Here is a 70,107-nt window from a genome sequence, read left to right on the forward strand (position 1 = left end):
ATTACCTATCTTGATTAATAGAGATAAAGAATAGAAGATAGAATATATCTTAATAGAAAAATATATCTAAAATAGAGAAATACTATATCTAGTCTAATAGACAGGATATATACCTGTAGATAATATCTGGAAACTATTGAAGCATATATAAGAAACTTAAGTATTAGATAAATATTAGTATATAAAAGAGAAGACTGACTGTATCTAGAGTACTGATATCTATAGTAGGCCTATAAAATCATAACATTATAGATATAACTTACTAAGTAGTAGAAATAAATTATAAAAAAAAAAAAACTATAGAAATATCTAAAGACTATACCCTATCTATTCTAATTATAATTAAAAAATAAAAATACTTTATCTTCTATATCTATAGATTAGCTCCAGTAGAGTCCGCTTAACAGAAGAGGACTTACTTAAAGAGAGAAATAAATATACCCAGTATATACTAGTAAAGAAAGCAGGGACTTATAGGAAATAGAGTAAAAGAAGCTAGTAATCCTGAATCTAGGCTACTACTACCGCGGCGGGCTATACCGGGTGCTATATATACAGGATAAATAATAGTGTTAAGAGTATAAACTGTAGCTTTAAAAGTCTTCTTTATTATAATAGTAGATAGAGACTGCTTAAAGCAGTAATATGCTACTAATACTATATCTGCCTGCATAATGGCCCCAGTGAGCACCTACTGCACATATCAGCATAATCCAGTATTAGGGATCAGGAGATATTACTTGCCGGTATATAATAATAGTGACTACTTATATAATAGAAATAGATATAACAGTCCTTATAGACTATACAGGCAATACTTATCCCTGATAGGGCTGAACTGCAGTACTGGAGACACTGCAGATATTATTCTCTATTATTTTTAGATAAGGAAATGTCTGTGTTATCTTCTGAAGATAAGAAGGCCTTATTCTTTAAAGAGAGAGAAGACAAGAGATCTTCCCTACTTAAGAAAGCTAAAAGTATAATATTATTTCTACTGAGAGAATCCAGTAGCGTAACTACTTTCTCTAAAAAGAGGACCAGAAACAGACTTGATAAAAAGTCCCTAAAAAGAGAGGACACAGAAGAAGATACAGGAGAAGATATAGAAGAAAATATAGCAGAGACTAAAGTCTGCTAATAATATAGGTAATAGATATAGTTCTTCTTTTTATATCTATTAGTATAGCAGAGTATATAAGCGGCAGCAGATTAATATTTAGCTATCTATTAAATATATTAGTGAAATCAGTATATATACAAGTCTATAAATAAAGCTAAGAAGAAAGCAGAAAAAAGCTTAATATAGAATATAATTATTAATAGAATAATAGATATAATAGTACTATACCTGATAGCTCAGGAGATCTCAAAACTATAAGATATAGATAATATAATAAGCAGAATAGGATACTATAATTAGAATAATCTAAATATATAGTATAATACAGAAAATAAGACACTTACTATAGATATAGAAGAGATTAATAATTAAGAAAAGAAATAAGAAACAGTATATAAGAAATTACTGTATAGTAGATAATATTTAATATAAGTAGTGCCTAGGCAACAGAATCAGTAAATAGTATAATATAACTATAATATAATATTACTGCCCGATATTAAGTAAGTAAATGGAACCGAGCGTTCTATACTATAGGACATACAGCAGGAATCAGAATTGGATCCTGTATAATATAACTAATATTCCTATACTTCCTGAAATGGAAAATATGAGGCTATCTCCAAGCGTGAAATCATATACTGCTCAGAATCACTGAACGCCTACACCACGCGCCTGTAACCAACTCTGTATAAGCCAGGATTCTATACTCGCATAAATAAGCACCTACAAAGCCCTGAGGCCAGGGCTTTCTAAGAGAGGGGAGTAATGTTAGGCGCACCTTATAGTACCTGCAGGTGATATAGTAGCATGTGCAGGTCATATACTACCCGCTGCAGTAAAATCTTTACCGCACCCCAATGGCTTCAGAAACCAGTGATCAACCTCTGTGTATGGTAGTAGATCGTTCAATAGAAACCCAGTCCTCTGCTCCTGCCACCTGCGGCGCCGTAGCACGCTATTCCCCTACTACCTGCGGCTCTCTGAGCTGCAACTAACATATTTATTAAAAAAAATATTTGTTGGAGATCTAGGGTATTGATAACCTAGATATCCTTAGGCATGTGATCAGGGGAATTGATCAAGAGATAAGATAGATAATAGATAGATAGATATCGGGTAAAACCCATAGAATGAATTGACTAGATAGACATGACTATATAGAATAATAGAATGAGATTGACTAAACTGGACAATCTGATCAATCTGAATCAATCCGGTATTCAGAATAGATGGAAATGTAGGCCTATTTATGTTGAATAGGTGTAGACCTTAGGCCTGCAACATGTGATAAAAATAGCATCTCAAGAATGAGATAGAAATGTATAGAAATGCAATATAGAATGATCGAGATTGCATGATATATCATCACATGATGTTGGATCACATGATCTTCCCGTTCAACAATTACTAACTATATTATTCTAGTATAAGTAATAATCCTATATAATAATCTTACTATACTAACTGCTTTTAGGTACTAATAGACTGGCTGAACATGCTAGATATATTACTATTTAATCTGAGAACATATAATTAATATTTGAAATACTTAAGAATAATTCTTTTCTCACTGGATTTTATACTTCTAAGATCTCTATTTTTACCTGAAAGCCATTAAAATTAACTATATAAGCTAGTGAACATATCTATAAAAGACTTCAGAATACTGAAGAGTAGATATATAATATTGCTACTGGTAGATATAAAAATATACTTTAACTGAAATTATTTATCTATTAAAAGATAAAAATAATAAAATATATTAAATAATATAATTAATATCTATCTAGAGCAGTTAATATATTAATCTCTATATATTCTTAAGAGTATCCAGAAGTTAATATATCTGATTAAAGTATATTCTCTAAATCTAATACTACTGATAATAATTCTGATTATAACCCTAATATTATTAAGATTAACTTAGTTTCCAGTAATAAAACTAATTCAGATTCTAATAAAACTATTAATAATATTAATAATAAGAATATCTAATATTACCTGTAGTTATTACTTTTATACTTTAAATACTGTTAATAATATCTATAATAAGAATATTTAATATTACCTGAGACTATTACTTTTATACTTTATATATTTCAAAATTTAAATATAAATAAATATAAGTTTATTATTTAGTTTAAGGAATAGTTATATTTAGTAGAGGTATCTTTGCTTAATAGAATTAAAGTTATTCTGGAATTATAAGCTAAATCTATAGTCTGTAATAATCTTTTATAACAGTATATATAGTATTTTATTAATTGGGAATTATAGGAATTTCCTATCCCATCCCATCCCATCCCGTTTTCTCTCTTGGCATCCCGTTTCCCATCCCATCCCAAACGTAGGGCTAGAATGGGATTCCCATCCGGATGAACCTTGAAAACGGGATTCCCATCCTTGTCTTGGCATTATTTTGGGATTTTGGGATGGGGCGGGATTCCCATTTCCCATCCCAAAATCCCAAAATCCCATCCCATCCCGAAATCCCTGGGATTATCCCGTCCCAACGGTCAGCCTATCTTCATGTCAGCAAATACTGCTATCTATAAGGTAGTAGTAATAACTAATCCTGTTATAGTTATACAGTTCTTTTATTATATATATAATACTATTCTAGATAGCCTTCTTGCTATAAATACAGGTTAAATTAGGATCCTTAGAGATCTCTCCAATTATTTTGCTGTTATAGAGACCAATAGTCAAGGTATATTGTATATGTATATATTAGTATAGATTAAGGATAATTATGGTTTCACTACTTGACAGACTTTGCGAGCAATACTACCGTTCGGCTACAAAAAGGTGCCATGACGTCTGATTGTACCTTCAGGTAGATTATAAGTGCTCAGTCCAACACTACTATATATAATTAGCTCCTAAAGGATGAGCTATTTGCTGCTTGCATGATTTATTATCTGGAGTTAATTATTATACAAGGTATAGATAAGAGTATTCCGCAGGACTCTGAAGTGAATATTTCTATAATACTGTCTTCCGGCAAGGAGCGTAAATCTGATGGCTGTAAGGGACTCGGCTGAATCAATAGTTGATTAGGTAGTCTATCACTAAGAGACTAAGCTAAAGAGAGGAAAAGAAAAGAAAACATGAAGCTATTGTGCTTTGCTGCCCTTATAGACAAAGGGGTCACGTGTCTACTACTCATTCACTGATTGCCCAATCCTATATCCGTGACAATGGCGACTTTTAACTTAGATTATCCTATGACAGCAACTCTATCACATATAAAAAGCAAATCCATTCATGGAATCATCTCTTGACCTGCTTTAAATATCAGTAAATAGGATCCAGTAAAAATACTTGCCGCTTCGGCATGCCACAAGATTTGGTTTCTACTTTTAAGATAGATAAATTCGGATTGATTCACCTCGCTCGAAACCATACCTGGATAAACCCATGGAATCCAGCTATAGCTAGCTGCATCTGATCGAACCAAGATACCTCTTGGATCCCAACTGTCTCTAAATTATTGTCTCTGATCAACTATATTACTAATTATGCAACCAAAGATAATATGTCTCCCTGGCAAATGGTGGCAAAAGCAGCTTTGTTAAAGCACTCCATTAATAAAGCAAAAGTAGCCGATCTCCCAACAGTAACTGACCTACGTCTACAAGAAAAAGGTATAGATAACTTTGCTTTACACTGCCTCAACTCCCTCTCTCATGACCGTGAGATCAGCGGAGTCTAAGTCACAAGTACTCTACTCCAACTACCGACCTACTACACAATTAATTATAACTTCATCCGGATCAATCTCTGGTGGCTGAGATAATATGTGTGCGCGGCCATTCAATCAGTCAACCTCAATGCTGATATCTCCACAAACGGGATGGCAGAGAAACCCTACACTTTTGAAGTTAGCGATTCGGCCCCTGTGAGTGTTTTTGACAACTATAAATGGCGTAGCCTGCATTTGGCTCCCCTCTCCTTGTTTGAATACTGCATGCTCATACAGACCAAAAGCATGCGTGACGCAACAGCAGATGACGTGGACTTTGATCCGAATCACCCTCAGTGTGCAACATATGTGCAGCGCTTGGCCTGCACTCCATCCCAGGTGGCTACAGTCACCTTTCATGGGCAGCTCACTGAGTACCAAGCTGCCGAGGATGCTGTTCCAGGAGGCCACCCGAAAACAGAGTCAATTATGAATGACATAAGTGAGATACTGCTGGGCTTATTTATTCCCTGGGAGAAACTCTTTGCCCTCTTCCTGCGATATGCTACAAAACGGGATGCGTGTGCTCGCGTGTGGAAGGTTATAGAGCCAACGCTGCTGCAGCATAACCGAGCCTTTGCCAGGAATATCGAGCTACTATAAAAATCCAAGGAAGACTGCCAAGCGGATGTAAAGTTATGGAATCAAATCCGCTTTAAACATTACATCTTAAATATACAAATGATCTACCTGAATATCCAAGGACCGATTTGAATGGATAATTGTTAGGCACACCTCACAGCGCCTGCGGGTAATATATAGCATGTGCGGGCCACGTGCTACCCGCTGCGGTAAAATCCTGACCGCACCCCAATAGCTTCAGAAACTAGTGATCAACCTCTGTGTATGGTAGTAGATCATTCAATGGAAACCTAGTCCCTTGCTCCTACTACCTGCGGCGCTGTAGCACGCTATTCCCCTACTACCTGCGGCTCTCTGAGCTGCAATTAACAGTTTTGATCACTCATTTGGGTTCTCTTACCCCTGAATAGCCCGCTATGGCACCGCAGACGCGCAGGGGAGTAGCTGCTGCGAGAGATGCTGGATTAAATATCCAGAGCTCCGGGCAACCGCACGATTTGACAACCTCTGAATCGACCCCCGTGATGATAGCCGCAGCTACAATATTGCTACCTCACGGAAATATAACTATACAGGCGGAATCGGGAAGCACCTCTCTATTAATACTAAGCACCCTGAGTCCTGCCCTAGAGAAAGAAGTGCGGCTCATGGAGCAAGATTATTAACGGATCCAACTAGAGTTACAGAAGCAGGAACTTAACTGCTGGATTAAGTAGAAAAGCAAAAGCTACAGGAAGTAACTGAATACACAGAGATAGAACTATCGCACCCTAAACCTAAATTAAATAAAGCAGGCGTGTAGCGGGCTGAAGCCAGTTAGTATACTCAGGCCGTTGGCCCTTGTTTCCATATTCATCACATATGTATTTCTGCCCCTTCTTCCTGTCATACCTTATTGTCTTACCGTGATTCTCCTCCTCTTTTCTTTCTTCTTCAGCGTTTTCTTCTTGTTTGATAGCTATGATAGTTTATCGAACGTTGCGGGTCTTATCCCTTACAGAAAGAAGAGTAAGTATAAGAAAAATAGCTTTAAAATAAGGAAAAAGAAGAGCAGGTATGAGAGAAACAACTTTAAAATAAGAAAAAAAAACCTAGAGCTCTTAGAAAGATAAGCAAGGTTATAAAATATAAATTATAAATTATAGAAAGCAGTTAGTAAATAGTTAAGCCGTAGTAAATAAATGGTTTATAAATGCTTAAAACTTGTAGCTTAAGGTAGTGGGTATAGAATATGTCATGTATCTACATGATTACGCTAATCAGATTCCTGCAGCCCACCAGCAGCGGCCTTGCCCTTTGCCTTTCTCGATCGTCATTCCGTTTCAATATCGATTCAATAAAGACTGGTGCTCGTCAAGGTGCCAGCATCCTTGGGTTAGTTATTTCCAGAGCTTGTGGGCGAACAAGCCACATCGTCCACATGGTTTCCGCAAGGGAGAAACGATGGCTAGCCCTGAGACGGGTGCTGCGTATCCATGCCTGCCACTACCCCGTGAACCGGATCGTGTTCACATGACGTGCTGAAGTGGGTGACGATGATCTTCGCACGTTGCTTTAATTGCAGATGGGTTGGCAGCTTGTGAGACTTTGCCTCAAACAGCGGTGTTGATACTGTCTTGTAGGTAAAGAGAGTTGGACTCGGCGGCCCGCTTTACTACTTGATATACGTATTTCTTCTATCGCGTCTCCTTGTCGAAGACGACACCTAGGAGTTTTGCAGTGTCTGCTGGTTTAACAGGCTACCTTACACCCTGTTCCTTTTTTGAACTTGTCAGATAAATCAGTTCTATTTTCTCCGCAGCCAACGAGAGAGCCCATTCTAGAGCTTAGGCCTCGATCCAGGGGATATCCTCTTCTTGGATTTTTTGTAAGATTCCCCTCCGCAGGCGGGCCCGCTTGCCACCGGAAACAACCGTTAATAAAAAGAAGGCATTCCTCTGTGGGTCTACTGTTTGCTCCACCAGTTCAGGAATTCAAACAGGGTTCGTGAGAGTGGAGAGCCTTATACGAGCCTACGTTCTCTAGTAAAAGGAAAAATGTTCAACTGCATTTATCAAATATGCAACAGCTTTATGTTCATTCCATAAATATTATCTTATTTTCATCTCAGGATGCACTACGGGGCCTCCAGATATACTACATGGCTCTATCGTTGACTATTTGTGGAGCTTGAATTCTCTAATAGAGAGCTCTTTAGGTCCTATTCTAAATAATCTTGCAATTAGGAAAGGTACTCATGGACAAAATATTTTGCTTTTTTAATTTACGGATTGTTGGAAACAACTCACTCATCTTAATCATCCACAAGTGACAGTTTATCAATATATAGATATATTCGAAACTTGGCCTCAGTGATAAGATACAATATAAGTGGATAGTTGCTTTGATGAATACAAAAACAGTCTATAACATGTGACTTTTACTCGTAGAAAAAATAATGTATCAATCGCTCGATAGCCAACTAAGCGGCATGGGAGAGAAAATATTGTAGTAATTAACGAATGAAGGACATGTTACTAAACCACATATGGAAAAGGTGAGGCCATGTGGAAGTTTACGCCCTTCCACACCTAATTAGTTAGTGAAAGCAGCGGAGCCACCAAACGGTCCCGAAATGGCGTTGTTGCGAACCCGGACAATGCAGACATTCCGAGTGGCGCCAACGGTTCCCCTGCATTTCATGCCAGAAGGCACCTTAACTTGGACATCATAGTCCATGGTGCTTGAAGTAGAGAAGCCAGCAACTCCAGGAACATTCTTGATAACCTCGGCACTTTTAAAGGCCCTTGGGTCGGTTCCACCACTCGTGGCGTCAATGTCGGCGAATAAAGGACCGGCACCGTCTTGATTCACCTGGACATAGTTAATAAGAGAGACTTGATAAGGAATTGGCAGATATACCTGGTGATAGGTCATGGTGATGATGCTGTTCTCATTGGGAGTAGGAAGGCCCTTAGAGGAACCATGTCCAGCGTATTGTTGATTCCCATTCTCCTTGGAATCACTAGAGGTCATTGCTCCAGACCCCATTCCAGGAACAAGACCAGCGACATCATCGACTGCGGATTGTGCATCTGGATATCTAAGTCAGCTTCCTATTTCTTTTATTATAGGCCACCGGCAATATCTCACTCTTAATGGCGCCTCCGAATGGCGTTGCGTCGGCAAGGTCCTGAGCACCTGGAAGAGAGTCAGTCCAATAATGCCATGTACAGAGGGAGTAAAGCATGAACCATTGAGAATGGCACCACCAGCATTGGTGATAATACTAGCTGCATCATTGATCATCTGGCGACCTGCCAAAACATTAGAATTTATGAGGCAAAATAGTGTAACAAGAGATTATACGTTGATCAGTGAAGGCAGCACGTTTACTGTTGCTGTTACCAGCTCCCATGAATGAGTTGATAACAGTAGCAGGATTCACAGGGCCGCCTGTATTAGTCCGGCCGAGTGGGGAGGCCTTATTGCCATCCATCTCCTGGTCCCGGATAATCGCGGTGTCCCCTTGCGCGCCGCAGGCGGCGGATGGACAGCCGCGCGGCATTCCGTCCATGACTAAAACCGTTAGGCGATTAAAACTCCATCAGGGTAGGTATATGTCAATAATGTGAATACCTACCAGTAAGACCAGGCATAACCACCCCGTTATCACCCTTGATACGGGTAATCAGGCCATGAGCAACCGCTTGGCTAAGCAGGAACCCGGTTACAGTTAAGACATTGGCAATATACATATTAGAAACAGGGTATATAGTGAATTTGCAATGAAAGAGAGAAAATAAAGTAAAAAAGTTAGGGAATGATGATTAGTTGATTAGAATATTGGAAGGATTGACCTCTACTGAGATACAAGAGGTTGGCACACTGCTTAAATATTCTGTGATGACATGTTAAGCCCCATGTTTGGATACATGTGGTCTCTTATAATTTGCTATTTATGGGCAAAACCTCAAGTTTGGTGAAACACATGTTTGGGTTCTTAGTGGGCCAGGGGCGCCAACAAATAAAATGCGATTGACCATGCGAAAAATATGAAAATGGCCGTGTGATATCCAAATGTTCCATGAAGCTTTGCCAGAAAAATCGGCTTAGCCAACATTGTTGGAGGCCGGGACCCAAATATAAGATGATTAGGCAAATCTGAAAGTTGAGTTCGCTATGGTAAGCAGCCTTGAGTCTGAGCTGTGCTATGATCTCATATAGGTCTCGCAATATGTCCTATCTAGATCTTAAGTTCCTAGGAACAACTTTGGCAGTTGGTTTGAGGCCTAGCATTGCCGATCTCCACCACTATAAGCCAATGATATTGTACGTAGGCGAACCGGGCTCAAATGTTCAGAGTACTGGAGTCATCGCAAAATATTTCGCTTTTTCGTCTATCCTTCTATTGCCCCAAACCTGGATAGTCGGTATATTGTCTCCTGAAGCGATTGTAAGATATACGGCTAAAAATATATAACCCCCTAAATAGAAATCTTTGATACCTCAAGGATCCTTTTACTAGACTTTGACTCTGGGTTGGTCTAGACGCCTGCACTCCATATGTTTCACAATCGATACAAAAGGGAAAGGGTAACCTGGCACAAGAGCCAATTATAGGCTAGAAAATCTCCCTAATATATTTCATGTCAAGAAGTTTGTTGCCTGTAAGACAGTAGGATTAAACGCCTAGCATGCAGCCCCAGTCTACCCTTCTCAGAACCACCTGATTTGGAAGCTCAACAGGTCAGTAAAGATGAACCTACCAGTCCTATCAATAGTTCCAACCGGCCCTCTTGACGGAAAGTCCAGAAGTAAGTTTCTCTTGGGCTATACAGAAATTTAGTTTATTATAGGCTTTGCCATCTTGCGGAGTTTATTTATCTTTGGAGCTGTCTCAGAGCCCCCAAGAGCCTCAAAATTGTGTCTTTTAATACTCCACTTTTCTTCTATATAAATAGTGATCCTGATTTGTAGCTATAGCTGAAGCTAGTATACTTTAACCATAGATTATTTAGTACTACTTCCTAAAATATACTTTCTTTCTTTTTTTTTTTAATCTTTTTAATAGCTTGTCTTAATCAAGAATTAAAAATTGTTCTTGGACAGCGTTCTCTTTTTGGATATATTTCTAGGAATAAAGTGAAAAGAGAAGATCATTAATTCTTACTTTAAATATACTTTAATAAATACTCTATACGCCTCTAAGATACTAAGGATTGTGGCTAACAGCACTTAAATAATAAATAAATGCCACAGCTTCCCCACTGACTGAAAGAGAAGACATATTGCATATACTAGCAAGTTATAATTAAGATATTTATAAAGATATATAATAATACTGTATCTTATATTGAGCTTATTAAATTTAATATAGAATTCTGTATAGATGCTGGATGCCGTCGAGAGTCAATAATAATCCTACAGCCAATGATGGTATACAGCCCCGAGTTAGTACATATGTGTAGGTTAATTAAAAATACAGGAATTAGTCTCTGCTAATTTAGACAGACTGCAAATTAACAAAAACAAGGAAATGTTCCTGTTATGATCTACTTCAATTGTTAGTCCACTAATGGCCTCAGGATAAAGCTTAAAAAGTCTTCATCCATTCAATATCCTAGTATATTCTATGCTACATTTCCTTCGGCGAAGGCAGTCGAGGTGCAGAGCTGCGATGTGAGGAAGTTGAATAGTTACTTGCACTTTAGTGAGTAAATTTCTCTTCACTGTCCTTTGCTAAAGTAGAATTTTATTGCATTCTACGAGGGTGTTTTTGTCCATGTTAAAGGACAACGGAATTCAAGGAATGGTTTATGGTATCAGTCATTGTTGCAGCAGTCTACAGGATGAAATACATATATAAACATCTATATTGACGTGGATATTTGTCAGATATTCGGTCAGTCCCGAATAAGAGATAGGATACGATTCATAAAAGGTCTTAAGATGACAAAGTCTAGAGCCTTTTTGGGCTCTTCTTGAAGATATTGATTGTACTGATGATACAGTATCTATGATTCTTGACTTGCTCATGTTGATTGTGCATATAGGGCCTCGCTTTTACCCCTCTTTAATCACATGATCCTGGTCACGTTTAGTGTCATTTTATCTGACAATAGCAACCTTGTGGTTTCAACCATCTCAAGGGGAATAAAAAGACCCCTAACACCATATATTAGACCTATACTGCCTAATCGGATCTCTTGCTCCCTCCCTCTAATGGAGGTGGACGTCCCTCCCGCGGAGGGTGCTCCCCCGGGGACTCCACCCGTACCTGAAAACTCTGACCCCCCCCAAGGGCCTACTACTCCCATCCCCCTCCCCCGCATTTCCCTAAAGCGGAGAGCTCTATTCTTCTCTCAGAAGTCACCTACGGTATTTCCTGTCCTTGTGCCTGACGGGGCTTTCTCCCCGTCTATTTGCCAACAGGTCAATACAGTTGTGAATGACTAACTCCTTCTCTTCAGTGACTGGAAACAGGCGCTATCTTCTCTTGTGGAGACACTTGATTTAACTGTTTCCTCTCTGCAAGGCCGCCCAAAGGAACTCATCCGGGGTCTGGCAGCTAGATTCATTACAATAGCCAAGCAGGACTCCCCCTAGCAAGGACTATCTAAGCCTATAGTAACGCTAGTTCTGCCAACTAGGTAGCCTGTACCAGCGAAGTAAATAAAGCAAGTCTCTCTAGCCAGGCAGGCTATACAGGCGCTATCCTGGGCCTTACTAGCAGCACCTAATACTAGTCAGGTAAACTGGCAGACTGTTATCCACAAATACCCTATACAGACTAAATATCAACCGGTACAATAAAAGCCACAACAGCCAAGGAAAGCAGATTCCTATATCTTTCTCTGGCTACTAATCTTCTCTAGCCTATGTACTATTAGCCCACATGGCATTTATATCACCCTCTCAGAGCGAATCCCAGGCAGGATAGAGTAGATACAGGCTGTACCTACAGGCTTTGCTATCTCTACTACAGAAGAGGGCAGGGCCTTCTTACTCTCTGCACAGGCTAACAAGCTTGCCGGAGACGGATTTTTCGAAGCTGCAACAGAATACTACCAAGTTATTATCTCCTGGATTCCACGGCAACTCTGGTCCCTGAATGGTTGGGCAGACACTATAATCAATGACATTAGTATAGAGGCAGAGCGAGCCTCCGGTATCAAGCCACTCATAACCAAATTTTCCAAATATTCTGTAGAAGAGGGCTCTATTACTGCAGTTATAGCCTTTCTGAAAAAGTTATACTATACTCTATAACTTTTTGGCTCCTCCGGCCTGTCTAGGCTAATCTATCCTAAGTAAAAGACTCTTCAGTGCTTCCGTTGTCACCGCTTCTATAATTCCCGGGCCTGCCACTCTAGCGAGTGTTGTGTCTCCTGTGGATTCTCCAAGCAAGACCATGTCTGCCGTATCCAATGCATTAATTACTCCGGACCCTATACAGTAGACTATCAGAAGTGCCCTGCTAGGCTACATACACAAAAGAGCATCATTATCTACCTCTCTAAAGATACTCTAGCTGCTGTTCGTAAAGCCGGCCGGCTTGCCTTCTAACAGCAACGAGACAAACAAGCTTCCGCTGATCAATCCACCAGCCCATATACTTCAGGCTAACCACTAGCCTGACCACTGAACCAGTCACCAAGTTAACTATCAAGCCAGCTCCTGCAAGCGCTCGCTAACCAAGTCCTTTCCCAGCCAGAACTATGAAAATAGTCCAGGCTAATATAGGAAGAGATAGTGCTGCCTATGATCTACTGCTATTATTCAAGGTAGATATCATCCTTGTTCAGGAATCCTGGACAGATATAATAAAGCACTGGACAAAAACATATTCTTGCTACTAACTCTTTAGTCCTGTTACACGCTGGGAGACCAGATCTAGAGCCCTAATATATGTATGCCAGGACCTCCCAGCATACTCGCTTTCTCAGCCTGTTTTACCAGACATTATAGCTGTCTGCACAGCAGGGCTAACTATCATTAATTTCTATTGCCCCCTACATGACCCAGTTACCCCCGCGGGGGCTGGATTAACACTATTAACTCTATATATATTACTCCAATACTCTCCTCCGCAGAATACTATCCTAGCAGGGGATTTTAACACTCACCATTCTCTCTAGCAGCCTGATACTGAGCCATAATCTATTACAGCTGGTATAACAGGTCTAATAGAGTAGCTTAAGACCCATAAGCTAATACTTTGCCTTAAGCCAGAAACTCCTATCTATAGATATAATACTCTAGATCTGGTTTTCTTAAATCTGGCTGTAAGAGCTATAGTCAAAGACTATCTCAGTATCTTAAGTAACTATATAACTATCTTAGTAACAGTAAACTGGAAGGAGCCCCCATCCCGCCTAAAGCTAGGCTCTATAAACTGGGAGAAGGCCAGGGCTATACTGACCCTACCACTCCTAAACCTCTCTATTAATATACTGGCAGAGAAGCTCATTAGTAGAGCACAGCTAGCAATCTATGGCATATCTGAATATAACACCCACAGGCTTCCATGAATCCCTTGGTGGACCCCAGAACTCACAATTCTGCTATAACAAACACGGCAGTAACACTCTCTAGACTATATACTTCTTTAGAAAGCAATCTCCCGCGTGAAAGCTAACTATTAGAAGAAGTGGATTAATCAAGCTATATTATCTACAGATGCCTTTGTATTTACTAAGTAATATAAGTATTTAGATCAGCTTGCTATATCCCCCTTGAATATCCAGGGCACCCAAATCACTATACTACAGGACAAGGCAAAAGCCTTTCTCTCATATTTTCTAGAAAAGAGAGTCTCTCTCCCAGATTAGCAGAAAGAGAATCTCCCTACTGAGTCTTTGGAGTTACCAGATCTATTATCTAAGGAAGACTGCTGGGCCACTCTCTGTGCCCCAGTCTCATCTGCTCCAGGGAAGGATGAGCTTGCTACTACAGCTTGGAGAGAGCTCTGGTCTATTCTGGATAACTTAATTACTCTACTTTACTGCCACTGCTTTCAAGAAGGCCGCTATCCACAGATCTTTAAGACTGTAAAGATTATAATACTGCCAAAGCCAGGAAAGAGAGATCTTACTCAGTCAAGTGCCTGGCATCCTATCAGCCTGCTCCCTATCTTAGGCAAGGGCCTCAAACAGTTCCTTGCACGGCAGATAGCTATACAGGCTATTCAGGCAAATCTATTAACACCCTGTCACTTTGGCGCACTGCCAGACTGATCTGCAGTGGATCTGGTTCAGGTCCTTGTCCACAGAATAGAGGAAATCTTTCAGGCAGGAAAGATCGCTTTACTACTATTACTAGATATAAAAGAAGTCTTTAATACTGTAATCTACCAGCGGCTGCTTTCTTACCTACGCCTACAGGAATAGAACAATAACCTAATCTAACTGATCCAAGACTGGCTGTCAGGCTGTTCAGTCTCGGTTCAGTTTAGGGAAGCCACGGTAACAGACTTATTAAAGAAAGATCTATCACAGGGATCTTCTCTCTCTCTAATTCTTTTCTTATTATATGCAGCAAAGGTATTTACTGCCTATAAGGACTCTTTCAGTTATATAGATAATCTAGGGCTGCTGTTTATTAGATATATCTTTAAGAAGATCTTCTAGCAGCTTATTAAAACTTATCAATTAATTACTACTCTCAGTATAGAATCAGGCCTTCCCTTCTCTATAGAAAAGACAGAGATACAGCACTTTTCCAAGTAGCAGAACCAGTCTCTCCCTACTGTTCTTCTTCCAGGGCTAGGCACGGTTAAACTATCTAACTATATCTACTGGCTAGGGATTCTACTGGATATCAAGCTTATCTTCAGACTATATATAAACTGGGTCTTTAGCCGCGGCAAGCAGCTTGCATAATATCTCTGGAGACTGAGTAATACCCAGTGAGGATGCCCAGTTGCCTCTATGCGAGCAGCAGTTATGCAATGTGTCGTACCAACAGTACTCTATGGAATAGAAGTGTTCTATACTGGCAGGAAATAATAATAGGTTATTAACTCCCTGTAATCCCTGCTCCGCTTAGCCGCCCTGGCTATCCTCCCTGCCTACAAATCAACACCTACCGCAGCTCTGTTTCGCGAGGCTGACCTACCTGACCCAGAAGCTCTACTCAATAGCACCCTCTAGAGAGCAACTGTCTAATATGCAAGCTTGGATGCTAAGCACCTGATTGCGCATGTAGTAGATAAAAAGGGATCTAGATCCAAAACTAGGCTTAATACTATGCTCTGACATATTCCTATCCCTGCACCAGAACACGCACAAATACAGGCACCTCTTCTACCCCTCTGTATGCTTCCAACCCCCCGTGAAGACTACACTCCCGCCCTACTGTAGATATCAGTCTACTCAGACAGTTCACAAACAGATCAAGATACTGGTTATAGATATACAGTATATTTTCACTCTATCCTTATTACTCAGAGGCTTAGTTCTGCCGGCCCCAAAACCGAGATCTATGATACAGAGCTTTTAGGTACAGTAGAGAGCCTTAATGCCGCAATATATCAGCCATATATAAAACATGCCACCCGCTTAACTATCTTACTTAATAATCTAGCAGCAGCCAGTCTCCTGGCAGACAACAGACCGGCTTCCTATAGGCGCAGAGTTACAGACACCTTTCACCAGCTTTCTATATAATGGAAAGAAGGATTATCCCTTCTAAACATACCACACAAGCCCCTAGAGATGCGCTGGATCCCAGGTCACTCTGGTATAGCAGGGAATAAGCTAGCAGACCAGCTTGCCAAATAGAGTATAACAATCAATAGCTTCTATATTCCTCTCTCTCCCTCTTTTCTCAGGCAGAAGGCAAAACAGCAACTCTGTGCAGATACTTCTACAGTATATATAGAGTCTGCACCACAGGCCTACTGTGATCTGAATATCAGACCCTATACAAGTAGCAGCCGTGCTAAGGAACATAACCTTCCCTGCTGGGTACTAGGCCGGCTTATAGTCGCCTGTACGGGCCATGGGGATTTTGCAGCATACCATAAAATATGCCGCCATTTAGACTACCTGGTAACCTGCTCCTGTAATAGGCTAAAGTCTCCTGTCCACTTCTTCTTCTGTCCCCACACCAGAAAGCAGTGGAAGGATAGATGGAAATGTCTAAAGGCTGGCCCGTCAGAGACAATTGACTGGCTCCTTAGTACAGCCGCTGGGGCTGAAGAGTTCAGCCGTATCATGCAAAATTTATCCTTCTTCAAGGATATATGCCTGAACTGGGCCCGCTCAAGCACTAAATAGTGTAACAGTCTATATCTCTACCTGGATAGAGGCAGACAGCATCCCCTTCTATCTATAGGTAGCTAAAGCAGGTTCCCACCTCCAGAAGACCAGGCCAGGGTAGCGCCAGGCGCTTCTTCCACTCTTTTCCAGCATATATTGTTCAGATTTGTTACTTTCAAGCATGTATTTAGCTAGTTCCTAGCAGGATTTTTGTTTAGGTAGCACGTCCAGTTGCCCTTAGGGAGGCCGCGGATCACGTTGCCGCGCGATCCGCCGAGTGACGTTAAATAGTATACATACATACATACATACATACATACAATAGCAACCTTGTCTCATCTAGTCCCGAGAGGTATTTGGACCACCCCAATGGACGACTCTGGATATGACGGTGTAGTAAATCGCCACCGGTGAGAATATTCCCTAGTGGGAAGTCTAATCAAAAATGGATATACTACAGAGGACATAAATGAATTACCTTTGGACAAGAATTGAACGGAAAATAAGACTGGACCTCATGGGATAGCATTGCGTTCACTGAAGAGTAGGTTCGCTACACTACAAATAGAGACTAAACGGCACAGGATACGGTTAAGCGGAACTTCCACTTCTTGTTCTGACTACTTTAAAAAAGTACGTTCACTAGCCCGGGCATCCAAGTTTCATTGGGCTTGGCGTTCCGGGGAATACATCACCGACCGATCAATCAACGGGATCCGGTCAAAGCTCTGCTATGGGTGATCATAATTGTAAATGATGTTCTTGAGGGATTTTGGAGGAGCGTGTGGGGGCAGCTTCCGCTGGCTTGCGAGCCAGTGAGCTTTAAAACCTCAGACTCAGTGGAGAGTCGCTAACTGATCAAGGTTTTGGTTGACCCTTCGTTGTGTGGAGCTGCGCCACACCGTTTGGCCGAATGGTATTTCGAAAATTACCCATTCGTATGTACAATCGGCACTCAAGCTGCCTGGATTTTACCGACAAAATTATGTTAATATGCAATGGCGCGGAACGATTCCGGCTCACCGGTGTACTATATCTGGGATACTGTACATGATAAACTAACTTGGGGCTAGGAAAGGCGTATAATGAAAGATAGTGGAATAATTTGGCTTTCAGGATTACTAACTAGCTTGGCCATAGGCCTATTTCCCAATGTCTTAAGCTCTGGATCTACCGCTACCGCATATTATATGTATTTCATGTATTTCTTCTGAAACACTATGCCAAATAGTTGGCCCTTTTACAGCCTTCTATTCCGGTGGGGTCGAAGTAATTATTAACGACGACTGGAAAGGCTTTCCAAATTCTTCGGTATTTACAGATGCATGGTTGTTCTTTTTACTAGTTTGATCCTGCACAAGAGGGCGACTAGATAATAGAGCAACAGGAGCTGCAAAGGATTTGTGATGGGAATGGCCGATGAATCTAGACTAACATTCACTGGCTGGCCAGAATCAGCAGTGAGGGAAGCCTTTCATGCTATTCATACTAGTGAATGGTGTTATCACAGCGCAACCGGCTGTTGCATACTGAAACCCTTCAAAACTCAGACTAAGAGAGTATTATTTCTGCTAATAGAACCATGTTTCACGCACAGCGTGGAGAGAAGATCAGGATGGCGAATTAGGCCATTGTAGCCATTTCCTTCTCTGAAAACACCCCAGCCGAAAGTTCATACAACGGTTGATCCAGGCCCCTGGATACAGCAGTTAAGGTTGACCTCAAAAACGGCGTGCCATTCTCTCCGCTACTGCTACTGCTAGGCCCGAGAAAATCAAAATCACAAGATGGTATATAGTTATCCAAGCAGCCAATATTGCCGGGTCCAGGCGAGTTAAGTCCACGCACAAGGGGGCGCGACCCTGTTCTGGTGTTTATGATACTCGGCAACCGCTGCCGCATGTCATCTCGGAAAGCACTATCTTCATCCTAGAGATAAGGACTGTTGAACATCTCTCTATCCACCCAAGTGGTATCAATGAGTCTATGGCCTTGTATAACCTATAACCAGACTGGTGTAGTCAGCGTTAGAACTTCTCGCGGTAGTATTCACGAACCATGGAATGACCTCTAGATCCTGACTATAGAGGATCTTTTATATTAATTATAGTTAATACCTTAAAAACCGCGGTACATGCTATCTAGGAAAGATATTAAGGCAAGATTAATTTACTTAATATTCAAGTCATAATTAAAAAGAAAGTTACTACCAGATATATTGCTGCTATTAGCAATAAATACAACCCCCGCACTGGTTATAAAAGATAGTTGATCAAGAGGATCAATCCAGATCTAGTGGCATTGAAGAGCAAGCTTAACAGTGAGCTCTATAAAAGACCTGCTCACTTTCTTCACGCTAATCATAGACTGTAGCTATAGTACTATGAAATATACTATCAATATCAGTATATACCTAGTATATACTTGGTTCTAAATCAAATCAATACATGAAGTATACAAGATATTACTTTAAATTAAAGTCAGTATTCTCTAGACAGAGTTAAAACAGTAAAATAGTTAAATCTCTCAGTAAGCATGATATATAATATATTTAAATAGAATATGCCTAAACAGCTGAGGTAACTATACTCAGATGATGCCAGATATTTATGAACTTGTCAAACTAGATCTAGTTATTGTAAACTTTGAAAAAACCATACAGATATTTATAGGGCGTGATGAAGCTATAAGTCAAGCCAGTAGCACCAGCCTTACGGAAAACTTTACTAAGATACTGAAAAGACCACTTGATGACGGAATACTCGCTGATACACTTAAAAGTTACATGAGAACTCACACCCTAAATCCCTGGCTGTTATTCGACATCCACAAAGAATACATTCTCAGAATATGCACACTGATTAATGGATAAATGTCTATACAACTGAGGTTTAAATTGGATTTCCTGATAACATTTGTAGTGCTATTTTGCAGCTTCTGTCAGTACTTCAGCATTCAACAGTAACTACCAAGAATAAAAAGCCGTATCACTCTGGATAAGGCCCTGAAGTAGTAGGACAATCTTGTAGCATATATAGAGAGATACATAATCATTGGGAATCCCCTAGCTGCCACTAATCCGTCTTTGTCTGCCTTCACGATCCATCTACAACACCCCAGATGTAACACATAGTACGCTAAGTTGTTCTAGCAGATCTAGACATCCGGCTGTGGATAAATCCTTTATGATAACAAGCTTAGTGGAATCTATTCATGAAACTTGATCAACACTTGAGACAGCAAAGTTAGGGTTGTAGAGATGATACCATTGCTCTTTGCTAGGGGATTAGCAGAGAATATAAGTACAGCTTGAAGCAGATGTGAATCTGAGTGCAATAGAGAAGGGATAGTGAGCTGGGTCTTACGGCTTAACCTTAAAAAGCATAGTTGTGGTGCATGGATAATAGGTACCAATGTTTTCATTATTGGTTTTTTTCCCATAAATATAAGCACACACCCGTGCTCCATCGTGTAAGCCTTTAAATTCACAAGAAGCAAGGGGTTGCCTATTTGGCCTCTTATTGGAGATGGCCAGTTGACTCCACAACCAGAAGAAAAGAATCAAGAGAATGTTTTAGGCCAGACGAATTCCTATGAGTATCAACCAGATGCATTACAAAAGCTCAGTGGGATACAATACGCAACCTCATTGAGGGCGATTGCACTTTGTCTAGGCCACTTCCTATACCCGAGTCGCCGCAACCCGAGATTATCTCGTTCTTCCCTGATCATGGACCACAAAGGAGTCTGGTATTTGTCTGTCTTCGGTCCATTTCTATGCTTGTGTCCGACAACACCTCCGTCCATCTGATATTTGGGAGTCTTTGGTCAGAATGTACTCTGACATATCTGGAATTTGATCATTTCGGGCACCATTATGTCCAGGGTGCCTATACCCACACTACTGACATAACCCAGTATTTCACTGTGTGCGTCCCATTATGGCTTTTGTTCCCTGGTCCTTTCCCAAATACATCGCCTGCCATCTATGTAGGAGAGTTTTCTTACAGTGGAAGCCCAACCACAGGGCAGCAAAAACTATACACAGTTCGGATCAAATCTGACAAGTCAAGCATCGGCAGATGCGCAGCAACTAGTTAGCACGGAGCTCTTCGAGCCGTTGACCACCGACATTGAATCCTGCATATCTAGCCATCAAGCTGCATTAGTTACAACGGCCAACGCTTCCCCATGCCAGGCAGACACCGCCCTGCCCTCAAGCCCACTGGTACTGATGGTGTCAGTGGCGAACTGGAGCGCTGCAGGTTGGATGCCTGTGGGGAAGAAGTTGACCCTACATTTTCTTGTCCAGCTATTACAATGGATATGCATACTTTTGCAGTGGGATCTAAACATTCTACAACTCCCGACCTTCTCGGTGAGGGCTGTACTATTACCAAAATGGCAATGAGCTGGACCGAAGAGGAGATTGCAGAGAGACGACGGATCGTTCGATTTCTTTCTCTTGATCGCGGCATAGATCATATCCATATCTCCATGTTACCTGTACCAGTGTATCAGGATATGCCTGAATCAGTGTACGTTAGTTGTATATTTTGGCCAGCCCTAGATGAGTGTTTCATCACCAGCGCAGATATCATACATCTCCTTCAATTCTTGCTCCGGCGCAACATTTCCCACCCAGAGTGGAGCCAAGCCCTTCGAAGTTTGGCTCGATTCCGCCCGCAGTTAATCACTAAATCTCAAAGAAAGCTGCCAATTTGCTCGAATGGTTCGGGGCTTAAAGACCTAAGAGCTCTTGCAATTCGCAAAGATGCGAAAATATTCCGCTGGGGAGACCTGGAGCTTGTCATTATAACCATCCTCAACAAATATGCCGTAAAGGCCCGATTCTCAGATTGCATAGAAAATGCAAAGCATAGATTATGCGAAATAAAGCGCTCTCTTAGACTGAGGGATGTCATAATTTTTCATTTATGCAATTAATCCATGTAACAGTTTGCTGATTGATAATTCTTAGTTGTCAACCAGTGTTGTGGCTCTTGTATCTGACCACGCGAGTTGATGTGGACTAAGTGAACTTTGAGGGCTGATTCAATTCCATACATAATCAATTATATTATGTCTAAAAATATTACAGCAAATGGAGCGCCTGACATTATGTATCTGTGCATCGATTAACTTCTTTGTTCAAGCACTCCCCAATCTTCTAAATGACATGAGAATAGCATGTCTTCCTGTTCCACTCTTATGCCACTCCTTTACCGGTAGTGGGATCGGCCAAGATCTGTCTAATAAGTCTCTTACGCAAAATGCAGTCTCTCATTAAACTGACAAGGCTTTGTTAAGCTGGAGAAGCGGGCATGGTTAAGCCTTGACACTCGTTGCGCACAGGCAATGTTGAAAATCATTTACATAAAAAATCTCAACTTACATGCAGAATTTGGTCTTCGAGTGATGATGGACAGGCTGGGAACTGAACCAAGCCTGTCTAAACTCACTGAATATGTCATGAAGGTTCATTCAAGCCTAGACCACACCGCGACCCCAACCCGACACTCTGTCCCCAAACACACTACATAAAAAGATGGTTCATCATTAAACTTTATTGTTATGTATATATGTTAGAGCACCTATTAATCCAATTCACTCTTAAAGGCTAGTTTTGAGTCTAAATTTTACCATTGTCAATGTTTTCAGCAGGTGTTTCTTAGAACAAATACAGCCTCTAAGCTAATAGCACGGAAATTGTACAGACAGCGTGCGTTCTCGTTCTAGATCAGATTGCCCATTTTCTATAGCACCATCACCAGTCTGTAGAGAATACATGGCCATGCGAATTCTGTATGAATGTTTCATATCGAACTTGGAATCCTTTGTGGGCCAGGAGCTTCCCTATTGTGATGATTACTCATTCATAGATAGCTATTCCACGATATACAGCTAGATATGGTAGCATTTCCAACTAAATTCAACTATGGGAAGAGAACCACTATCATACAAGGATTATGTTCTAGGAAGTACGCCTGCCTAACCACGTGACATACAGGTCATCACACCTAGGCTGTTTGGCAGCCATCGAGGATATTCTCAGTACTCCGAAACTAGGTTAGAAGAAGGATATATATCACTAGTAGGATAGCATTTCCCAGAGCGCCGTAGGAAGTGGGCACAATGAAAACATAAAGAAGCCAATTTTCACTGTGACCGCTTGAGGAAGCTATTACCATCAATCAATAAAGAATACCAGAAAATGCAGAACACCTGGAATTAATATCTTCACCACAGCAGTATTAACAAATACTATAACCAGCCCACCGTGAAGTATATACGCAAACATATAGGGTTAGACAATCATGAGATTTTATGTAGATTTCCTAACAAGGTACATGGCATTGATGACCAGCTTGGACCAGCCCGCCTCCGAATATAAGTCTCAAAAAACCCGTGCTGATTTTGACTAGCTCTATTCCTCTAACAAGCCTTTCAGACTAAGAACTATTGGAGCCAGATAAGATGTGCTCCCACTCATCAGGGTATATGATGTGATTAGAATCGGTTGCTTGGCCGGGAGAAGGTTGGGCTGACAAGCTTGGCTCTGGCTCTCTAGTGTCTAACTATTCTTTCTCATATTTGTATACTTCTCCTCCCTCTTCAGTATATGGATATTGGATTTCAGTATAATAGATCTTGGTTTCTAAGACCTCCTCACTGCCGCGATTGAAAGTTATAAACTGAATACCTACCAGGGCTGTATAGAATGGCTTTAGTGGGATATAGGCAACTTTCTATTCCTATTAAGTCAGCTTAATCACCGCGCAGTGTAAACAGAATAAACTTCTCGGAATATAAACTGTTAGAGTAGAACTAGAAAGCAGGGGGTTTAGAGCTGGACACAATTAGCAATACGCCTTACAGTGACTTTCTAGCAGCTAGACACAGTTCAGGGCTTTTATAGTACTTAAAGGATTTCTGGTATTATTAGTCTTTATATTAGCTCTTAGTGCTACAGTCTGGTTCAGCACTACCTTAATCACAGAAGCTGGGACCGCCAAACTAAAATAAGTTAGAATTAGTTAACGTATTTCCCGGGTCATCCGGCCACCCGGGCCACCCGGCCACCCTACGCGTTTTGTACGCGCCTCAAATTTTGAAGCAATTCAAGAACCAGTCATACCACCAAAAATGCCTAAATCATCAAAATCTTTAGTGGAACAAGAAGAAAGGATCCTGCTGGCTATATCCGCTATTAAAAACCAACAATTTAACAGTATACGGAAGGCTGCTGAAGTTTATAATGTGCCTTGTTCTATATTGACTGATCGCTTAAAAGAAAGCACTTTTAAGTCTTAAGTATGTTTAAAGAATTATAAATTAAGTATCTCTGAAGAAGAATTGCTTATACAGTGGATTATATCTCTAGATTAATGTGGAGCAAGTCCTTGGCCTGCTTATATATAAGAAATAGCCAATCTTCTGCTTGCTAAGCATGATCCTACTGTTACTCCTACTACTATTGGCAAAAACTGGGTTTCAATCTTTATTAGGCGCAGGCCTGAGCTGAAAATATACTTTATATACAGATATAACTATCAGCGTGCTAAAGCTGAAGATCCTAAGGTTCTATGTGCCTGGTTCCAGCAAGTAAATGATGTTATTTAGCAGTATAGTATTATATCAAGTAATATCTATAATTTTAATAAAACAGGATTTATAATAGGCCTAGTAGCTACTGCTAAAGTAGTTACTAGGTCTGATACACAAGGAAAACCTTTTTTTATATAGTTAGAAAACCAGAAATAGATTATCTCTATAGAATATATAAGTTCTAATAAATAGACTCTATCTCCTTATATTATCTTTAAAGGCAAAGTGTATATAGAGGCCTAGTATAAGAATCAAGATATCTTATTAGATTAGAGAATTAAAATAAGTTCTAATAGTTAGATAAGCAATAAAATTAGCCTATACTGGCTATAGAATTATTTTATACCTGCTACTACAGGTTAATCTATAGAATAATATTATCTACTTATTCTTAATAGCTATAATAGTTATTTTATATCTTAATTTAATCAGATTTGCTCAGAGAATAATATTATACTAATCTATATATCTACTTATACTTCTTATAAGCTTTAATTGCTTAATATTACCTGCTTTTCATCTCTAAAAAAGGTATACAGAAAATTAATTAAATCTAAAACATACTATAGAATTAATTATATTAATAAAGAAAACTTTTTATCAGCCTATTCTAAGATTTACAGGCAAGCCTTTACTAGCAGCAATATCTATAGTACTTTTTAAGTAACTGGATTAGTTTCTTTTAATTCTAAGTAGATTCTTACTTAAATTACTGTATAGCTTAAAACCTCTATATCTCTAGATAGCAGACCAAGCAGTTAAGGCAGCTCAGTATCTAAAATACCTTATACTATAAAATAGCTGAATAAATCAGAAATCAGGTTAAAAAAGCTGTTAAGAAATTAATCTAGAAGTCCTGATTTACCTGTTAAACTGAATTTAAATTAGATTTTAAAAGGTACTGAATAGGCTCTAGCTGAGGTAACTATTTTAAAGTATTAAATTAAGTAATACCAGGCTACTTATAAAAAGCAGCTTAAAAAGTAAAAATACTCTAAGAAGCAGCTTTAAATAGAGTCAGATATATTAATTCAGGAAGTAAGGGCACTTATAGAAAGCAGAGAATATACAGATAAAGCTATACAGGTAGATGGGACTTTACCAGCTGAATCAGCTCCTAGACGCGCTCCACCTAGGTGTTCTGGTTACAATGTACAGGGTCATAAGATTACAAACTGCCCGAATCAATAGAACTACTCATTATTCTATAGCAATGCAATTATATGGCGTTTTGTATGGCTTCAATTTTAGAAGGGCGGCTGGGTGGCCGGATGACCCGGGAAATACGTTACATTACGTTATATCCGATTAGTCAGCCATCGCCATGACGATTCATGATTTCTATCGATTTCCATGATTCTATTTATATGGCAACTTTCCTATTTTGACTATTGATATACGTGTCAAGTTGAGCAGTATTTAATAGTGAGATAGAGGCAGAGATTCACGAATTGAGACCCTCATGCATTGATTTCCTTGGCCATAGAATTGCTAGTGTATTCCGGATACAATAAATGTTGACATATACAAATTCGGTACTAGATGGTTCTGCCCCTGCAAATAGACTGCAGGGCTTCAGTTCAAATATTCCTAAGCTCCACAGACTTTCCGTTATTCTAATTATTCTGACCAATGCCTTTCAGGGGTCATTTATCCATTTTATCTGGCTCCACAGACACCAAGTGACCCTTGATTATCCCCGATTCATTCAGCCTAACCTCCCGTGTCTGCACATCTGTCCATTGGGCAGTTACCGTGCTCTCGCCTGCTATAATTCGTTTCAAATTTAACATTGTACTGAAAACTATGCCTTTCGAGAACGCGTCGTGCCAGGTATCATCGCCGGTTCGGATATCCGAGTCTCGGTAACTTGGCCCAGCCGGTCGCCAGCTGCTTATGATCTGTGGATAGGGGGCTATGCAGGTAAAATTAGGGAGCTCGCGACTCTTACACATCAACTGGTACGCTAGATCAACCGGCTGAGTGACCTGGGTCATCGATAAGGCATTCAGGATTTTCTGAGCGCCATTGTAGCTAATGGCATATGCTGCGGTACATGCCCCACCGCTGGAGTGGAATACCAACCGTGATGAAGCTGGTACTTCTGGTTTTGAAGCTATGGAGGGGGCCCAGAACTCGTCCTTATGGTGGTCGGGTCTAACGGTAGGATCATTGGGGAGGACATAGAAGGTTTGCCCATCCTCACGCGAGCTAATGCCACAATGGCCAAGCCAGAGCATATCCCATGCATCTCCGTATGGAGAGATTGCGCTACCAGTCTGGCCCTGAATAGCCTGGGCGCCATAAGCGAAGCCCGACAGCTGATCTTTCAGTAAGATATCCCAATCAGCATCATCCTCGAATATTAACGCGGTTGTGACATGATTTGCTACGATACTATAGAACTCGTCAACTTTTGCCAGAAGGAAGCTTGACGTGTGTGTACATTTGCATGATATTCATGTGCGCTCTCCAGCATCCCACCTCCTCTGGAGTGAGACGCTCGATACCCTGCCATTGTGGTCAACGTAAGGTCAAGTTGGTCCATATCAGGTACTAACCGGTGGGCGTGCACGCAAAGGGATACTTTCTGGATGGACGGCATCAACCCACGAGATATCAAAACCGGTAATCGATGAGCCCATCGTTATTGCATCATGTTTGTCGGTCCGCTCAGGAAAGCCAATAGCGTATATCTTCTGGAACTGATAAGTATCAGTATCTCTTCAAAGATATTAAGAAATCAGAGTCCTACTCCAAGGGTCCTATTGCGAATATCCTCCCAGGTACTGTTTGGGGACTGCTTGATGTGGTCTGGCTGGGCGGCCCCAAGAGTGGAAGGCAAACCACCAATTGGGAACTTCATAAGACAAATAACTGTAAATATGATACCGAAAAGGCTAACATAGAAGAGGAAGTAAAAGCGTTTCATTTTTCGGTTTTCTTAGACGAGTTTCCTCGAAAATAACTCCACCTTCTAAGAACAGCATGACCAGATATCATTAGAAAGCAATGAATGTCTCTTTATATATTAATGTCATAAATTGCACCTGCCTAACACTGAAGCCCCTGGCGCTAGAGTGGCTCTCTAAGCACAGTGTCTAATTTAAATTGGGGGTGACTTTCTTTTCTTAAAATTGGTTACCGCACAGAAGGTTTAGCGTTCTGAAACATGGTTGTTTCAGACAATTAGCCGCACCATGGGATCAGATAGAATGTCTTCACTATATTTATTTGCGGACGTGGGGGCCCGCATGAAACTCTAGCAGCCCCGAGAGGCGTTCGCATAATCTACTATCTAGGTTTGTACTAATACACAACGGCCTCTAACGCCCACCCACATTACAGCTCTGGACAAAACTTACGCAGAGCTTGGCCACAATGGGTAATCAGAACCTTCTCAACCAGAGGGTTTAAGATAAGGCAAATTTAGTCGAAAACAGGTTTCAAAAGCGTACAGTACTATTTTGGGATTCTTCAAAATCGAGTGGCTGTTATATATTTATGGTGTGCAACGATTGAGGCTACCGTTTATATCTACCATTTCTCAGTCATCACTATGGCTGTGGTTACTTTCGGAAGCAATATTCTCGGTCCTAGCTGTGCTCTGTATGTTATAATTTCCGATGTTTTCCCATCTTACTGATCATATAATAGGACATGGGTTGCTTTAAGCGTTCTTATCACACTAACCAATAAACATGTTCTGATCACCTTTCCGTTTCCCATCACCCTCACCACTTTGCACCTTGTCATGACATCTGCTGTGGCACGACTATTGGCATATACTCAAACTATTTCCTTGAGCTCCCAAACTTATCCGACAGGGCCTCCATTTTATTCAGGGCGGATAGTCCTTGTTGGTTTATTCTTTGGTCTCAACCTCATCCTGAATAACATCAGTTACATGTATCTCAGTGTAACCTTTATTCAGATGTTTAAGGTAGGATACACCTACTTGTTGTTCTGAGGCGCCATTCCCATTATCTAATACAAGGCTAATGGGAAAACAGGCAATAAGCCCTATAGTTGTCATTGCTGTAGGATGGCTAGTCGGCGTTTATCAATTCCAGCCACGAACACTTGTTGTAACGTGTATAATCTGTCTTGGCGTTATCCTATCATCTTATGGGGAAGTTGCAGTGAGCTATCTTGGGATCCTCATTCAAGTTGCTGCAATTGCTTCAGAAGCCATCCGCCTGGTCCAGATAGAGGTTCTCTTATCGCCATACGGCCTCAACGCGAATCCTTTCACTTCGCTCTTCTTATTAACACCCTTGGCCGCATTGCTCTGCTTTTTCTTTGCAATTGTGATTGAGCTGCCTACAATCTCCATCGACGCACTACTTAGTACTAGCTGGTTGGCCTTGTTAGGGAGTGCTGTCTTGGCTGTGCTTTTGAATATCTCTGCCGTCTTCGTCATTGCGAATGTATCCGCCTTGACCCTATCTATCTGTGGCATCCCAAGGGCAATGCTGACAATGTCAATATCAAGCTACCTTTGGAATGATCAATTGTCTCCATTGCAGATGGCAGGTTTCCTCATTTCCAGTGTGGGATTAATATGTTACTCCGCCCTGAAAGTAAGGCTTCAAAGGCTTTCTGAGTCCGACCATTCAAAGCAACCCTCCTCGCATCAATATAGCTCGACCGAAAGTATAAGCAGGACTGAGGAGGTTTAAGTGTGAATTTGGACCTGTACCCTACTGCCCACCGCCTCTGTTATATCAATTGGGGCGCTCCAACACGATTCCCTCATAGTATGTCCATGCTTCAATCCTGTCTAGAAATAGAACATTTTTGTTTCTTTGTCGGTTTTAAATATTTGCGTAGAAATAGTGGTGTAGTAGCCGAGCCGCCTCTGATTACGCCACCGAAACAATTATCTTGAGAAAGCAGACAGAACTCCTAGATTGCCGTTCTTCACCCAGTCCTGTATTAGAAAAGTTCGAAAACAGACCGTCGCCAAGAATGTGGCCTTACATATCCTCTCTCTAACATTCTTCCAGGCAATATTCTGCGAAGTTCTCCAGCTCTGGGATGAAGATATTGTTCTATATATCTCTACAGACGTTATCTGTACTTGGATACGCTGATCAGAAGCTGGAGACCTTAAACAGAATAATATTCCCTACTATGGCTCTCCCTGGGGCTGATGACAGGGTGGCATCTTAGCCAGTGCCACGAATCACTTGCCCTGAGATCATGCGCATGATAGTACTAGAAATACACTTGTAGCGTTTATACGGTCGCTATAATCAACCTATGTGGTATTCTCGTCGCGGGACTTTTGATCTAATTAACAAACATATTTTCTTCTAAGGTCTTGGTTCCTTAAATTCTCTGCACTATCTACCGGTGCCGGAGAAGGATTCTTTGTATATTGCGCAGTTCGGGAATTGAGATTAGCTTCGAGCCATGGGATTGAGGGCTCATCATCTCGTTTCGTACCTGGCGGCATCATTCAAATCTATCAGCACTTAACTATACTTGATGGATTTGGGCATCCGGAAATTAATACACATCCCTACCGGCTGTCTGCGGGGAACTGAAGCTACTGTAAGTGCCAGGTACGCGACGGGTATGAGAAAACGCATGGCGGCAGCAGGCATTGACAGCGACAAAGGTATACAATTGTGGTTTAAGGCCAATAATTGGCAAAGGATGAGAGTTGTCGTGGAAAAGTCTAATATTCTCTATGATTCTTGCTCTAGCCAAGAGTTCAATATTTAGTCTAAAACAAGGATGTACTTCCACAGACTTTCAGTTCATATAATTTCTACAAATATTTCCCTAGGAAAGGGTTTCAAAGCAGAGCAAAAATTTACGTGTGTACTACACATAAGCTACACTGTGGAATGCGAAGGCTAATAAAACCAAAATATATATACTTGGCTTATTTTAGTTTCGGAGCTTGCAACGCATTATCCTATAATCCACACCTTTCTCAAATGTAACGTGAGCTTTACAGCACGGTAAGGTTAACAAGGTTAATCAAACCTTATGTGGAATTTTTGGCACTAGTTGGGGTTGTCTGACTTAGCAAAGCCTAATGTTCCAGAATGTTCTTCTGAACCAGACATAAGGCAACTGTAGTAAAAAAAATTTCCCAGCCAGATTCCCAAAACCCGCGCAGGTTGCAAAATCGGCCCTACTCCCACACTGGAGACAGTCGCCACATTAAGGTTGCGTAGACCCATACAGCTCGGTCCACGAAAGAGCCAAAACAAGCTAGGGAGAGGATTTGTCATCTCTCTTTTATCCGCAATATATACCTGGGATGATTAGACAAAAATTTTGGGTTTTATTTGACTTGGCAACGTACGACTGGTCTGGGCAGCAGCTGTAGCATCACGATTGCCCAACAGTTGCTATTTGGATTTGTGGTTCTCCACATGTTGACTCGAATCATGTTAACAGAAGTAAAGCCGATAGGGAGTTCCGACTGACTTATGACCCTGCTGGTCTCTATTTTATACACTATCCATTGACGATAACCTTTACGGTCGGCGGCAAAGGAGGCTATAAACATCCTAATCGCCGATAGCAGAATTCCATTATTGTTACCACCTTATAGCTTAAAAGTATTCAACACTGTACCCATTAGTATTTCACCAAGGCGATTAACATAGGTAGTTGAATTAGGAATGGGCTGCTGTAACTTTTGCTGTATGTTGTGAAACTTTGTAAGGCGTGCTTGGTGAAAGGCGGAATTACCTAGTCTAGAGAGGAGTGAGCCATATTTTCTGGTACCCGCCATTATACACAGTCATGTGTGGATCCATATGCAGTATCCAAGTACGGACTAGAACACTTACTTTAGTGGCTGTGGAAGTGGATACTGATCATTATAACATAGGGCGTAAAAGAAATCTTTTCCATTGGATTTTAGTTCATGGTAGTGAAATGAGGAAGGGATAATAAGGGAAAGCGCTCTCAGAAGAGGCTAGCGTAAGAGCTTGGGCTGGGCAATGAATCCTCGCGTCTGTACGCAGCATATAACTCAATGTTAATTTCGTCAACGTCTGAACCGCCTGGTTTGTCTGCTAGGTAAACAAAAGAACGGTAAAGAAGTAGTAAATTGTTAAAGACTAAATTAGTTTTGTTACAATGGTATATTGCTATAGAAGTACATAAAAGTTTTGTACGCCTCTTTCAACCACCAAGACCTGGCCCCGTCCGTTGCCTTAACCCAATTCAATATCCCCATAATCCCTTGATAGACGAGCCCCAATGTAAGGTCCCATAAACCCCTTGTTCCTTTATACCGCCCCACTTCTGAATAATACCAAGACGAAGAGTTTGTGATTGATGACCCTTTGATTGAACCGCCTGGCTGTTCGAGGCTGTCACGTATCTGCCGGCCGCAAATGACCAAGGAGCGCAATACCATGGTTGATCATTGCACAGGCTTGTCTGGCAGACCGAGAAAGCGCTCCTGGTAGTTCCAAGGGAACCGAAAATTATCCTTTTGAACCAACGCTAGGCCCTGGCTAGGTATGTCAGATACAGGCTGCAGTTTATTGGGATCCGTCGAGTGATCTGACATGATGGTGAACACACAGGGATCGACACCTGGCGCGGTTCTCGTTAAGTTGAACCTCAAGGTTACTACTAGGGTCTGGTATGTGGGATATCCATGCCCGCAGTGGCAGCTTCGTCGACTTTCGGCTCTAGGCCGCGCAATGCCCGACGTCCGCTGCCCCTCTGCTCAGTGCCAGGCAACCCACACCACCGGCCATGTAACAAGCCGTGCCGTCAAGGTCTATCTAGGAAACGTGTGGATCTGGACGGCGGAGCATGTCCTGAATGACCCGTCTGACATGCAGATCTTGATCTACATTGGTCCCTCCTAATCCACCTTATATTATGCTATATTACATACAGAACACAAGAAATTGCCTTCTCCTGTCTAGCGGTAAAACACACAAACAAAGTCACATGAGTGGTTCTACCCCCCGGTAGTTATAGCTGGTCCTTTAAGGAACTGAGAATCATCACTAGCTTGGTATTATTTCTAATCGTTCCAAACAGACTAGACCTGCTCGGCACCTCTCATTCACTGAGCCATCTCTGTAATATACAGTCTTTTTTCTATTGAGACTTGTGCTCTCCATAAACAAACTCTAAACGGGTTAGGTATTTTAGCACATGCAGGTGCGCCAAGGCGAATTAAACCTTTGTTTGAGTCAGGAATATTTAAGCCTGTTACGAGCGTTATGAATAGAGTAGGGACCTACCAGCAGTTTATCTTGCGTTTAAAATAGGGTCTGTTTAATAGTAACAAACTATGTAAAATGGCCCCATAATAGAGGCGGAGCTTACAATTAAGATTAGTCTAGAACACGGCACATGTTCGTCACCCCCGTTCTTTACCAGCAGAAACCGCAGAACAACCTCGCAGTTAGCGAGAAGATAGTTCTGGTCTATGATCATTTATAGTAATTGCCTACATCATACATGCCCACAGAACATAGCATCCACTCTATAAGTTCACAGTAGCTAGGAAGATTTGATTCACGCCGTTTCATTGCTCTTGTCATTACCCTATATCCATAGATGTTATGAAATAGTTTACTAAAGTTTGTAGACGTCGTTTGGATTTCTGTTTGGAGCTAAAGGAACCGCCCCTGTCTTGGCAGGCAGCGTAATATCCTATAAAAACCCCTACGGCGCCTGCAAGTTAGTTTCTAGAATCAATTCCCTCCAGCTTATACTATCTTGCAATCTAACACAATGCATCTTGCGTGGTTAACTTTTGGTGCTTCCATCTTCGCGCTCACGGCGGCCCAGCCCTTACAGGCTCGGCAAGAGGAACTCAAAAAGGTGAAGCTCAATGACGCGCCAGCAGCTTTGCAAGAGGTAAGACCGGTCTCCGAAATATAATTAATGTACCCTGTATTAACCGATGCTTTGTAGTATACGCGCAAGTTCAACTCTTTTGTTGGTCAGTTGGATAACACCTGCCAAGCTGAAGTGGTGACCCAGGTAAGCGGCCCTGCGGGCAATGCACTTGTGACTTAGGCTAAGATTGCCTAGCGGGTTATTCTTGCCCTAATTGGGTCAGAGGAAAGCATTTCTGACTACGCTGGGCTAATACGTGCCGTGGTTCACGGCCTTCCAGGTGACTGTCAAGGGAAGCTTAAACACGCTGTAAGGAACCGACAAAACACTCCGTGGAGCCTGCTTTCTCCCCAGATAACCTGAGCATGCTGCGATGGCTCTCCATATATAAGGGGCAGCAACGGACCACGGGCCTGAGCTAACTAGCTGGATAGATGACGCAGCCGACGGCGCTTAATTCTAAATTACGTTGGTTTGGCAGCTACGATTTCTGTTTCCGAGATGGCACTGAGATAGACTGTGGTACCAAGCGATACTGTGAAGACCAACGATATCGGGAATTCTTCGAGTTCTATGAGAGCCCCGAGCAGTGCCTGGCTGCCAGGAAGTCACCACAAGGCGCGTCACCGAACGCAGCAGGCTCTGAGCCTCCGCTTTCCAGTTCAACTCCAACAGTTCGTGTCCCGGGAAATTTTTTCTGTGCATGCTGCGCGATGATCGGGCTGACTTTATGGAAATAGAAAACTGCCCACATCCCGCTGAAGCCATTCTATCCTGCCCCAACAGGTATTCAGTTTACAACTTTCAATCGCGGCAGTGAGGAGGTCTTAGGGACCAAGGTGTATTGTGCTGAAAACCAATACCCATACACCGAAGAAGAAGGAGAAGTATTCAAAGATGAGAAAGAATGCTTGGCCGCTAGAGAGCCAGAGCCAAGCTCATCAGCTGAACCTTCTCCCAGTCAGGCGACCGATTCCAATCGCATAATATACCCCGATGAATGGGAGCGTATCTCGTCTGGCTCCACCAGTTCTTAGCCTGATAAGGCTTGTTAGAAGAATGGAGCTAGTCAAAATTTGTATTGGTTTTCTGAGATCTGTATTCGGAGCCGGGCTGATCTGTGTTGGTCATCAATGGCAAATCTACCTTGGTGCGAAAACATATACACATCCGGAGGAGTGACGTGCATAGGCTGATTCAACATCTGCAAAACAATCATGACCAGTGATCCTTGTTGTACTAGTGTACTATGTCTTGCACAGATAGATTCAACATTTGCTGTGAAGTTTTACTATTCTCGCTAATATGCAAAGCTCTTGACTTTGTAGACCTATTAAGGGTAGCTGGATATGCTTCACTGTAAGCTAGTCAGAGTATTCGTTAATACTATTGTGGAAAAGATAGTGTTCTTAGAGGGTCTGTATTGTCCGTTTTCGATATGCATCCGTTGATAGTAATCATCACTGAATGATGGTACTAGCTTCCTCGAGCGGTCACCATGAAAATTGGCTTCTTTATGCTTTCTTCATTATCCCTTCCCACTTCCTACGGCGCTCTGGGGGAATGCCATGCTAGGGGTGATATGTATCACCCGCCCTAACTTGGATTCGGACTAATGGGAATGTTTGTGATGGCTACCAAACAGCCTAGGGAAGCTCCCGGCCCACAACGGATTCCAGGTTCGATATGAGACATACAGAAGTTGCATGCCCTTGTACTCTCTAGAGGTTGGTGATGGTGCTATAGAAAATGGGCCATCTGGTCTAGAACAAGAACTCGCACTGTCTGTATGGTTTCCGTGCTACTAACTTAGAGGCCTCATCTGTTCTACAAAGCATCTGCTGAAGGTCCGTACCATTCGATTCTAACCTCTTGCCTTTAATTGGATCTCTGCATTGATCTAGGAGAATGACAATATCCTCTATTATCGATGAAGACAAGTGCAGCTGTTTATAGCGATGGTGACTATCTCCATATGCCTAACACAGCAGCTGGATAAATTTGATATAAACGCACTGAAGTATATATATAACCCAGATGGGGGTGGACACATTTTCTGGAGAGAAGAAGGTATACAATAAAAAATACTTGCTTTAGCTTTAACCTATTAACTCCCTATAGTAAGATTCTCTATTCTTTATATGCTAGGTTTGAACAGTTATATGAAAATATAATTTTGTGTGAATTTGGTTTTGTATTATATTTATATCACTTTGCCTGATTCAGTACAATTCTGTGGACTCCTAAGGTCAAGTGGGCTGGGAGTGGGCTATTTGTGGGCTTTTACTGGGTTTTGATGGGCTTTGATGGGCTCGGGAGTGTTATTAGTGGGTTCTGGTGGGCTTTGCTGGGCTTCGTTGTGTCTCGTTGGGTCTGATCACTTAACCTCTAATATCTATCCAATTAGCAACTAGCTTTATGTTTTCTTCTGATCTGTATATAGGCTTGCTCAGCTACTGTAGTATTATAGCTAAGTTAATCTTCTCCTGTAATGTCCCTTTTTTTCTTATCTGTTGTATACTTACTTTGCTATGTCCTAAAGCCAGCAGTCCGACTTTCCATCATCTTTATATATGAAGAGATAGATAAAGTTACGGGACGAATAGACTGTTCTGACCTAAGCGTGCCTATTGAACAAGAAGAAATAGCTAATTGATAGAAAATAACGCATCGTACGAAATATTTGTGGGGTAAAGGCTTGGCATCGAGGCCTTAGGCAGACTATCCCATGATATAAGGCTGCTTATAAGTCAGTCCCATAACAGATAATCTAACATACTTTACCTCTTCAAATCACCCAGCTACACTATCTGGAAGCCAACAGATATTTGACATCACTGACCCTTTATTTCTCTGACCGGCTATTCCTCTTACAATTCCTTCCCCTCTCGAACGTGTTGGGCCCGATAGAAGAAAGGCATACGTACTTACAACATCATGAGCCATAGTGAATGGATGGACTGGCGGCTACAGACTGATTACGGGTCAACTAGTAGGATAAGTTGGGATTCAAACTATCTTTCAGATATTTGGAAGCACTGTGATCAGGTTGCACATACTGTAGATGGTGCACCAAATGTTATGTATAAATGTTGCGGCCAGGTTCTTGAGCATCCCTATTCCAGGAAGAAGGATGGAAAGGAAGAGCGTTATGGTACAATAACTACGACGAGGCACCTAAAGACTGCTACCTGTCTGAAGTTTGAGAATAGGCAGAAGGGAGAACTAATAAGATTTCTTTAAAAAAGAGATATATCCCATTCCTATTCTTCTGTCTTGATAATTAGATAATTTTCTTTTACTTGGAGCCTACCCTAACCAATATTTCCTTCTCGCAAGAAGCTTGGGAAGAGAAGATCTTATTATTTTCCTTAATTAATCGACTTCCCTTTCATCTAATTGTGCATTTAGCTTTTATAAGCTTAATCCAACTGGCCTGTACTGCACTGCCTACTTCTCTGATTCATCTACAAGAACTATACGTCGCCGGCTAGAGATGCTTGTTAAGGACCGCCAGTAAAATCCCCTTCAGATGCTTTCTTCAGGCTTAACGATATCTATTGTGCTTGATTATTGGACTTCTCGTTTTTACCAGGCATTTATGGCTATGACTGGCTATTTTATTAATAAAGACTGGATACATCAGGAAGTACTTGGATTTAAGCCCCTTCATGGATCATATATAGGCTGAAAACTAACTAGTGTTCTTCTTGAAACACTTACAGAGCTTCAAATTCAGGACTGAGTTTTTGGAATAACAACTGATAATGTATCAAATAATAAAACATTAGGTGATTCTCTTCAGCAGTCCTTATCTGATAATGTTAATCTTATCCGAACTCCATGTCTTGCACATGTTATCCAGCCTAGCCTAAACCAGCTTCTTGATCGCCTCAAAGCGGTTCCGCTAAACTATACTGCAGAAATAAAGTGGACTGACCTGCAGTCATCATTAGCAAAGACAAATGCATGGCATCAGAAGCGCGGGTTTTCTTATACCTTAAATAAGCTTGACGGTAAGACAATGACCCATATCCATTGAAACACTCATATGCAGCCCGCAACAGTCTATCTCGAGATAATATCCATCCCCAAGCGATGGTGCAGGTGGTGCGGGATGGCCTTTACTAGAGATAGATGCACGCCAATCAGTAGAGATTGTAAGGTACCAACGACAAGATACACTGGGATCATAATGCTTGTGAACTCTTCGTCCCTAGTTCTCTGCTCCTGACAAGACACACGGCAGATCAATATTGCAACAGACCATAACCATAGTACAGAAGACTGAGTGCCCAGAGCCCACAGTTCTTGGCTTCCCATAGGTTTTCCTTGCCGGCAAACAGCGAAGGTTTGTAACACATATTGGCCTATTGTTGCCAATAATCCAATGACCGAACTCACAGCCTCGAATATAATGAATTGGATAAAGCCCGAGCCTGACCGTTGAGAGGCACCCGAATAAGCGGTGGATCCATAAATTAGTGTACCGCTAATGGCTAGGCAGATAAATAATATGGTTCTATACATGAAATCATTGCCGGATGATATCTCGGTAAAAAGAGGAGAGTGAGGCAGAATCCAATGCTTGGGACTGTACACGATTCGGCCATGAAACCATCGCACAACGATGATAGAGAACCTATATGATGTGAGTAAGATCAGTAGATAGACAAATAAAAGACGTTGAGTAGGAAGAACAATCGCTACCAAACGGCTGAGGGTGATTCTTTACATAATCTGCAGGCCGATCCAGTATGCTATCGCCATCAGCGGCAATGGTTCTATAAGCAAGCAATGATTAAATATCGAAGCCTTGTCGCGTCTATTCCCGATCTGATTGAGACAGTGGGATCCTGCGACGGCATGTGCAAGGAGGGCGCTACTTGCAAGCTGGCCCCAAGCTATGCCATAAGCGTCATGGGCAGAAATGAATTTTCGATGCATAAAATGGCGGAGCGAAGGGATATAAGACACTAGAAGCAAGAAAAAGCATCTAAAGTCCAGAGGGTTAGGATTTAATAACATAAAAAGGACTTTCATAGGATTTCACTCACACTCTCCAAACCCAGCTAGCGGAGCCATTAGAAGCGCATTGACTTTGACTCATGCTGAAAATTGTCAAATACAGATGGGTTTTAATCACAAGACTTGCCCGAGGAATAAAAAAACGCAATATACGACGCTAGCTATCGCGAGTGGGATTTGGCGGCGGCTTTATGCACTTGTACTATGGATGATCTTGAATATTTTTCAATGGAAGCATTCGATTTTCCAAAAACCGGGCAAGATTCATGTGACTTTGAAGGACTGGTTACAAGTCCCGCTTTTTACCAGTTAAACCAATCCCGGTCTAAATTTTACAAGTATTCACTGTGAAAAATATATATATTCGTTTGTGCTCGATGTAGGATAAGAGCCCTGCGAGCGCCCAGGTTTTAGGCTGCTGCCCCATCGCTCTGTTGGGTTCTAGAATTTGTCAACCGTAGATTGCCGCTTCTCAGTGTTTATGACCAAAGGATTGGTTATTTTCAGTCATAAAACAATTCTTGTCACAGTCACGTTTCATCTCTATTACAGCGCTGACCTATTAGACTGAGAATAACCTACATGGTGGGCCAATACTTTAGGCTGGGCCTACATCCGCAAGCATGAAAGACAGCTAAGGGCATCTTACTACGAAAGCCTGATAATGATATGAATTGTCAGATATTCGGTCAGTCCCGAATATGTGGTAAGATACGATATATAAAACGTCTTAAAGATCAACTCTAGAGCATTTTGAGCTCTTATTGATAATATTGATGATTCTGATGATCTATGATTCTTGTATGATTCTTGCATTCGGGGCCTTGTTTTTACCCCTCTTAAATCACATGATCGTAGTCACGTTTTGCCATTTTATTTGACATTTCGCATGACTCCCCTTCGTTCAATACCCCGAAACGAATGGAATGAAGCTATTGTAGCTTCCTAAATGGGAAATAAAGCAAATACGTAGGGCGGATGTAGCGGGGTGTTGAACGCCTTTATCTTATCATTTTGAGGACCTTGATGTTGTATCGTAAGACATTTTTCAACTCCAGCTGCAGCATTCTGATCAATTGCTTTAAGCTATCAGCCTTAGTTGCCTTGGTCAGTCCATCTGCAGCTATTTCGGATGTAGGGACGTAGAATAGCTTGATATTACCATGCTCAATAAAGTCTCGAATTGCATGATATCGTACACAAATACGCTTGTTGCATAGGTGATTGACCGGGTTAGATGCTAACACTAGAGCACCTTGATTGTCAATTCCCAATCGGGTTGGTAAAGTGCTTTTGCCATGAATCCCCATATTGGTTGGCTCTTTGGGATACTTCCGGATACATGCTAGGAAGTGTCTGACCCAGATAGCCTGCTTTGATGCCTCCGCAGCTGCAATATATTCCGCCTCGGTGGTAGACATAGCAGTGATAGGTTGCATCCTGCTACACGAACTAATCGGTCCACCTGCCCTCATGAACACATAAGCACTCGTTGAGCAGTGGTTCGTGGCGTTCCCATATAATAGAATCTTATTAGCCCACTAGTGTCTTCTCACTCCCCTTTGCGCTGTACGTGATACCATAGGTCATGGTTCCTTTAATATAGCGCAGGAGTTGTTTTGAAGATCTGAGATGGACATCTCCGGGACTGCAAGGTACTGACTCAATCGGTTGACGGTAAGCTGAATGTCTGGTCTGGTACCACCAGCTACGTATGTTGGTCATCTGATAATCTTTCTGACTTTGCTATGCAGATCACGGGCGAGTTTCTTAGATGATCTATCATCCAGATCAATACCAGTGGGATAGCTTGTTTGTTGGTTCAGTCTTTCCAAATCCTCGAAACTAGATCGTGCGTAGTACTCTTGGTCAAGTTGAATAGAGTCCTTGTTTCGGGTTATCTGTATTCCCAATATCTCCTATGCAAGGGGTCAAAGCACTTTAGATGATTTTAGTGGATTCAATATCTTTAATATCCTTACCGAAGATCAAGGTATCATCCACATAGAGTGCTATATTGACCCCCGGTCATTGGTAAAGACTCCAGGATCTGCAGTACTTTGCTGGAATCCAATTGAGGTGACGTATCTCTTGACCTTTTGATCCCAGAGATAGGCAGGTTGTTGAAGACCGTAGAATAATTGTAGATCTCACATACATCATTTGGATTATAGGAATTAGAACTGATTCCTTCCGGGATCTCCATATAGATCTGCTTATCTATCTTTAACTCAATGTAGGCATTTGCTGCATCAAGCAAATGTGCTTTTAGGCCATAGGTTGCAGCTAAAGCAAATAGGACCCGAAGACTTTCCGGTTGAATAACTGGGGGCAAATGTATCTTCATAATCTAATCCTCCCGGTTGGGAGAAGCCTCGTGCCGCTAAGCGAGCTATAAGTTAATCAATTCGTTCATCAGCTGAGTGTTTGATATCAAAGACCCATTTGGTTGATATCACAGCTTGACCTTTAGGCCTTTTGATATATCTCCAGCTCCCAAATTGAATCAGATTATCCAGCTTGAGCTTGATTGCTTCTTCCACTTAACTCCATAGGTAGGATCATTGACAGCCTCTTATAAGACTTGGGGATAGGAATAGTATGCCCATTGAATTCCTCACTAGATTTAGCCTTGAAAGCATCCTGATCACAAAGGTAGAGCTCTAGCGCTACAGCTACGTTAGCCACTTCATTAATACGACGCGTCTACCCAGACCCAGCCATGGGTCATGTGCCTCACTAACACAGAACAATGTCTGGGAAAAGAAGCCTATGAACAGTACACGAAAGAAACCTGGGAGCAGCAGAAATCAGGGCCTGATTTCTGGAAAGCCATGGAGTAATTACCCAATATCTGAGATAAACTCCTTGCAAATCTACGTGCAGAATAGCAATACGGAATCCAGCAGTCAACTGGCTCGCAGTTTTTTTGGCGGGGAACAGCCCCAGGGCAATGGACGGGGCAATAGTGGGCAGCTCTAGAGCAGTCAGCAGTACAGCAACGAGGACAGCAGTCAGGGTTATCGGAATGACAATCAGCAGTCCGTTCCGTACGATGACCGGGTTCCGTCCTCACCCTGGACGTTCGAAGACAATCAGGACGAAAATGAATCAGTGAGTCCTCAGGATTGAGGAGGGATTAGGTGATCGGAGTGCGACCAATCAAAAATTGAATTCTGCATTCGATTCATTGGATACCTTGCGTGGAGGTATATTTTATTGATATGCTCTTAAGGCCGCCAGCTATAACTGCGTATATGGGACTGGACTGGTTAGTATTAGAGTTGAGGGAACACCTTGAGACGAGGGGAGCTATATTGCGCACAAAGTGTTTGACTCGCAGTGTCCTTCCGGGACCCTCTAAATTGGCTTATGGATATATCCTGTATCTGCCCTAAGCTTCAATACGTCCGTGTACTGCGATATACGTGCAGTATGTCCGGGACCTGCGTGCTTCGTTCCGTGGAAGGATTCAGGTATGGGCTCTATGTCAGCCCAAATACATTTCCCTGCCCTGACAAGGATCTGTCACTTTAAACACTTTGGGCCAGACAGCCATATCTTTCCGTTCGTTTCACTGCATCCGTAGTTATTGGAAGGTGCAGACTAGGGAACTACTACTTGGATAAAGGCATTTTACGGATGGATATGGGGAGAATATGTTATGCGGCTCTTTATTTTCACGATACTTTTTGTTGTAGTAGGATACACTTTACAGCGCAATATTGTGATTATTTTAAATTATCATGTGAATGGAGATAATGTCTGATTTAAGGAAGATCTTCTAAATAGTAAATACGAACTAGGTGAGCCTCTCTCCCGTACTGAGAATAGCTACAATACATTTCTTAACTGGACCTATGAACTTTCGCGACAAATCCTTTGTAGGTTCTTTTAAAGTTATCAGTGTCTTGATTGAGAGTTTGCCTTGTTCTTTATATATATATCCCTGATAGGCTGCAATACGTAAAGAGTTATCTGTAGTGCTGGGAAATTAAAAAGAAGAACGTCTGCTTAATCCTATACTCCAATGAAAAAGCAATGTTGGTTAAAACCATACCTCGTTCTGGTTCTTCGATATTTTACTTGAGCTGGTTATAAGGCCCATCCTGTTAGTTGTAAGCATCATCATTAAGTCGCATATAGATTGCTTAGTGTCTGATGCTTTTCTAGACATACTTTTGGTATTCTGAATTCATTGTTATACAATATTTTAGCGAGTTAGGAAAAGGGGCCACCTAGGAAGCGACGCAGGGAAACCTATAGGAGGTTTGTGTGAGAGTCTGCGGATAATAGATGCATCTTCCTTTGTCCGTATGGATGCATTTGATTTAAAGAAACGGATTGGTTGAGTTGTTTAATTGCATACTGCCCTACGTTCTTCTGCAATATAGAAGAGTCAATGAGTGGCAGGTATTTGGTATGGGAACTAGAGCTCATAGAAATTTGGATTGTTTTAGCCCCTTATCAAACACCCAGAAATTAGGTATCAGTCAAGAGATCATTTTATGCTTGTTGTACTATATGATAATCTCCCCTACCTGATGCTTAGACTGTACAATGTTTCCAAAATGTCAAACTACGTCCGTGTCAAAGCATGCAAGCAGGTTTGATTAAGCTTGGCATTTTCCGTTATTAATGTAGCAAGACTTCTCCGCGGGAGAAAACTCTTATTCTCTCTCAGCAATCTGCCACAGTTCTCGATATAATAATTCTTGGCCTATTCACATTGAGGGTTACTCTACAACGCAATTAAGATGGATTGGTGGATTCAACCCAAACATGGCTCCATTTGAAACGCAGGGGTGATGTATATGCACCGGAGGACAAGCAAAACATTTTGACGTTGTACGACTATGGCCGTCATTAAGGAGTATAATTGAATGAAATAACTTGCCAAATTACGTTTGAGATGGTGCCGTTGTTATACATCTGCGTCGACCGCTAAGTCGATGATATTAACCTCCTAGGAAACGTCGATGACTCCGAGCATATCGAATTTACTAAATAATCAAAAACTGAGTTAGGCCCTTACCCTATATGCCATGTCAGGCCTCCACACTGTGGAGCTATGTAAATAACTCAACGCAAGCTTCCGTAAGTCCAAGTTCATTTATCGTTTACTTGCACAAGCTTCTCAACTCTACTGGGCCGCCCGCAAAATAAACTCAAGTGCCAATTTTTCAGGTTCCCTTCTCACTACCTTTGTGATGGCCAGGTCCATAAGCCTTAAAACCAAGCATAGAATGCAAACTCAAAGCTTTAACCTGCCGCTTATGGTTGTAGCAGCTGTGGCTAAATTATATGTCAACCAAAAACTCCACATCATCTCAGCAAAGTACCCGCAGGTGTCGAACACGGCAAGGACCGCGGTTTACGAAGATATCAGCTCAGAGGACAAGCTGCCGTGGTATGAAGCAGACATACAACTATGTACAACATTGCATTGATGGTACTTCGGCCAGTGAAGAGCTTTGTGGCTCCCAATGGCTTTGCTTTCTCGAATCTCAGCTATCTGAATTACATAGTTTGCATCGCACGTCGACAGTCGTAGCTCGATGCCTTGAACCCCATCCCACAACCTCAGGTCTTGCTTCAGGAGCCATTTTCCATTTGGTAGAGTTTGATAATCAAGATTTTCTCTCCCACATTGTGAATGCGATATATCTTCATTCTCTCCCCTTTTCTTTACTGTTTACCCAAGTTAGAACATTACCTAATCATAGTGTGATATTAGTGGTTTAAACTTATAGGAGCATGAAGGATACGACAACCCAGTGAATAGAGATTGGAAGATCAGGTGGCTGGCCTCGTTGGTCCACACGACGCCAAGCTCACAAGAAGATCCCGCAAATATAAAAGCTTAAGGAAGATGGTCGACCAGGAGGGTAGGGACTGCCACGTGTTCCCAGTAGGAGCCCATCCCTTGGGCGAATGCCCTTCAGCAATATCGCTCAGTTTTAAGCTTCCTCGAGCTCTTATTTGGTCCAGCAAGTCGACCTACGGACATATGGTATATTCCATCCGCAAGGCTCGTATCTTTCCTTGAAAATGTACACAATGGCCATTAGAAGAACTTCGCTTCGGTCTTGGGTGCTCCTGTTTCCTCCATGCATTTTGCTGAGAGCCACTTAGGATAAATGGCCCCTTCATGCGGGTCATCTATGTGACGAATTCATCAGTATTTACGCCGTTTGTATGTAGCGTGCTATTTCCCCTCACACATCTTGTGTTTCCCCTCAACACTTCCTTCTCTTTCCCTCACGCTTAAAATTCTACATAAGGTTGCACCAATATCATCATATTGATCGGCCGTCACAATCTAGAGACGGTACTACCATTAGTTCTCCCTATCTTCCCAAGACAATAAGATGTTAACGATTGTCATTTGCTCTTTGTTAAATTTGTTGATCTTCCGATCTAAAGTGATGCTAACAGTGTACACCCTGGCGGTGCTAATGCATTGAGTGAGTCGTTGAACCATGGAATGCCTTTTGCTCAATGGTCCCAAGCTAAACCATGTCAGATATACTTCTCAAAGCCGATGTCTGGTGAACATATACCTTTGTAGCATGGCTTTGCTATGGTTACATGATACATCCATTATTTAGGATCCAAGTAGTAATCCTGTCCGCTTTTCGAGCATGTTCGTGATTCCACACTCAACCTGCGAGGCTCTTTAGTCATCGATACCAGATCATGTCTACATTCCCAATGCAACGCCCAAGATCCACTAGCTCCTTCGATAATCTGTATTCTCCTCAATCGCAGTGCTAATTTACACTTCGTGCGCGTGGTTGTAAGGAGCTCTAGCTGAGCCAAATAGTTGATTATGTTGTTCTATCACGAAGAGGCTAAGCTAAAGAGAAGTGAAGAAAGGAAAGAAAACATGAAGCTATCGCGTACGTGACCCTATGTGTTGCCCTTCTAGACAAAGGGTCATATGACTGAGCAGCCTCACTTCATTGATTGTAGTCTTAACCTCGATCCATGACAGTGGTAAGGTCTACTAGTCAAATTATTACGTGGAATTGGGTAAGAGTTGAGACAAATATTTTTGACTAGTTTCACCTTATAACTACTAAAGATATCCGAGAGTTGGGTCAACAGAATATCCACGGAAATTTTGCCCATATCATACGCACGCTAAAGACGATATAATTCCCGTCCCAAAGGGGAAAACCAGCCAATCTTAAGGCCGAAGTGGTCGATCTCGGGTGCTTGACTTCACTTTCCCGAGGGCCCAGAACATTAAGACCTAGATACGAATGGCAGATCAGATAATGCCAGTGTCTCGCTTTATAGTACGATTGTTAGCCCCATTGTGGCAAAGGGGATCGTGATGACCCCCTATTGTAGCGAGCCCGTGCGATAAGCATCTTCCACGAGATGGGAGAGACCAAACCACTGATCCAATACTTTTTCTAGTTAAATAATACCTTCACACCCATTCACGAAGCGTTTGTAGGGGGTGCATGGCGTGTATCTAATTGAGGCATAGATCATGGCGAATACTCCTAGCGCCTGCTTCCAGGGGCAATTAACCCTAATACATACGGCTGGCTCAAAATCAAGTTATGTCGATCGGTTCCGCCTATCAAGTTGTCCAAATAAAGTTATCCGATCATTGAAACGGAGAGGCAGTAAAAATAGCGCATGTATTGAAAACCTCACCTGCGACCAGCCAGCTACCAGGACAGGGTTGGCTCGCACGGGGGTTAGGGCAGGTTACATTTCTAAACGAAGCATATCTACGGCGTGATCCAGGTCTAATCTTAAGCAGCATCTGTAAACTTCAGTACTTATACATACGAGATGAGCATCAAGACTAGAAATAAAACTGTTAGGACTCGGGGGAAGGAACGGAGGGTAGAAATGCGCTATACATTCTACACGCTGGCAGCGTATTTTGGAGACTTCATGGTTATATCAATAGTGTGTTGGTCAACGTGGCGGACGTGCCGTCTTCTATTTAAGAAATATAGGCGATTCATGGGGGCGGTGCTGATAACTTGCTAAGGTACTGGGAATCGCAGCAAACCGATACTAATATTTCACTATCACCTAGAGTTATCTATGTGGACTTGTTAACATATGGTGCTTTGCCCAAAGCCCACCGTAGCTACCCCATAAATACCGAATCAGAGGCGTTCAAAACCACTCCACCTTTCATACTCAGTCACGATATTGCTCTTGCTAACCTGAGCCATGTTGAAAAAACTACACTTGGCAGCACCTTGGCTGTTTAACATTCCACATGGGCTAACTTCTTTATTTACTTATGCTTGTCAGCTAAAGTCTTCGGACTTTGAAGTCTCTACAACAGCTAGTGACTACACCAGGATAAGGAGCCACCACGCTCTGACTATTCATTTAATAAGGGCTGGCGTGGTCGCTGACTTTTTCTATTAGAAGGATTGTGGTTGTTGAATGCAGGAGAGAGATCTAGGTGATTCGATTACTGTAGCAATTGTTAACTAACCGCACCATTTATAGAGTTCTTGGGCACTGGTAAACATGTGATGCTAAGATTTGGCTGTTCCTCCTCTCAGCTGCATTTCTCATCAAACGGCATCTTTGTTGATACTTCTCATTCTGCCAACTGCCAAGAAAAATTAAACTCAATTCGCCTTGGTCCCTCCCTGGGCCTGTTTACTTATTTTAATACTCACAGCTTGCCATGGTAGGAAACACAACACAACCCCCGTTGGCTAATCCTGGTTGTGGATAGTGGGCTCCACTTTACAGACACATTAGAGGTCGAAAATGGGCGCTTCTGTTAGCCGTTCACATAATCCCACTATTTCTATTCACGGACCAAAGTTGAAGAAATACGCTAAATAGCCACTACCAAATTTTATTCTTGGCATTATATATATAGATGGCGAAGTTCGTTTTGGATTGGTATGTCTTGGAGTGACTCGAGATAGCCTTGAATCACAGGCCTGACCGAATATATTCCAGTACACTTGTTCGGGCTAGACTGAGCCATCAACATACGCAGTTTTTCTGAAATCCTCTAAAACTCCACGAAGTACTTTTCTTTCCTCAACCTAAGCCTTCCTAAAATTTCTTGTAACGAAGAACAGTGGGGCTTCGTTCACATATCGCCTTCGCGATACCTCACAACCATGCAGGATGCTCTGGCAAGCTCCAGCAGCACTATATCAGCCAATAAAGGGGTTATCCTGCACTATCTTCTAGCAAAGAGAGCTGAACAAGCCGAGGCAGTCTTAAAAGCGCTTACAGACGGACGGTCGACAGGAGAATTGTTCAACAGAAATGCTGCATGTGGAGTCAACCGCCTGGGACTCTCATGGAATCGACAAAGCACGCTCGCTGTAGTTTACGAGGCCGCAGATGAGGATTGATATTATTCGATTATATCCGTTAATACTAGAAAAAGGATCAGTAGGTTGTTTGTTTCTTTTGCTAGAGTACATTATATTTCATACTTGTTATAGTTTTACTAATACGTTGAATCAGTGACTCTTTAACCAACACTTTTATTTCCCCACTGAACTACCACTTGTGAAGGATGGCGACGAGGTTCCACTTCAAATAGATGTGGGTGTACAACTACAATATACGCCTTTAATCTCTCTGCCGCTTCAAAGTGGAAAGATGCTATTATCGACAGGATTTGCTGCGGGCAAGTTTGGACTTATTGTCAACGCTGGGAGATGAAGACGGCTTCTATGGAATGAAAAAGAATTAAAGGTCCTACGAGTTTTTGAGGGTTGTGCGAAGAGGAAGGAACCAGGAGAGGGGAGAGATCAGAAGCAGTTATGCGGCTTTACTATCTGGCTTCGTATTTCATTCTTTCGGTGTTTCCCAGTCCAAATCTACAAGCATCCGATTACCTATTCCTGTAAAGCCTATAGCACCTGTGCTACAATTGGAGCATTTGTTTTCCTGTCAAATTGTCTCTAGAGCATACTTCCAGACTCGCTTTTATCATACCTTGCCTAAGTGCTATGAGCAATAAATATCCCTGGAATGCCTGCCGTGTTACCCAGCTCGACCATATAGCTGCAACCTCCCTTTCACTACCCTATATCTTGCGGACTATTGTATATTAATCTAATTACTTTTAATTCTTTAGATAACTTATTGTAGCCCGTTATGCTAGCAGTGGCCGGATCTCAATGCTGGTCTAGGCGTAAATACTGCTATATGACTAAAGCCCGCGATCAATTAGATATCACAGGTGGTGCCCCTCTTTACTAGACAAACTACTATCATATTCCAGAATGGCCTCTCTACAGCGCATGCGTCACTTATAAAGGAACAGGATTATGGTCTCATTCTTGCTTTATTGACATTATACACACATAGCGTATAAGAAAGGGAATATAGATATTAATCTTGAAATGACCTAGGCGTTCACAACCGGTACGACTAGTTTTATAGTGCATATTATTTACGACTCCCGTATATCTGTACTCAGAGATAGATCTATTGGTGAATAGTTGGAACTTTCATGTTATGGGCTCCATGTAATTTAATTATGTTTTCTGATTGTAATATAAAGTAAGATCTCATATATACCTGGTGCCTCGTCTCTTATCTTGGAGACTCTCTGTGTAGGCAGCTTATTGTGATATCAGCTATTAGGGCCATATTGGCAGCCTTACTATGAATATGGAACCACAGGTAAAGAGAGCATAATCAAGTCTAAATAGCAGAAAGTCAAAGCACCTGCTCGGGTTCGGAACCTCGGACCATGAAACTGAGAATAGAAGGTACTTTCCAACCAATAGTTTTCCGTCACTCTTATGTTTTGTCCCGTGCAATATTGGCCACCCACGATCATTTAGAATAGGATATCTTCGTTTTCCAGTTTCCCGGAAGGAATGGAAAGGTCTCAACATTGTATTTTTCTACGAACGAAATGCGCTGATCTACTCCGTACCCCAAATCAGAGAAATGCAGGGTAGGGTTGGATCTTGCGCACAGTCCCCCTTTCTCCCAGACTTGTCTCCGCTGTGCCGGGCAATATGGTCGTAATGACTACCCGAAGCTTATGCGGAAATAGAAACGACAAAGGCATGGAGAGAACACGGATCGCTAAGGTTTGCCGATCGCCGCTCATGCTTCTAGTTTCGAGTCTCTCCTGACATTCTCCTCACCCTTAATCGCAGGTTGAAGATGTGACCTTGGCGCGGCGTGGTGAACAAGTTGTTGGCACCCTGCACCTCACCCCTCATCATATCATCTTCTCCCATATACCCTCATTGCCAGATGGTGCGCAACCCTCGGTTCTGCCCATTAGGCCGAAAGAGCTCTGGATAACGTATCCTATCATCTCCTTCTGCACTCTCCGGCCCACTCCGGCTGCATCCCGTCAACCATCATCGATCCGTTTACGGTGTCGTGATTTCGCCTTCGTTTGCTTATACTTCGTCGAGTTTAAAATTCAAAGCTTCCCAGTCGTCTACAAACATGATGCTGCTAGGACCTTCTGAGTAGCCATCTAGGAAATTGATGCAGTTAGGATCCTCTGGATATATTCTGATACCTGCGCATCTAGATATGTAACGGGACTGCTATAGACACATCTGTCCTCAAAGGTATATAAGAAATGTATACAGTTGGTTTGTGCAGAAGCACTTGGTCCTAATAAAATTCTCAGTTCTCTATTCTTATGTTAAGCATAAAATGTTGCTACCAGGCGGGAGGCTTTCTGTCCTTTCGTTGGTTACTGAATGTTAGTAAACGGCAAATTGTTTCTGGTATAACTAGTCAGGTTCCTTTGACTGAAAAATACGAAAATCGGACCAATAGCCACTTAGAGTGCTTTTCCCGGTCTGTCAACAACCCCGCTTAATTATATGTACGGCAGACCCTTGGGACAAAAGGGAAAAAACTGAAATTTCATGTAATCGTTTTGTCTACCGCCCTGCTGCCTGCCCTGCTTGGAGCTCAGATCTCTTAAAACCAGCGGTGTAGCTTACTTCTACAAGAGTTAGATTCTATTATACAAGCCATTATCATGCCTTGTCCAGTAATTAATCTTAAGCCTTATAAGGCAGAGATTACTGATCTTTATATAAATAATATATTCTCTAATACTATTATTGTTAAGGATATCTACTAGTCAGGGTAGAAGACCTGTCAACTAGTATATGATTACATGTGCTACTATATTAATCTCAGGTGCTATAAGATACTATCTGCTGCAGTAAAATCCTTACCATATTCTAATAGCTTCAGAAGCCAGTGATCAACCTCTATATATAGTAGTAGATTATTTAATAGAAATCCAGTCCTCTGCTTCTGCTACTTGCAGCGCTATAGTATGCTATTTCTCTACTACCTGTGACTCTCTAAGCTGCAATTAATACTTAGACCCTGAGAAAGGTAAAGCACCAGAGAATCTAATTATCTTGGATAGAAAGAATAGAGATAAAAATAATCTAATTATCCTATAGAGATATATATAAACTCTTATTTAGAATCTATATCAATACCAGTACCCCAATTATACAGGCCCTGTGTACAATAACCTGAGCAAGGGCTTGCACCTGTGATGCTCAGGATAAGTAACTAACTGGTGAAACGAAGCAAGTCATGTAAGTATCTGCCAGCAGAATACTAGCGTGAACATGAAATTTCAGTTTTTTCCCTTTTGTTCCAAGGGTCTGCCGTAATATGGAATCCTTGGGGCTCTGTCTCTTCAGAAGTGGGCAAGGCCATATTAATGCTCCTTGGCGCCTAGAGTCATCTCACAATTGAAATTGCCTTAATCTATGGTAGGTTTGGAGCATCGGCAGGACGGCGCTCTCCATGCTATGCCCTTATGCTGGTCAAATGTATTATCCGAACAACGCCAATCCTTAATATAGAAGTGGGGACTTATTATGCCAGGCCTTGGAAGCGTTAGTACCAGGGGTAGCGGTAGTAGCACTATGTTAACTAGGTTAGAACAACATATCCTCCAACTTCAGTGACACTAATCTTCAATGGAGGCCTCTCATTCTCCTGTAAGTAGAACATCCCTTGAAGAGGGAGTTAAAAAATAGTCCTTGAGTCTTAACTCTAATCTCTCGGCTTGTGAACCTTCTACTGCTTCTTTGTACTTTGGAGCGTGGTAGACTGGCCATCGAACTAGAACTGTCTCCAGAACCATGAATACAATTCCCATCTAACTTTTGGGGAACTGCCTTATTGATTGTCTATCCAATTGCCGGAATTCCTTCAACTTAAACTGAGGTACGTTTGCCACTATTCTCGGTGAAAAGATATGCTCGCGAGGTAACGTACTATGCGGATAACTTCATATTTCTAAATAACGTGTATACTGAAGTGGTATGTCCTATCTCCTCTTTAGCATCTACTTCTGTTAGTTTTAATAATCCACTATTCTTTCTTAATATAGTCAGTACCTGAAGACTGAAGTTCTCCAGCAGAATGGCAGCTCCAACTGATAGTACAATACTGTTCCGTGGCATAGGGTTTGTTGGTTAATGGTACGCTTTGTAGTATTCTAGATATAAGATATAGACTGATATATTGGTCAAAGCAGTCTTTATCAAAAGGAAAGCGCACTGGATATATATGTACTTTGACATGACGAGGGCCTGCTTCGTCTAGTTACTATGCTCTGTGTGGACCCTCTAGTCGCATTAATGGTAGCCAGACTTCTCAATTCTTGAAACACCTAAAAATAGTCCTACACTTAATCCTTTTGCGTACCGCGCCATTTAGCACAGGGCCTCCTTTTTCAGTACTATTGATAGATAGAACTTAGAATCTAATATATTGATGACTTGTGACTGTACGCGGAGTCGAGGCAATCTAAAGCACTATGTTGATAGTGTTATGAATTTGAGGTCAAGCCTTGAAGGATCCGAAGGATCAGCTAGTTCCTCGCCTATATAATGTGCCTTCCACAAGATGAATTTTGTATTCTAACTGAGTCCAATTATCCAATTCAATGGCTTAGTTCTCTCTATTTATGTCAAATTCCCTGACCTACTTTGAGTTGACAACACCTTGGAAGAAAAAGAAAAAAAGGAGGAGGTATGTTATCTCAGCCTTGCTGAGATGGGGGGTGTCGTGGGCAAATATCCTCAAAGAAACGGGTCTCAGATAGCCAGGCGGCTAGTTTAACTGCGCCTTTGGAGTGCCTAGTAGGTAGGGGATTGTTTTAGAGGGGGTTCCTGGAGGCCGGGGCAGGCGTCTCTTTGCAACACGGCAGAAGAAGTGAATTGAGGACTTTCTTGCGCCACAGTGTCAGAGAAGGTGCACATCTTCGTGTTCAAAATGCCTATAATAGGCGATGAAGTCACCATGTCCTGTACGGGCTGCCAGGATACGTGTGAGAAGGGGGCGAGGGATTTGTAGTTCATCAAGGTATTTGGGGGAGAAAGTAATACATAATCCTGGTAAGATTATGGAGCTGCAGACTGCCAGTGTCTTAGCAAAGCAGATACAGCGTCAGCTTTGGCGCGCCGCCTTAGTGACGTATATGACCATTCCCTTGAAGAAGAAGGGTCCATGGCAGCTCCCTTTCTAGCAGCTAGATCAGCTGCTTCATCTTAAACCATGATAGTATTTAGTTCAAGCAAAACCATATTAATACTATACGGTATCATTACACTATACTTTAAAGATTTATTATGTACTCCGTCCTGTAATTCTATCATATTAATACTTTACCTGTAGAGTTTTTGTGTGTTTAAGCGAAGTATGCTATCATAGGTTTCGCCAAGAGGTGGAAACATTGCATGAAGGTTGCTGGCGATTTGTGGGTCCTGGCATGCCTACAAGTGTCTAATTCACTTCTAGTTTCAGAGTGTCGGAGATTCGACCAGCGCTCATATGGATGCTTATACACTATAGTTTGGTTTCAACCAGGAACAAATTAGGCGGACGGGTGGAATCGCTACTCGTTTCTTGAGCCCGCCCGCTAGTCCAACCCAACTGGACGCAAAACCTTTTGTTTCATTTGACTTGGCGATCTGCAACAGGTCTAGTATAAACTGGTTTCTGCGCATAGGCAGCGAGGATATATAAAACCATTCTAATTGTCATTAAGGTTATCCGATCGCTCTGATTTACCACTTAATAGCATCAAAACACCGCAGATCTTTAACGTACCATCAGGAACTCAACATTAAGGTTGTTCTATCCATAGCAGCGTTGCCATTAGTGCTGGCGCTCCTGGGGCCCCAGGTAGGAAACGCCACTTACATGTCACTTAAGGTTGTTGTGACTTTTATGGTCTGTTAACAAGCACAAAATGGAATAGGCACAAAGTAACGCCCTAAAACTACCGTGGGTAGAGGGGACCGATTTTGACTGCGGGTTCTCTATAGAACCACAGGAGAGTTGCTATGGCTCCGCCCGCTACTGCAACGAGGCCTTGTACCCCAAGGGCTCCTATAAAAATGCGCAAGCTTGCCTGGCGGACCGAGAAAGCGCTTCTGGTGTCTTTAAGGATCCCGATAGTCATCCCCTTGGACTGAAGGTAGGCCTTGACTAGATGACTTAGTTATTGATTGCAGCCTTTTGACGAGTATTAAGAGGATTTGGAAAACCAGGCAAAAGCAATTCCTCAGCCACAGAATCCTAACCGAATCATATATCCAGATGAGTATGACAACAGTGCCAGGGATTCCATGTCATTCACCGTCCCAGACAATGTCGCACAGAACCCCAATCGCATTATCTTCCCTGATGACTAGTTTGGGTGCCGACGCTGGGATCTTGGTTCGAGACCACTGGGCAAAGCGGAACGCTAAAGAAATATCGATTTTTGAAGGCGACTATTGTACCTTGTTTTATGGCCACAGTTTAACCAGCTTGGCTCTATGTTGTTTAGCATCATTGCGCTTTCACTTCCCGTAGACCCACTTTGCAAATAAAGCACTGATACCTTCGTTTTCCGGAATCATGTCTTATAAACATAAATCGCGTTAATATGCAACCGACGAGTATAATTAAATGTACTCAGCCATGTTACCGAACGTATTGAGAGACCACTGTAGAGCAGTAGTCTCTTAATACAACGGGAAACTTCCGGTAACGTGGCGGACGAGTCGTAAGGAGCATCCAGCATACTAAGGACGATCTGTTCTCCCTTCATTACCAAGCGAACTGTAGGGCTCTAGTCAATGTACAACCCAAAAAATATTGATGGAAAGGCGCCGAGCGTGATATCGTAGAAACATGATCTGATGCAGTGTCAGTGTAATTGATAGTTAAACTCGTCGCTTATCTGATCGTCGTCGATCCACTAATATTTGGATAGGCAGGTCGTTGTTGCGCCTGCTAGGACTATTACGCGGAACATTTAGATCATTTAAACCCTAATGCTTAAATAAAGCTCTACAATGAGCAGATTTATGATGTTATCCCGCAGCTTTCGCTTACTTTAATATTCGCGCTTATAGGAGGCCCATACTTCCATGCGATTTATGTAATTTTGGCCTGCGTTTTGACCCCTTCATTTCCCGGGCGGATAGGGGTATACGGCATTTCAGATGATCCCCTCCTCCACTAGTAGTGGCGGCTGTTTTCTTTCGTCGCGGCAATAGCTTCAGGACCACTGATATGCTGGTTTTTGATGGCTTCCCGTGTGTGTAAACACCCCTACTAGTTTTTGGCACGGGTTCCGCATGTCGTTCATCACCTGTTGCAGTCAGGTGCATTTAACGTATTTCAATATTATATCCTTAAGCGTTACGCCTACTGGGTTTTTTGCGTTTCATTACACTTGGCATGTATGTTTAACTTTCCATCTAGACGTGACACTAGAAATCTATGCAAGGCATCTTCCGTCTTAGTCTCCGTTTAATCAGGCTTGGTGGCTTCCACACAAAATTAATCACTAACCGGTATGGCTATTTACTAGTGCTACGATAGCCTCCTCATTAATTACTCATATATTACTGTCTTAACTGCCAGTTTGGGTGGGGTATTTATGGCTCTAGAGCACATTTTCTCGTTTATATTATAGAATTTCTCTACTTTTGCTATAATCATACAACAACCATGAGCTTGTCAAAACCGGATCGGATGCGGCCATCTGCTAATTGCTACGAATCTTGTGCTATATGCGAAGAACATTTATCGCTTAAGTTTCATAGAGAGAGTATCTTCTACTTTCCCTGCAACCATGGAATCCATGAAGCATGCTGGGCAGTATACTTTCCAGAAAGCTTGCCTAAAAAATGCTTTCAATGCGATTTAGGTATGTCTTCCCACCTCCCAAAAGTGCGAAATAGATAGCTGGCTAAAAACATTTGCGGATATAACATAGAAAGGAGATTATACTCTAACTGCCCCAGTCAAGTGCCTACGCTAGACAAATATGTTGGGGCCAGAGGCCCTTTATCATTACAATTCTGTGAGACGTACGTTGTCGTGATCAATATTATTTAGGTTCCAGACCTATAGACTCAATGATAATAACCAGCAGATATCATAAACTAGCGCTCATCAAACCGGTCGTGTTCAATCCTTGAATAATGATGGTTCTAGGGTCAATAATGGGTATACCAAGCCAAGATGGCAGACTGAGAATATTAACACTTCCACTAAATCCAGCGCACTATATGAAAAGCATAGAGGCTCACAGCCAAGCAAGATCATCATTAACACTGAGATTTCTACAGTGGCCCGATTTGAACGTGTGCATTATCTCGCCTGTCTATTTACCTTTCATGTTCCTTATGTATTGAAGACATTCAACAGGGAGGAGGCAAATGTTCTTCCGTATGGAACTCATACTTGTTCACTTAGTGGAACTGTCGAACCCATCATCCAGTGCGGCAGACATGGTCTTCAGCCGCATGGATTGTGTGATAAGGCAGAAGAGCTACGCGAATTAGTGGACGACTGGAAAGGGCGGGATGTACGACAGTATGCAGCTCTAACAACACCCTCTCCCTTGCCGAAAGTCCTGGTCAGAACCTTACTGACTTGCAGACAGTTTAGGGAAGGTCCTTACATATGGAAGGCTAGAAGTTGGATATGAGAAGAAGTCTCTGCGACATACACTCTGCTATCTATTCTCTAAAGGACTGGTTTTGGTAGGGGACAGGTATAGTGATCGTACCTGGAGAAATAACGTGCGCTGGTTATACCGTTCTCCTTGCTATCAACTTCACGCGTATATTCATCTTGAGAGGTATCTGCAGCACATTCAAACTGATTCAAGTAAGTAGTCAAGGAGCAGAATGACACATATGATGAATGCTTATGTGAACATATTCAGAATCTCGATATCTTGTCTTATGTTTATCACTGAATATAACCCTACATTTATATCTCAAGTTTGGAACACAAGATCAAATGGTCGAATGGACTAGGGCAATACAGAGTATTTTCCGCAGCCGAGCAAAGTCCCCCGCCAGAGCTTTTTCTGATCTGCTTTCGTCTTCTTCCCTTACCAAACCGAATGCCTTGAATTCTCTCAGCGCTGAGGGGGACGGTTTTATCGAGAGCAGACCAGATTCAAGCTGGTTTGACTTGAGCAGAGCTAAAAGTGAAGAGTCGCCTTCCACATACATTCCAATAAACTTGATGGTAGTGGTGTGTGCCTCAAAGCAGATACCACCTCCGGCTTTGCGTGATTCTTTGGCCTTCCTTTTAAGGTACTTACGACCACGTGATCAATTAGGTCTTGCGGTATTAGGGGCACATGGCAGGACTGGGTTCCTGACCAATTTAGCTGGAAGCAATTGGAGCGGCTGGGCCAAGGTGTTGAAGTCTATTCAGGAAATTATCCCCGTTCATGAGAAATGTAACCTGATTGAAGGATTATATATTGCAATTGGTTTTCTCCAAGCTGGCAATTCACGAAATTGCGTCTCCAAAATTATGCTAATAACAGATTTTGAAGATTACACTTCGCTCAATCGAACAGTCCTCGACAACCTTGTTAGAAGAGCCCGAACATCTAGGTATGTATACAATCACAAGTTTCTCGGCACTTCAGAAGCTGACCAGCATTAGCGTGGCTATCTATTCCTTCGGACTTGGGCTTCTTCATGAACCTGACACCTTGTACCATCTATCAACTCATACCTTCGCCACCTACACGTATGTAAGAGACATTTCAAAACTGTATGACTCCACCTCAGCCTTTCTTCAAGCGCTCCAGTCAACATCACATCATAACATGAAGTTGAGGCTTCATGCTCTTAGCAATAGCTCAGTGAGAATATTGCGAGTGACTGGGGTATGCCCAGCATTCATATGGGTGCATCAGCGGGGCACAGATGTCGAAGTTGATATGTATGACATTAGGACTGGTGAGACTAAAGGTGGGTTATTTATTTGTCTATTTCTTCTCCACTTATATAGCGTATTACAGAAGTCCAGAGGTTAATTTTATCTAGATATTCTTGTGTATCTAACAGTAACACCAGTTAAATCAGTGACTACATGTACACTGCAGAATGCCTTGAAAGAACTTCCTGCAGAAATGGAGTATCTCCGAAACTGTTTGGATGAAAACAAACAAGCGATTTTGGAATTGTTGCCACTGTTCTCAGCTCATGTTTTCTTTCAAGATGCTCAAGGAGACGGAGAGGTTTCGCTGCCGATTCCTTCTTTATTTTCGGTCCTCAATGCCGCCGGCAAGTCCAGTTCTCGAAAAGGCTGCAGCTTTATGGTTCGATGCCGAATCTACGCGTTGGATAAACTTCAGAAATGTTTACATCTATATGCCAACGGACGACATGAACAAGCACGGGAACTTATCGAAGATACACAGGATTGGCTCAATACTGTAGGAAAGTGGATACCAATGGCGGAAAGTTTGCAGACCATACCTTGCCCGCTAAGAGATGGACACCCCACTGATGGGGATCTTTGCGCTCAAGATGGGCCCGAAATATTCCTCTCGGCTCTACGTCTGGACTTAGGGTCTTTCGCCGAGTGGATTAACTATCCGGAAGTGTTCAGCCGGCATTGGAAAAAGTCAACTCTGCAAGCCATATCAGCAATATTATTGCAGCAGTCCTTTACCGCGGATACAGAATCGGAAGTTGCTTTAGCAAGGCGTATTTCTGTCTTTAGCCTGTTCAAAGGCTAGTCCTATAGAAGCAGAATTTTTATATCTAGCAAGTCCTCTACGGCTCCTGCTCTATGTTCTTTTTCCCAATTGCATTCTGTTGTGATCTCAGGGGAAAGATGAGCAGAATGAGGCTGTATCAGCTACACGTACGTAGCCTACTGAGGACCGGATGCCATTTCGATAGATACTCAATTCTATAAATGACCGTATCAACTATCTTAACCGTCTCCTTCTCTCACTGATAGGTAAAGCCTACAGGGGTTTGGATTGGTTACTATTTAACGTCACTCGGCGGATCACGCGGCAACGTGATCCGCGGCCTCCCTAGGGGCAACTGGACGTGCTACCTAAACAAAATCTTACTAGGAACTAGCCAATACATACTTGAAGCAACAACTTTGAACAACATATGCTGGAAAAGGGTTGAAGAAGAGCCTGGCGCTACCCTAGCCTAGGCTTCTGGAGGTGGGGACCTGCGTTGACTACCTATAGATAGAAGGGGGTGTCATCCTCTCCTATCCAGGTAGAAGTATGGACTGTTGCACTATTCAGTGCTTGAATATACCCAGTTCAGGCATATATCCTTAAAGAAGGATATGTCTTGCACGATGCTGCTGAACTCTTCAGCTCTAGCAGCTGTGCTGAGGAGCCAGTCAATTGTCTGTGACAGGCACGCTTGAGACACTTCTATCTATCTCTCCAGCACTTTCTGGTATAAGGATAGAAGAAGAAGAAGTGGGCGGGAGACTTTAGCCTATTACAGGAGCAGGCTGCCAGATAGTCTAAATAGTGGCATTTTTCATGATATGCTGCAAAATCCCCATGGCCTGTACAGGCGGCTATCAGCCGGCCTAGTACCCAGCGGGGAAGGTTATGTTCCTGGGAGCGACTTCTCTTTATAGAGTATCTAATATTCAGATCACGGTAGGCCTGTGGTTCAGTTTTCATATGTACTGCTAAAGTATCTACACGGAGTTGCTGCTTTACCTTCTGCCTGAGATATGAAGAAGAGAAAAGATATAGAAGCTATTGATAGTTATACCTTGCTTGGCAAGCTTGTCTGCGAGTTTATTCCCTGCTATTCCAGAGTGGCCTGGGATCCAGCGCACCTCTAGAGGCCTATATGACAGGTCCAGGAGGGATAAGGCTTCCTTCCATTATATTGAAAGCTGTCAAAAAATGTCTGTAAGTCCATGCCAGTGAGACACAGGCCTGTTATATGTAAGGAAACTGGCTGCCACTAGATTATTGAGTAAGATAGTTAAGCAGGTAGCATAATGCATGCATGGCTGCTTGATTGCAGCTTAGAGACCCTCTACTGCGCCCATTAGCTCTGTATTGTAGACCTCAGTTTTCGGGCCAGCGGGGCCAAAACCTCTGGTTGAGAAGGATAGGGCCATAGCATACTGTGTATCCATAGCCAGCGCCATGGCCTGTTTGTGAGCTGTCTGAGTAGACTGATATCTGCAGTGGTGCGGGAGTATATTCTTTGCGGGGTATTGGAAGCATGTGTAATGGCGGGAGGGGTAGGGATGTGTCAGAGCATAGTGTTGAGCCTAGTTTGAATTTAAGACCAGTTTTATCAGCTATATACGCAATCGGGTGCCCAGCGTCCAAGCTTACATATCTGACAGTTGCTCTCCGGAGGGTACTGTTGAGTAGAGCTCCTGGATCAGGCAGATCTGCCTCACAACACAGTGCTGCGGTAGGGGTTGATTTGTAGACAGGGAGGATAGCCAAGGCAGCTAAGCGGAACAGGAACTGTAGGGAGTTAATAATATATTATTACTTACTATCAGTATAGAATACTTCAGCCCCATAGAGTACTGCTGGTACGACGCATTGCATGACTGCTGCTTATATAGAGACAACTAGGCATCCACACCGGGTATTACTCAGCCTCCAGAGATAACTTAGATAATGTCAACATTAATTGTATTCGGAATACACTAGCAATTCTATGGCCAAGGAAACCAATGCGTGAGGGTCTGAATTCCTGAATCTCTGCCTCTATCTCACTACTAAATACTGCTCAACTTGATACGTATATCAATAGTCAAAAATGAAAGTTGCCATATAATAGAATCATGGAAATCAGTAGAAATCATGGCGATGGCTGACTAATCGGATATATCGTTATATTTCCAATAGTGGTCATTTTGGTTGACATGTGTTTTTCCTCCCATAGTTGAATTCGGTTGGAAACGTTACCATAGCTAGCTTCCTATCGAGGAATCGCTATCTATGAATGAGCAGTCATCACATAAGGGATAAGACCCGCAACGTTCGATAAACTATCATAGCTATCAAACAAGAAGAAAACGCTGAAGAAGAAAGAAAAAGAGGAGGATCACGGTGAGACAATGAGGTATGACAGGAAGGAGGGGCAGAAATACATCATGTGACGAATATGGAAACGAGGGCCAACGGCCTGAGTATACTAACGGGCTTCAGCCCACTACATATTCAATAAGAAGAACCTATTCTCGCCTTCCTGGTTGAATAACTCGTACACGACTGCTTCAATGACGAGATGCAGTAATAAACTTTGCTGCATGTGCCATATCTATTTGGAAGCCAGTGTCATCAAAATTTTAGATATCCTGTTCAGTAATACCATATTTTACTATATTCCGAACCAGATTGGACCACTGATTAATATTGTAATATCTGGATCCTCACACTTAACACGCAAATAGTCCTTTTTACTGTATTTCGATATATGATCATCATGTCGTTTAATGAATCTAGTGATCCATCTATCACTAACTGCTTTCTCCTTTCGCTTATGGAGTGGTAGGCTACGCTCATCCATATATAGAATCCATTTCTTTAGAGAAGTTTTCTTCTAGGCTGCTGAGCTTCTGATAATTTGCTGGCATATTAGCCCGTGCTTTTCGGCCGCTGATTCGATGGGTAGAAGTGGAGCGTGAGACATCATACGCTGATGCTGCTGCTCATATTTTTCGTGAACTAGCTATTTTGATGTCTTTGATTGCGAGTAATATGCGATTTTCTAATTTGGCAGTTGAATCAGCTGTATTGATGCCATATTGGATGGAAAGCTGGGTTTGATGATGATTCAGTGATTGAACCGGACCGGCCAATCTCCTTGGAGCCTTATTTACATATTCTGAAAGTTTGGCATACCACAGTTATGGTTGAAGCTTGTGTGAGTCTCATTTCGCTTACAGTTCGTTCTAGTTACTTTTAAGAGACACGGTCACCCGCCAGACACTGAGGTTTCATTGGCCTTGGCATACACCTTGCATTGTTTTATTAGTCTTGGCGTGCAAAAACATTTCAAAGAATGTGGCTTCAGTTGAACTGTGCATATTTCACACCATATTTGTAACTATACGCTGTACCACTACTGAGCAAGTGATCTGATTCTTGTCGCTATCTGACACATGCTGCTATACCGTAGCAAACCAACAATTCATACTCTTAAAGGTATATTTAAGAAACCCCAGTTTCAGGCCAAGTGGCGAAAAATCATTTCAGGAGCATCCAGAATAATTTTTGTTAGATAATATCTTGTTAACTCTCTTTTTGTGACGTGCAACATGCCTAAGTAATAATAGCCAAGCTAAATAAAACGAAAGAGCAGCAGGGTCTAATGAAACCTGTGTCATTAAAACGAATTTCCTATGGAGCTGGCTCAATCGTTAATAGAATCTCCACCACTCTGCCGACTACGGATGATGTGAGTGGAGCAACTAAGAGGTTCAAATGCGATATAAAAGGAGCACCTCCGATGAATACCTTGCAATTACAGTTTGAATCCTCAGATTAGAGCAACTTCGCGTACCATATAATTATGAAGGACATTTGGATTGCCTTCGTAACAGCTCCCCTGTTAGGGCTAGCAGCAGCCTTGCCACAAAATGAAGAACAGTCCTTGCAGAAAACGGTATGACATGATTCTGAAAGCTTGAGTTGTACTGGCGTGTCTTTCGCTAACTTTAGAGACGCTGATGGCCAGCCTTCTGAACTTCTAGGAGACGCTGTTCGACAATTAGATACAAATTGCCAAAACGAGTTTGTTGCCGCTGTATGTGAAAGGATATGTGAAAAAGAAAAGAAAAAGGAAAAAGAAAATTAGGTGATAAGACAAAAGCCCTAACTTTGTGCCAGCTTAACGAGCTTCGAGGTACTACTCAAAATGACTATTTCGCCCAGACACTATCAAAAGTCAACGATCGCCTTACGAACAGCTGCAAGACACAGCTTCGCGAGACTGTATGACTCCGGGAAACCCAGATAGCATCCAATACTAACCTCTGGACCTAGTTGGAAGGGCTACCTCTTAGAAATAAGGCCCCATGGGTTGAAGAACCTTTCCTATGGATAGCCTGTGAACAAGATCCAGATGGAGAGGCCTGCCTCGGGACCGCCAAATGGTGTGAAAGCGATCAAGGAGGGAAGAAGCTCTATGGAACCGAGGATAATTGTCTAAATTCGCGACAACCTCGCCCCTAGCCCTAGTGCAGGGATGACCAATGGGGCTATTGTCACGGATAGAGGATTGGGCAATTCAGTGAATGAATAGTAGGCACGTGACCCCTTTGTCTATAACGGCAGCACAACACAATAGCTTCATGTTTTCTTTTCTTTTCCTCTCTTTAGCTTAGACTCTTTGTGATAGTCTACCTAATCAACTATTGATTCAGCTAGAGTCCCTTACAAATGGGGCAAAGTTTCTACATTAACTATAGCAGGATAAATAACTAACCCTACCATCATCACTTTAGAGAATATTGTCCTATACGCAACCACCTGCCTTAACTATTAATAAGAAATCAATGAGCACAGTTTACCTACCTAGCCTACCTACGAAAAGTCACGCACCTGTTATGGCCTTTTCTTATATAACGGCTAATTAATATAACAGATTTCAAGCGTAAGGGGAAAGAGAAGAAAGCGCTATTGGAGTGTGGGACATGTACAGGGAAATAGGCAAGTTATGTACAAACAATGCAAGTACCAGTGAGTGTCACACCTCACATGTACAATAGATGTATGTCTTCTTTCCTCCTTGTCGATTTAATGTCTCTAGTCTGAGGACGTCACTATAGTGCCTCTATTTAACACTAGCACGTCTAGTAATGACGACACAATATGGAATTCTTAACACACCTGATGTAGTTCATTGCCTCTTCAGAATCTGGATGGATGGATGATGAGCTCGGATATCAATGGCTTATTACTGTTTTTGACCGAGAAACGAAGCCAAAGGCAAAGCGGAGCTGGAGGCTTTTGTTTCTTGATGGCCACGGATGCCATGTCACAATGAAGATTTGAGATTTCTGTGAAGCAAATAGGATTAATACAATGACTTATCCGCCTCATCCAACACATTCTCTGCAGCCACTTGATGTCAGTACCTTCACTCCGCTTGCTAAAGCCTATTCAGACGAACTGGAGCAATTTATGCGTCAGTCTCAAGGCCTCTGCAGCAGTACAAAGCGGAGCTTCTTCAGAATGTTTTGGCCAGCATGGAAGAAGTCTTTGGCATCCAAAAACATTTAATCTGGCTTCAGAAGTACTGGTATATGGCCATTTAATCCTGAAGCTGTTCTCCAACGCTCCCTGCGCCCGGAGTCTAACGGCCAACATCTAGCAGTTCGTACCTCTCCTCCAAGTCAGTTGTCAATGACTATGATAAAAATGCAGAAAAGCGTTCTTCTATGATATACTAGCTTGCCATAGAGAATGCTCTGCTAAGACTAGAGAATACTGGCCTCAAAACAGCCTTATCTAATGAGAAAATAAAGCGGCAACACGCTAAACCGCTGGTATTTCAACTACAAGAGCCAGACAGCGGTGGTGTGATTTTTTACTCACCTAAGTAAATACGGCAAGCGCGCGAGCTTCATTCAGCGAAAGAGCGAGAAGTAGAGCCCGCAAAAGATTCAAAAGGGCAAAATCGGCTTCATGGAAACAGCAAGTAAAGGAAGAGAAACAACGATTACTTCTAGAGAGAAAGGAAAAGCGAGCTGCTAATAAAGTTCTTCGCGAGGGCCAGGCAGGAAAAAAAGCGCCAAAAGGAGGCAGAGCGAGTTAGTAAAGAGGCAGTTCGGTAGCTTCAAAATGACTTTAAAACACCAAAGCGAGGTCAAGAGAAGTAATCTACAATAAGTACAGGTTAAAATACTCTAGATAGTTCCTGGCAATAAGTCTGAGTAATCGGCATATTTTCGGAAGCCTACCCTATTTTACCTCCTATATTAAAATATATATATTTCGGCGTTTGCGGTAGAAACGGCCTAATATCGAAACATATGATATTATTATTATTATTAATCAAGTTTAACGTCCGTATCGAGCCTTTGGCTATGACAGACACATGTGTCTAGGCAGTGGCTTATGCCATTGCCTCTGGATGGTCCCTAGGGGCTCTATCAGTCCCCCTCTATCCTTTTTGTGCCCATTCTAATCCTTTTCCTCGCCCGAGCCGCCCATTCTGCGCCAGAGCCTTTGGGCTATGCCCTCCTCGGTATTTGTGACTTGCTGGGCATCATCTAGGCGTGCCTAGATTGCCCTTTCTACTATCCTTCTCCTCTACTTTCTGCCTCCTCTACCATCTCTAGGCCCCAAAGGTTGTCCCTAGAGGCTCTATCTATCTCCCTAGCTGCCTCCCCTGGGGAGCAGCCGATGTTTGTTGTTGCCAGGAAGGTCATTATGGCCTTTGTGGCCCTCTGATCCTTAAAGAGGCGGCATTCCGGGGCTGTTTCTCCCCACCCAGGTGGTGATACTCCTGCCTTGACTAGGGCCCTGTACAGAGCCTGTCTCTGGTGGCACCATTGTCTGCATTCGACCAGTAGATGGCATGTTGTTCCCTGTGGAGCCTGGCAGCCTTGACATCTAGGTGAGTCTTGGACCCCTATTTGATTTAGGTCAGTATTGCTGCATGCCCAATCTTGAGCTGATAGTATCGGCGAGCGAGCTGCTTTGGCGCCGCTCCAGCCACTGGATCTAGCTTCCATCCTTTCTGGGGTTGGTAGCGCTGTTGGGCCCTGTAGGATCGTTTCTCCAGGGCCTGTACTAGCCATTATTGACGCTGGGCCTGGTTTGTCACAGTGCATGCTCTGTGTAGATAAGCTAGACTGAGGCTCCTGTCTATGTCTCTAGGGGTCTTTTGTGCAGCTATCTTAGCAGCTTGATCAGCCTTCTCATTTCCTCGGATTCCTTGATAGCCTGGGACCCATTGTATAGTGATTTGGCGTCCTTGGTTCTCAAGCCTTTGGGCTATATTTTTGGCCTGAATTGCCCAGCTTTGCCCTGGGCCAGTTCTATTGTCTCGCAGCCGGGATATAGCTGCCTGGGAGTCTAATAGAACCCTAATAGAGCTGTTATATCCCAGTTGCTCAGCCATCTTAAGTGCTCTACAAGTACCTGCTAGCTCTGCATCAAAGATCTCTTTCCCTTGCCCTAACGGCACCTGCTTAGTCTTCCATATGCCTGAGGGCTCTAGCCATGCAATGCCTGCACCAGTCCGTCCATTCTCTAGGCGTGATCCATCTGACCATATTGTTAGACCTTATAGGGGGCCCTTGCCCGCCTGAGGGCTTCTTCCTCTGCAGGCACTAGTATAGTGCCTGGAAAAGCCTTAGGAAGAGCCTCCACTACTTCTTCAAATCCTGCTGAGGGATCTATCCTTAAAATATTAGCCATTCTGGCTGCTAGATGCTGACCTAGATTCTATGGGCCCCGTGTCTTAGGGGCTTCTGCCCATAGTCGGTCATCTATAGGCTGTTCCCCAGGCTGTGCGTAGCAGTCCCCTGTGCGGAAGCTAACCGGTAGAATAGCCTGAGCTGGATGGTCCTTATGCAACCCAGTAGTCTTAGGATATATTGCCTCTGGTGTCTATCTAATAGAGCTTCTGCTGGATATAGAGCTGCTTCTTTGATAAGTAGCTTAATAGGGGTGGTTTTTAACATCCCTGTGATTGAGTGTGCCTGCCGATTTACCATATATTGGATACCCCTAACTCGATCCTTTTGGCCCTGCCACCAGAGCCCAGCTCCGTATAGAGCTACCGCCTATACAGCAGCTACCTGAATGCGTTGTACTAGGCCTGGTAATAGGCCTTGTTCTCGGCATAGAGTTTGCACCTGCGCCTCTGCCTTGCGGGCTTTGCGTAGGCAGGTATAATAATGTGCCTTTAGGGTTAGGCCTCTATCCAGCCATACCCCTAGCCATTGTGTGGCTACAGAATTGAATAAGACAACATGGCCTTCTATCTGAATCTTAGCCCGATAAACCTGATTCTTAAGCTCCTTGCCTTTCTTCCTTGTGAAGAGGACTGCTTCTGTTTTTTCTGTATTGAACTGGATTGCCTGTTGCTTGCCCTGTTCAATAGCTATACCAGCGGCTTGCTCTAATCTCTGGCAAGCCTGTTGCACTGAGATAGCTGATATCAGAAGACATATATCATCTGCATATGATAGTATCCTGATACCTGGAACAGCCTGCTTAACAGCCTTGAAGATCCCCCCTAGATAGATAATGAAGAGAATTGGAGATACTGGTGAGCCCTGCGGGAACCCTGATTCTATTGGCTGTATAGCACACAGCTGTTGGTCAATTACTAGCTGTATCTTACGATCTGCTAGAAATGATTGCACCCATCAGCAGAGGTCTGTATCTAGACCTAACTCTAGCATGCGCTTCACAAGCCTTGCAGCATCCACATGGTCAAAAGCCCCCTTTACTTCCATAAAAAGAGCTCCCACTAGTTGCTTATGACCCCATGCTTAGTGAACCTCCTGAATCAGGCAGGCTACTGCATCAATTGCACTGTGCTGTTTGCGGCTCCCCATCTGTCCTGGATGTAGAGCCCCAGAAGCCTCACAGTGGCTGGAAATAGACTTAGCAGCCACCTTCTCTACTACTTTGCCTATGCAATTCAGTAGGCTGATCACTCTATATACCTTAACTATTGAATAGTCAGGCTTATTAGGCTTGTGTAGCAAGATACCCTTGGCTGTTTTCCATGCTTGTAGATGTAGACCTAGCCTGAAGCATTGGTGTACTAGGGCCACTATACGTGTTACATCCCATTCCTATAATAGCCGTAGCGCTTGAAAGTTAAGCCGGTCTATTCCAGGTGCTTTCTGAATTGCCTGGCTAAACAGAGCCCTCTGAACCCTATTAATATTGATTTCCTGATGTATGTTGCCTGCAGGAATATCTCCAATAGCTTCATTTCTAGGGGCTCTAGGAAATAGGATCTCCCTAATTAGAGCTTCCTTTGCCTCTAGAGCAGTTGCCTGTTGTCCCTGGGGACCCTGGAGCACTGGTGTAGCTCCAGTAGCCTGAGGTTCGCAGTATCTTAGTGCTTGCCAGCATCGGGCTGTATCATCAGGTCCCAGTCTATCCTTTAGCTCTGCCTGGAGTTCTTTAGGTTGCCCTATTAGAAAGGTCTCCCAGCATTCACGTTTTGCCTTCCGAATAGTGCTATAGTAGGCATTTCGTGTCTCTTTTAAATCTTGATAAGTTTCTAGACCTGCTTCCCAAGCTCTTTTAGCTCTAGCGTATTCTTGATGACTGGTCTTGACCGGTGGTCCCCACCAACACTTTGAGAACGGGGTCATCCTTATAGGCTTAGTATGTTCATTAAGCACCTGTGTTAGGGTATTTTGAAGCCATACTGCCTCTTCTTCCACCTCAGCCCTACTGCAGCTATTTAGTAGAACTGGTTGGCATGCTGCAAGCGCATCCCATGTCTGCTTCGCCTTGTCCAGAGCCACAGGATCTGTACGCAGGCGTTCAATCTGCCATCCAGTCACCTGTTTACTGGTTTCTATAGACCTCCTTTCTAGGTCCCTCCAAGCTATTAATATCAGTTCATGATCCAAGCCTGTAGGGCATTCCTTATCAACTAGCCAGCTATCTACCGGACCTAATTCTGCGGTAGATATAGCTAAATCAATGATTGAGATGCCCGGGGTGCGCTTAGGTCTGGTAGGGATCTCTGATTCATTATTGATATGCAGATTAAATCGCTCAATCAGGCCCTCTAGGGGTGCTGCATTGATCCGTTTGCTAGTTTGGGGATTCCACATGGGGCTATGGGCATTAAAATCACCTAGGAGGAGGCATCTCCCCTCTACCAGTTGCTCCTATTCTGTGTCCTCGATAGCCTGTCGGTGCCTAGGACTATCACCCTGCCAGCAGTATTCTTCTCCTAACCAATTATTATAGCAATTGACTATCCTTGTTCTTCGTACACGGTTCCTGCCCCTATCAAGTTTCCAGATATCTAGGGCTAGTATATAGAGGTGGCTGATTAGATCAGTTCTGGCTTCAACAGCTATTATATCCATTAAATCCTTTCGAATTGCTATTAGCACTCTGTGGTGCTTATGCTCTTCCCTCTCCGGCCAGTATAATAGATAGGCTGAATGTCGAAGATCACGTGCGATGTAGGGCTCCTGCAAGCAGATTACATCTGCCTGTCTCTGGAGCCCTGCCTCCAAGGCTGCTATAGTAATAGCATAGGCCCTGTGGCAGTTCTGCTGCAACACTAGCATTGAGATAGGTTGGTAGATCCTAGGGGTCTGGGCGTTTGAGGATCCTCCATTACTTGGTCCCGGGGGGTGCTTGGCAGTGGTGCTTGAATAGCTGTTTGTGGTGTTCCTAGGGTTGAGCTAGGCCTAGGATTGTTGATCTGAGGATCACTAGATGCTTCCCTAACTGGGCTATCCAGTTCTGAAGCACTTCTTGGGCGCCTTCTAATGACTACCTGTACTGCCGGTGAGCTAGATAGCGCTTTAGAAGCTTAATTTCGGTATTTTCGGGCTGCCTATTTGCTTGGGCAGCTGGCAGCTAGGGCAGGATGTCTACCCCGCAGTTGCCGCACCTCGCTGGGGTGTGTTGGCATGCCTTGCCTGCTTTAGCTGAGCAGCCTAGGAATGAGCATGATTTAGGCCTTCATGGGGCCCAGCGTAAATATAGCATTTTGGTGGGCGTTCACCACAGGCCCTAAAGCTCTTATGTCCTATTCCGCAGCACCGGGGGCACACTGTATCAGGTCCTAGCTCCCAAAAGTGCTCCGCTTTATATCTCGTGCCTCCAAAGCATATGCCATTTGCTTGGATCTGTTGAGCTTCTATCAGTGATCCTACTGTAATCACAATGCTAGATCCTTTCTGGGTGCTGTTTCTAAGGCTCTCTGGACTTTTCAGCCAGGTAGGATCCCGTTTCAGACGAACAGCACTGCCTGCTTCAATTTCTTGCCTTGCGAGGCCTAGGCCTAGATTAAGATATCGCTTGGTAGGAACCCACCCCATGTACCTTTAGTCGATACCATTGCTCTGGTGCTTCTAATGAGATAACTGCAGCATCTATCTTCCTAGCAGCTGCTATCAAAAGGTCTGTATATCTTGATAATAGCATGTGATTCAGGGATCCTTTCTGCAAAATGATAGAAATAGCCCCGGTCCGGGTGTAGCCTGCATCTACTACCCGTAGAAAGTCCGGCAGTCCTGCCTCGGTAAGGGCGATATTAAGCCCTAAAATAATATCTTCACATTCCGCTTTAGGTGTCTCAAGGCTATTCTCTCGTCTGAAGATTAATCTGCGGGCCTCTAATGGGGTCCGCTTCGCAGCTTTTAGCTGAGATGGTGGTGATATCTCAGTCTGGATTCTAGAGGCCTTTTGAGAGCGTTTCTTGGTGACTGTCTGCCATCCCTGCCCTCCGGGATTCGTGTTTAGTAGAGCTATAATATCTGCATATGTAGCTTCAGGTTTGCTCAGCCTAGTAGCCTTAGATGCGGCTCTGCCTTGTGGTCTCTACGCAGAAAACTCTGCCTGTTGGCCTTGGGGATGTCGGGGCCCCTGGGGAGCCTGAGTTAGTGCTGTTTGGGGTGCTTTTCGCGCTGCTGGAAGCTTT

General features: G+C 42.7%; 13 protein-coding genes across 13 annotated transcripts in view; 8 read left to right on the forward strand and 5 right to left on the reverse strand.

Moving 5' to 3' along the window:
• Positions 1-1,708: 1,708 nt before the first annotated feature.
• Positions 1,709-2,096, reverse strand: BDW43DRAFT_292398 (uncharacterized protein). Its single transcript, XM_032043715.1, has one exon. It carries the CDS (start codon positions 1,944-1,946, stop codon positions 1,758-1,760), a length of 189 nt encoding a protein of 62 aa, XP_031894871.1. The 5' UTR covers positions 1,947-2,096; the 3' UTR covers positions 1,709-1,757.
• A 2,886-nt stretch (positions 2,097-4,982) lies between these two features.
• On the forward strand, positions 4,983-5,474 carry BDW43DRAFT_316241 (uncharacterized protein; the record flags this gene model as incomplete). Its single annotated transcript, XM_032048237.1, has 1 exon — positions 4,983-5,474. One exon carries the CDS (start codon positions 4,983-4,985, stop codon positions 5,472-5,474), a length of 492 nt encoding a protein of 163 aa, XP_031894872.1.
• A 2,537-nt stretch (positions 5,475-8,011) lies between these two features.
• Positions 8,012-9,207, reverse strand: BDW43DRAFT_323321 (DUF3129 domain-containing protein). Its single transcript, XM_032049718.1, has 6 exons — positions 9,076-9,207; positions 8,802-9,011; positions 8,687-8,749; positions 8,586-8,633; positions 8,355-8,527; positions 8,012-8,306 (listed from the first exon to the last, which is right to left on the reverse strand). The coding sequence occupies exons 1-6, from the start codon at positions 9,188-9,190 to the stop codon at positions 8,028-8,030; spliced, it is 888 nt and encodes a 295-aa protein (XP_031894873.1). The 5' UTR covers positions 9,191-9,207; the 3' UTR covers positions 8,012-8,027.
• An 11,680-nt stretch (positions 9,208-20,887) lies between these two features.
• Positions 20,888-21,722, forward strand: BDW43DRAFT_316244 (uncharacterized protein; the record flags this gene model as incomplete). The annotated part of the gene is made up of 2 exons (XM_032048238.1): positions 20,888-21,535; positions 21,678-21,722. 2 exons carry the CDS (start codon positions 20,888-20,890, stop codon positions 21,720-21,722), a joined length of 693 nt encoding a protein of 230 aa, XP_031894874.1.
• A 4,228-nt stretch (positions 21,723-25,950) lies between these two features.
• Positions 25,951-27,560, reverse strand: BDW43DRAFT_304175 (uncharacterized protein; the record flags this gene model as incomplete). Its single annotated transcript, XM_032045556.1, has 4 exons — positions 25,951-26,701; positions 26,751-26,815; positions 26,866-27,009; positions 27,504-27,560. 4 exons carry the CDS (start codon positions 27,558-27,560, stop codon positions 25,951-25,953), a joined length of 1,017 nt encoding a protein of 338 aa, XP_031894875.1.
• Positions 27,561-27,863: 303 nt separating this feature from the next.
• BDW43DRAFT_316246 (triose-phosphate transporter family-domain-containing protein) lies at positions 27,864-28,986 on the forward strand (the record flags this gene model as incomplete). Its single annotated transcript, XM_032048239.1, has 3 exons — positions 27,864-27,913; positions 27,962-28,247; positions 28,318-28,986. 3 exons carry the CDS (start codon positions 27,864-27,866, stop codon positions 28,984-28,986), a joined length of 1,005 nt encoding a protein of 334 aa, XP_031894876.1.
• A 2,868-nt stretch (positions 28,987-31,854) lies between these two features.
• Positions 31,855-32,160, forward strand: BDW43DRAFT_316247 (uncharacterized protein; the record flags this gene model as incomplete). The annotated part of the gene is made up of 1 exon (XM_032048240.1): positions 31,855-32,160. One exon carries the CDS (start codon positions 31,855-31,857, stop codon positions 32,158-32,160), a length of 306 nt encoding a protein of 101 aa, XP_031894877.1.
• Positions 32,161-33,017: 857 nt separating this feature from the next.
• On the forward strand, positions 33,018-34,551 carry BDW43DRAFT_292406 (uncharacterized protein). The gene is made up of 5 exons (XM_032043716.1): positions 33,018-33,166; positions 33,224-33,292; positions 33,344-33,457; positions 33,583-33,822; positions 33,889-34,551. Exons 1-5 carry the CDS (start codon positions 33,041-33,043, stop codon positions 34,183-34,185), a joined length of 846 nt encoding a protein of 281 aa, XP_031894878.1. The 5' UTR covers positions 33,018-33,040; the 3' UTR covers positions 34,186-34,551.
• Positions 34,552-36,983: 2,432 nt separating this feature from the next.
• On the reverse strand, positions 36,984-37,504 carry BDW43DRAFT_292407 (uncharacterized protein). Its single transcript, XM_032043717.1, has 2 exons — positions 37,148-37,504; positions 36,984-37,088 (listed from the first exon to the last, which is right to left on the reverse strand). The coding sequence occupies exon 1, from the start codon at positions 37,469-37,471 to the stop codon at positions 37,217-37,219; it is 255 nt and encodes an 84-aa protein (XP_031894879.1). The 5' UTR covers positions 37,472-37,504; the 3' UTR covers positions 36,984-37,088; positions 37,148-37,216.
• Positions 37,505-49,185: 11,681 nt separating this feature from the next.
• BDW43DRAFT_316250 (uncharacterized protein) lies at positions 49,186-49,644 on the forward strand (the record flags this gene model as incomplete). Its single annotated transcript, XM_032048241.1, has 2 exons — positions 49,186-49,251; positions 49,321-49,644. 2 exons carry the CDS (start codon positions 49,186-49,188, stop codon positions 49,642-49,644), a joined length of 390 nt encoding a protein of 129 aa, XP_031894880.1.
• A 7,970-nt stretch (positions 49,645-57,614) lies between these two features.
• On the forward strand, positions 57,615-58,226 carry BDW43DRAFT_316251 (uncharacterized protein; the record flags this gene model as incomplete). The annotated part of the gene is made up of 1 exon (XM_032048242.1): positions 57,615-58,226. The coding sequence occupies one exon, from the start codon at positions 57,615-57,617 to the stop codon at positions 58,224-58,226; it is 612 nt and encodes a 203-aa protein (XP_031894881.1).
• Positions 58,227-62,028: 3,802 nt separating this feature from the next.
• BDW43DRAFT_316252 (uncharacterized protein) lies at positions 62,029-62,690 on the forward strand (the record flags this gene model as incomplete). The annotated part of the gene is made up of 4 exons (XM_032048243.1): positions 62,029-62,121; positions 62,194-62,262; positions 62,346-62,450; positions 62,502-62,690. 4 exons carry the CDS (start codon positions 62,029-62,031, stop codon positions 62,688-62,690), a joined length of 456 nt encoding a protein of 151 aa, XP_031894882.1.
• Positions 62,691-70,007: 7,317 nt separating this feature from the next.
• BDW43DRAFT_316253 (uncharacterized protein) overlaps positions 70,008-70,107 on the reverse strand; it is a gene marked incomplete at both ends in the record, with an annotated part of 615 nt that continues 515 nt past the window's right edge. Inside the window, one exon of the mRNA XM_032048244.1 lies at positions 70,008-70,107. This exon is cut by the window's right edge and continues 515 nt beyond it. Within this exon, the coding sequence (XP_031894883.1) occupies positions 70,008-70,107 (100 nt within the window).

The sequence above is a fragment of the Aspergillus alliaceus genome (genome assembly GCF_009176365.1).
Source record: "Aspergillus alliaceus strain CBS 536.65 unplaced genomic scaffold BDW43scaffold_71, whole genome shotgun sequence".
In the NCBI taxonomy this organism is placed as follows: domain Eukaryota; kingdom Fungi; phylum Ascomycota; class Eurotiomycetes; order Eurotiales; family Aspergillaceae; genus Aspergillus; species Aspergillus alliaceus.

Excerpts from the sequence above, each read along its gene's own strand:
- BDW43DRAFT_292398 (XM_032043715.1), bottom strand. The coding sequence starts at position 1,946 with ATGACCTGCACATGCTACTATATCACCTGCAGGTACTATAAGGTGCGC.
- BDW43DRAFT_323321 (XM_032049718.1), bottom strand. The coding sequence starts at position 9,190 with ATGTATATTGCCAATGTCTTAACTGTAACCGGGTTCCTGCTTAGCCAA. Across the intron at positions 9,012-9,075 it reads GGTTATGCCTGGTCTTACTG|TCATGGACGGAATGCCGCGC; the intron begins GTAGGTATTCAC and ends TAACGGTTTTAG. Across the intron at positions 8,634-8,686 it reads TGGTGGTGCCATTCTCAATG|GTGCTCAGGACCTTGCCGAC; the intron begins GTTCATGCTTTA and ends ACTCTCTTCCAG.
- BDW43DRAFT_292406 (XM_032043716.1), top strand. The coding sequence starts at position 33,041 with ATGCATCTTGCGTGGTTAACTTTTGGTGCTTCCATCTTCGCGCTCACG. Across the intron at positions 33,293-33,343 it reads AAGCTGAAGTGGTGACCCAG|CGGGTTATTCTTGCCCTAAT; the intron begins GTAAGCGGCCCT and ends AAGATTGCCTAG. Across the intron at positions 33,458-33,582 it reads AAGGGAAGCTTAAACACGCT|ATGACGCAGCCGACGGCGCT; the intron begins GTAAGGAACCGA and ends CTAGCTGGATAG.
- BDW43DRAFT_292407 (XM_032043717.1), bottom strand. The coding sequence starts at position 37,471 with ATGGGAAGCCAAGAACTGTGGGCTCTGGGCACTCAGTCTTCTGTACTA.